The 72,089-nt window shown below is 34.1% G+C and overlaps 3 protein-coding genes, 1 long non-coding RNA gene and 1 pseudogene across 4 annotated transcripts; 4 read left to right on the top strand and 1 right to left on the bottom strand.

Moving 5' to 3' along the window:
* The first annotated feature begins 25,356 nt into the window (after positions 1-25,356).
* LOC145039640 (uncharacterized) lies at positions 25,357-26,556 on the top strand. Its single transcript, XM_078987671.1, has 3 exons — positions 25,357-25,672; positions 25,745-25,987; positions 26,114-26,556. Exons 1-3 carry the CDS (start codon positions 25,357-25,359, stop codon positions 26,554-26,556), a joined length of 1,002 nt encoding a protein of 333 aa, XP_078843797.1.
* Positions 26,557-33,242: 6,686 nt separating this feature from the next.
* On the top strand, positions 33,243-35,553 carry LOC145038534 (uncharacterized). The gene is made up of 2 exons (XR_013679420.1): positions 33,243-34,562; positions 34,744-35,553. It is a non-coding gene; the product is annotated as an uncharacterized LOC145038534 (long non-coding RNA).
* A 9,015-nt stretch (positions 35,554-44,568) lies between these two features.
* On the bottom strand, positions 44,569-47,330 carry CNX2 (cofactor of nitrate reductase and xanthine dehydrogenase 2). Its single transcript, XM_078990187.1, has 7 exons — positions 46,924-47,330; positions 45,891-46,499; positions 45,610-45,777; positions 45,324-45,515; positions 45,143-45,211; positions 44,968-45,070; positions 44,569-44,841 (listed from the first exon to the last, which is right to left on the bottom strand). Exons 1-6 carry the CDS (start codon positions 46,981-46,983, stop codon positions 44,987-44,989), a joined length of 1,182 nt encoding a protein of 393 aa, XP_078846313.1. The 5' UTR covers positions 46,984-47,330; the 3' UTR covers positions 44,569-44,841; positions 44,968-44,986.
* A 2,499-nt stretch (positions 47,331-49,829) lies between these two features.
* On the top strand, positions 49,830-54,055 carry LOC145038533 (citrate synthase, mitochondrial-like; annotated as a pseudogene).
* A 5,965-nt stretch (positions 54,056-60,020) lies between these two features.
* Positions 60,021-62,001, top strand: LOC145041935 (metacaspase-4-like). Its single transcript, XM_078990186.1, has 2 exons — positions 60,021-60,463; positions 60,930-62,001. The coding sequence occupies exons 1-2, from the start codon at positions 60,118-60,120 to the stop codon at positions 61,823-61,825; spliced, it is 1,242 nt and encodes a 413-aa protein (XP_078846312.1). The 5' UTR covers positions 60,021-60,117; the 3' UTR covers positions 61,826-62,001.
* Positions 62,002-72,089: the final 10,088 nt, after the last annotated feature.

The following is a 72,089-nucleotide window of genomic DNA, read 5'->3' as shown; positions in this document are numbered from 1 at the left end:
TTTAATCACCATGTTGGTTACACATTATTCATTATATAATGTTTCGATTTATCAACTTAATACTTGAATTAAAACAATAGTTATTCCATGCTCCAAGAAAGCACACTATGTTTATCTATGGTCCTTTCTTTTTGAAATAGATCGGTTGAATACATCTTCAATGAAACTCATTTCACAACTCCAAATCTTTATCCCCAATGTAAGAATACTAATTACTTACCACTATTAGAATGTGTTAGGTTCTAACCTTTATACATTGATCCTTTTGTAATGCCAATGCACCAAAGCCATAGAGACTTGGACAATGAAATTACCAAGTATTCCATTGGAGATTGATAACAAAACAACTCCATGGAAGCGAAGTCTCAAATTCAAAGTACATTCCTTTGAACATCCTTCTTGCATAAAAGTTTCTAACTTCCACATAGATTCTTAATATCCATCTCCCAATATGGAAACATTTGTGTATTTTCCGTACGAACACTAATTGGTAAGATAATCATGTCTATTCTTAATGATGTCAATATGGTCCATTCATTACTATACTTCCAGCTTCAAGTTATCAATCCTTAGCGAACCTTAGATTGTCATTGACATTTGTTTAACTACTTTAGGCATATTTGGTTCTGGTCCTATTTCCCTCTAATACCCTTGGTATTCTGAAAATTCAAAACACATGAATATTATAGCACATGCAATCGATCCTACACCCGAAGCATATGGGATACGATTCATAATGTCTTACATAAAGACATGATACCTGACCATTCTTTTGCTATAATATTTCCATACATAAATTTTCCTTATGTTGAAGTATTCCAACATAACATTCATATGTATATATATATATATATATATATATATATATATATATATATATATATATATATATATATATATATATATATATCCTTGACTAAATTTTATCAAAATATCACAATCTAAGCTTTTAGATTTGAAATGAAATATGAATTCCTCTCCCTTAATTATAGCAAAAAAAAACTTTTCAAACCCTGCAACTTTGCGAATTGAAACTTTTGTTTTCTACAGTTAACATTGCTAAATTGCAACACTTACCATAATGATTATGCTCCCACTAGCATAACAATTATTTCTTTAATAGCATAACACTTATGCCCCCACTAGCTTTGACATGTACCCAGGAATTAGTTGGACTTCAAGAAATCAATACTTGCTGACTTTCTTACCAAAGTTCAGATTTCTGATACAAAATGCTTCGATAAGACTTTATCTAGGCTTCTCAAACTCATACACCTTTCCTTAGATAGCCCACGTGTGTGTAAACAATTTTATAACTTACAACAATAAGTATCAAATGTTTAGACCTTCTGCCATTTCTCACAATTTGAACTATGAAGAGGGATGCCATAATCATAATCAAATTTGAGAATGCAAATACCACAATTGATATTTCCTTAAAATATAGTTAGTGAAATGGTTTCCTCACAATCATTTTCATGAATTGGAAAGAAACCTTTGTCACTTAGATTAATGGTTTATGTGTTCCTATCCATGTGAATTTGTCATAACCATAATCAGAAGTCAAGGTTAGTGACAAATCCAAACGCATATGGATTGAACTTTTCAATCTTAATTTCTTGCCACCTAGCAGCATAAGGGGCTACCATTGCTTCTAGGTTGTTATGAAAACAATTGAGAACTCATATAACTCACATTCGTAGTCAACTTAACTGGAATGGGAACAAAAACAAGAATATGTCAAAACGATAGGTTACAAACCTTAAGTTGTGTGCTAGTGGTTAATAACATGTTTATTGCTGATTAGTTCTTGAAACTTTTCAAGATCTTTATGCATCCCACTGACCTCTTGACATATAAGATTCTCTTTGTCAAGAAACGTTACTTGACAAACAAATATCTAAGAGTTAGTGCTGGTTCTTATCAAGAAAAACACTTCACACAATTGGTCTTAGTTGGTGTTTGTTTTATCCAAAACATCACACTACCAATTTGAATGTGTAATAAAGCTACTTAAGATATGTCACTCAAGGCACAATCTTGGAACATGACTCTAAGATTCGATTTTGGAACGAAGTATGACTCACCTTAATTGATTTAACCATTTCAACAATTTCTGATTCATCTTCTTAGCCATACAATGGCACTAAGATGTCCTTAGAGAATTAATTGTGATATGGTTTTTCATAATCATTAAGATGATCATAAAACATGATGCTAAAGTACTCTCCCAATTTAATTAGTTTGGATAAACTTTTATCTTTTTGCCTAATTGATTCTTCTTATTCGTTCTGCTATACATTGAAAATTTTCTAATGATTCAAAATTAAACTTAATCTTGTAAGTATAACCATGTTTACTAAACTTTTAGTAAATCATAACGATTAGTCTTGTCATTCTTTGTGGTGGACCTGAGTAGCGCACAACCAAGTGTACTTGATCCACTAGTCCTTCGCTTGACTTACATATACATGTAGACAAGGAATTAGTCCTAATTTCCCAAAGACGAAGGTTCCCATTCATTACACAACACAAGTTGCATGATTCCAAGTTTCTATCCAATTAAAACTTGGGTGATGAGAATCTTTCCTTATTTGGTAAATTATGGCACTACCACAAACGAAAGAATCAAATTCATTTTCCAATATTGCTAACAATAGAAATATACAAACATCAATTTTCGCAAATCCCGTTGCATGGATATATAAAATAAGACAAAAATTAAAACTTTTCTTTATTTATAAAATACGGAAAAGTTGTCCTTACAATGAAATTACAAATGAAAACTATGTTACTACATATTTATAAGCAACCTATCATAACTCCTAGTAGCAGCTCACAAATCTGATCATCGAACCATGCAATCGAAATCCATCTCTTCACGACCAGACTCAACTTACTCTTCCTTTAAGTTTCCTTTGATTCTACAAAACATCAAAATGTAATATCATCACATCATGTATTAAGAATCTACAAATATGAACTTAATAGAGTTAGACAGTGGACTTACTTGAAGCAGAGTAAAACATTTTGACCTTACCATCCTTTTGGTCCTTCAGGTAGATACGACACTTCGCAATCAATGCCCCTTCTCTTGGAAATAGAAACAATCAGACTCTTTCGGAATGGCACATGGGAAAATCTCAGACTTAGCATTTTCCTTTAACATTTGGTCAACCAGGTTGACTATGGGCAATCCCTTTCCATTGGGAAGAGAAGAATTTTCTGAACTTCCAATGTGTGACATCCCCATTTTCACGGCCAAAAAAGACTGATTTTGTTTATGCTTTATAAAAATCAGAGTACCTCTTTTAATAAAAATGTTGCGGAATTTGTTCCCAGTATAACATGATAGATACGTTATCAGAGAAAAGTATTTTTATTCATTTTAAAACATTTGGGATGTCATCGTCAATACAGAAACATAAGCATAAATAGAACTTACATTCATTATCACTAGTGATTTATATCTCCTTAATCTCTCAGTGTAATGTGACTTCATATCAACACCTGTGATATAAATAAACTGAGTGGGTCAGACTGGGAAACCTAGTGAGTACATAGGGATTTCAATCCTACAATGTTATACCATATATATAGTTTAAAACTCACAAAATATACAATTTCACCATATATATAAACAACTCTTATCCCACCCCGTCGATCCTCACAACGAGACTATCCATACTCTCGGACCTACGATTAGCCGTTTTACCTAATCCATACTCCCGGATCAGAAATGAACGACTTTACCTAATCCATACTCTCGGACTAGGAACGAATGACTAATCCATACTCTCAGATTAATGATGAATGATTATGCCTAATCCATACTCTCGGACTAGGGACAATGACTATGTCTAATCCATGCTCCCAGATCAATGGCATATACTAAGGTTTTATTCTCTGAGTATAATTCACTCGTTCTCGTAAGAAAACACTACCCAATATTCCTCATAATTAATTTAGGTTTACTCTTTATCCTAAATCAGCATATATAATCAGGTATGTTCTTTAACAAGTATCTCAGGCAACATCAAATAATTCACACATAAACATATATTTAATACTTCAATCGATACTTGTATTAAAATCATGTTCATGAAAGAGACTATGCAATCACACATAAACTCTTTAACAAATATTTAACTCTTTAACATATATTTAATACTTTAATTAATACTTGTATTAAAATCATGTTCATGAAGGAGACTATGCACTCACACATAAACTCTTCAACAAATATTTAACTCTTTAACATGTATTTAATACTTTAATTAATAAGTGTATTAAAATCATGTTCATGAAAGGGAATATGCACTCACACATAAACTCTTCAACATATATTTAACTCTTTAACATATATTTAATACTTTAATTAATAATTGTATTAAAATCATGTTCATGAAAGGGAGTATGCACTCACACATAAACTCTTCAACATATATTTAACTCTTTAACGTATATTTAATACTTTAATTAATAATTGTATTAAAATCATGTTCGTGAAAGGGACTATACACTTACTTGAAAAGGTGGTGATTCCGAACTCAGACAGCGCTTCGCTTCTTAAAAATAATTTCCTTCGACGAAACCTAGTGTTATTACCACTAGAGTTTAGTCTATTATTTGTCGAGACTAATTAATAGTCTAACTATTATTACTATTATATAAGCATTAAACAATACTTATATAACCCATAATAATAGCTCAAGTACTTATTATAAATTCTTAATAACGTTACTATAATTAAATAAAAACTATATTAAAAATAGCGTAGATGTAGCTCACTTACAACGAGTTTTATAGAAAACCGGCTTTTGCTTGGAGCAGCATTCCTGAGCCGAAAATCTCTTCTTCTCGGAGTCGTCGAGCACTCTGGGGCTTCCGCGTCGTGCTAGGGAGGTTCCCTAGCCTTTTCCGGGGGGGGGGGGGGTGTTCGAGGCTAGAGAGAGGTTCTAGAGAGAGAGAGAGAGAGTAAAGAGAAGAAAGAATGGGAAAGGTGTGAAGAAAATAAGGGTGGAAGAGTTTCTATTTATAGGGTGAAAATGGTTGAACTTGGTGCCACATGTCACCATCTAGTGGAAAGACTTGGGGAGAAAGCAATGGCCAAGATTGTGCCACATCACCTATTTTTGCACGGCACACTTCCGACTTCTAAAATCCGTAACTTTCACATACGACCTCCGTTTTTGACGTTATTTATATCCACGATTAGGTAAAAATAATATCTATAACTTTTATTTTGACTCCATTGGCTAATTCCCGACCGATCTTAAATTTAATAGTACGAGGAGATTATAGTGTTAAATGTCCGCGTAAAATTCATAACTTCTACATACGGACTCTGTTTTCGTTTGTATTTTTACCATTGAGTTCCTATTAATGAGATATTGAATTCTCATTTAGGTCGCATAGGCCAAATACCGCTCGAACTAAAATTCGAGTTTTGGGCCGTGCACTGCTATGCCAAATCTTAGAAAATTCATAACTTCCTCATACGAAGTCAGATTTGGGCGTTCTTTCTTTGTATGTTCTCGGTTTAACAAATAATACAAATTTTATTTGGATCCATATGGCTAAAAAGTCGTTTATCAAAAATTCACTATTTACGTCTCCCGGTGTCGTGACGGTTTTGTCGTAAAACTTCGACGGGCCATAACTTCTTCGTTATAACTCGGATTTTGGCGTTCTTTATATGTACGGAACCCTTGATACATTATAAATCTTGGTTAAGATTATTTACTCTAAATAATATTTTGTCGAAAAGTCGTTTTCGACCCCTATTATCTCTAAATTGACTAGCCCGGATCTACGGGCGTTACACAATGTTTCTACTGTCAATGTCCATGGAAGTTTGGAAAGTAGATCTTCCAATCATATTTGCTTTACCAGTGCGCCAAATCATTGCTGATTCAGCAACAACAAGCAGATATGTTAGAATAATAAGGGTCACGTCACGATCTGTCATATAGTAGTCTTTAACAAACTAACGATACGACTCGGGATGTGACTAAAGAACCAAGTCAACAACCAACTTCCTCGACACAATGACTCCTAACTCTCCCAGCATGTCAATATGTAACTTCATCACCAAGATGTAAGCACATACATAATTTCCATCTTTGTGTTTGTTTGCCAATAGGGCTTGAATGACCTTGAACTTTCAAGTCTTTGAACATGTGGGTTAGGGAGAATAATTGGAGGAGGTGGAGGAAGTGAAGTATGATTTCCAGTCTCACTAATGCACGAAAAAGGGATTAATCTTTCACCTTGATCACCATGTGGGATATCATCTTCATTAGGAAAAAATTTTCCAAATGAATAAGGAATACAATAGCTGTCAGAACTAGACATCTATTTGGGAGAAATTCAAGTTAGTTGATTTAAGTCTTTAATATAACACCCAAACTGTATATATTAAGGCTAGGACCTAACAAAATATTTTACAATTCGTAAGAGAGATGTCGTAATCCAATTGAAAAATATTTGAAGGTAGGTATATGACGATTTACCAATTTGCACCATGAAAAACGAAATTGATTATCAAGTTTTAAATGAATTGAAATTCCTAGATCTTTTGAGATTTATTGAACTTTTCAATGGCATGTTTAAATCTCAATTGTGCCCTTCAAGTTTGTGACTGGGATGCCGATGATCACAAACAAGGTGTGAATAACCATGCAAATTATCTTGGTACACTTAATGTTACAGATCACCTAATCAATGTGCCGGTTAACCACACACACTCCATTGATCTATGATTAACATCAAACTACCCTTTGCCACACACTGTCTATCCCAGATTAGTGTGATGGTTAACCACACGCACTCCACTAACGACTTAACAAGGTGCAAAGGGCAATTTCATGGATTAGCGTCAAATTCACATTTTTCCTAAGTAACTAAGATTGGGAATTTATAAGTGTTTAGTTACTTGGTATTTTCATTATACTTTTAATGAGAATTAATGTGCTATCCTACCCGTTCGGCTAACGAGCATCCACCAGTGAAGGAAGTGGTGGGTGAGAGTGGACACCCATTAAACCGCCATTTTATAGGCAGTAACCTTATACCCCACTTATAGACCGAGTTCATGAATGAGAGATACTAACGGTAAGACCGACTTTTTTCTTATATATATATATATATATATATATATATATATATATATATATATATATATATATATATATATATATATATATATATATATAATATTAAACTTTTAATATTATAATAGTATAAGAGTGTATTTTAAACTTTTAAAATACTAAGTGGTTTAATCTATTAATTAAATTATACTCTTAATTTAATTAAATTTAAAGCATGTTATTATGGAATTATTAATTCTTTTTTAATTAAACACTTTAATTAATTTAGTAAAGTCCATAATGTGCAATTTGAACTATTCAAAAACATCAAGGTTCTAAATATAAAAATTCAAAATTAAAAACTATTTAATTAATTTTTAAGTTATGAACCCAAGAGTTGCCCCTTTTAATTACAAGAGTTTTAGAAATCAATGTTTCATAATTTGAGACTTTTCAAATACAAAAACTTGAGGACAAGTTTTGTAACTATTGAAAACTTTTGGTTTTTCTATCCATAACTTATGAGTTAATGTAGTTTCTAAGATAAACTTTTCATGTTCCATAACTTGAGGACAAGTTATAAAAGACTTTAAAAAAATATTTAAGATCAATTTTTTACCAAGCAAAATTATCATATAAATTTTTTTATGATCTATTTAAACTCATAAGTCAAAACAATTCATATCAACAATTTACAAGAAATTATCCTGTCATATAAATTAAAACAAATCTTGAAATTTTGAAGATTTTCTTTTAATTGGATGAGGATCATCATTACCAAATCAGAAAATACAATTTTATGATTACAAAATAGTTTGTGGTAATATTCCTAGTCCAATTTTTTTCAACTTTGAAAAATTAACAAGCATCAAATATAACAGAAAACAATCCTAGGCTCTGATATCGCTGATGGGTTTAAGCACTATAACACTCCTATGGTGCATATGCAACCCTAATAGCTTTGGATCTATGTTTTCTATAATTATACATGAAATAAAATGTCCAAATATTGTAGCCTACAAATAGCATACAATTTTGGTACATTAATCATAAAATCAAATTAGAAGAATACCACTTTATTGTAACTTGTAGTTTTGGCATTTCAAGAGCTTAGCACCTCAAGTATGATGCCTCGAATGGTTCACAAACACCATGAACAAAGGAGGACTTTGAGAGAGAGGTTTAGACGCTACAAAATCGATTTCTCTCTTCCTAGAACTCTTAGGACTCAGTTTTAGCTAAGGGGAAACCTATATATATTTTAGGATTCCAAGAGTCATGGGTAAACCCTGATCCATACACTTGGGTTATGATCCATATCTCATGTCGGCTAACTCTTATGGATACTTACATAAACTTAGCCCAACATGGATCAATAGCCCAAAAAAGATATATATCACTGATTTACATAACCAGTCCCCATTAATTTAATTAGTCTTTTTTGATCACAAAATTAATTCCAAATTAATTCTTGATCAATACTAATTAAATAATATGATTTCATATTAATATATTATATTTGTAATATATTAATAAATCATAAATAACCTCTTTCTCAAATGTCCATCTTATCATATTTTTTAGTGAAGGCAACCCAAATTGACCATGCTACTCTCAGGTCGAGTACATACCAATTATAGTTATGGGCTTAGACACCAAATCCACCAATAACAGTATATAACAATTCTCAATGATAAAAACTTAGACAATATAGAGAACTAAACCAAAGATAAAGCTTACATATAATGACACAAGATTCCAATGCAAATATAAATACTGATAAAAAAGCACGGAAGAGATATACGAGATAACATACCCACGATAACATCTGATAAAACTCTGGATTTCTCCGACTGACACTGTAATGCTTGGCTCCTCGCTACTGGGGTTCCTGCCATACCCTCACAACCATAAGTGATCCTGAAAGTAACTAGAGCAGGTGCACTCACTGCTCCATCCCTCAACATCAGACAATTAGCCTTCTTGTGGCCCACCTGGTTGCCGTGAAAACACATCGAAACCGAAAAACGGGGGAAATCCCAACAAAAATAACCCACCTGAACACAAATGAAACATCCTTGGCTTGTCTCCTAACATCCTCCCTCACGGGTCCTCCCACTCTTGGAACAACGGCCCCAACCCTGATGGCCTCCAAACGTGAATCTTGAGTCTTGAGCATCTTCACCTGACCCACTGTAATATGAGTTGACTATGACTTCCTCTCCCAAGGTGCTCCAAATCAATCTCACGCTCCCAGTCTCTGGAAATCATATCATTCAGGGTCTCGCACCCTAAAAAACTCACAATATCCCTGATGTCATCCTTCAACATGTTATGATACCTTACATTCTTCATCCCCTCATCCGTTGTATACTGTGGAACCAATAAAGCACTCTCCCCGAACTTGGGAGTAATCTCTGCCATAGTCTCAGTCGTCTAGCGAAGGTCTTGAAACTCCCTCTCCAACTCTTGCACTTAAATATCTAGTGCAAACTTGGCCCTAAACCAGGTCACAAACTAATCCCAGATCATCGTCTCCAGGGCTTCTCCTCCCAAAGTGAAGTATACCTCCTCCCACCAATCTTGGGCTCTGTCTTTCAGAAGACAAGAGGCAAATATGACCTTCGACCCCTTGGGGAAGAAACTCGTCTACAAAGCATTCACCATGCCCGCTAACCATCTCCTACTGGCAATGGAGTCCTTTTCTCTAAAGAACATATGAGCTCCACAAGTACGACACTCATGGAAGAAAAGAGTGAGAGCTCCAATAATATCCATAATCTCAGTATGGAATGTGCCCATACGCTCATCCAAAATCACCATAATCCCCTTCTTGACCGTACCGAAAATGTAACAACTCAAATTTTAAAACAATTTTTTTTTTTCATTTTTAAATCTCACAAAAACATAATTTATAGCATCAACCCATGCCAGATTATAATTTTTAACACAAAATATCATAAAACAAAGTCAAGTATCCATGAATCCGTATAAACCCTAATATCAAGATGGTGTGTACAATCATGTCGGTGCTTTCCCGCGATCCTCTGATGTTCCTGAAACACATTTTATCAAGACTGTAAGCACAAAGCTTAGTGAGTTCCCTAAAATACCATATACACAAATAATTAGCCTCTTGTGGCTAAACTTGATAAGCACCCTCCGGTCATGTGTCTCAGTGAAGACCCTTCGGTCTCACGTCTCGGTATGGACCCTCCGGTCATAACTCAAAAAATACACAGAATAATATAACAACATAAGTCACAAAGACAAAATGCAAAATAACACATAAATAGAAAAGATCCTTCGGTCAGTAATACAATTAAGACCGTCCGGTCCATAACATGAATAAGACCCTACGGTTGCACAAAAGTTACCACATGGGTAAGTATAGTGAGAAGACTCACCTCTCGCTGGAAAGCAATCAATCTCACTTCCAAATTGCTGGTCTAGACTCCGCCTAATTATATCAAATTCAACTCTAATTAATAGTTCATACTAATAACCTCTAAATTCTAGACCGAGTCTCTTTACAAAATCTCAGAATGGTAAAAAGACCATTATGCCCCTCTTTGATCAAAGGTCCATAACTTGGCCAATGCCTCAAAAGTCAATGAAATTCAACACCCAACGAGTACGTTGGGCGTACAACCCTCTACGTTTGGCGTATAACCAGCCATGCATGCATCGGGGGGTTTTAGTGCTACACCATACGTAGCTAGGAGTACGCATGGCGTACTCCTCAGATTTCCATTCCTCACATCATTTGGTCTTAATCCGCTAAGAAAAATGCTACAACTATAGATCTGAGTTAAATAAGGTCTATTAATTCATAAGTCGTGGACTTTAAGCCTTAGCATGGCTGAAAAAGTCCCAAACTCACAAAATCTAACATTCTTAACATAAAAGTCCATATAACTCATGCATGGAGAGATTTAGACGAGAAAGATTCCATTTTTATGAATCTATAAAAACAAATACACCTAAAAGGGTATGAATTATGCTATGGAGCTCATCAAACTCACAAAGCTCCAAACTTGGGACATAAAACCCTAGAAATGGATCCAAAACATGAACTAACACAACAATGAGCAAGTTTCGAACTTGATACCTCTGGAAGATGCACCAACAAGGTTAGAGTTCAAATGCAAGAGCTAGAAGCACAAGCTATCCTTCCTTCAAAGCTCCTTCTTCACCGAAAGCTTCACAAGAACACTTAAATAAGCCATAAACACTCATACAAGAAAGGAACACAAATTTAGGGTTTGAGGGAGGTTTGGAGGCTAGAAATGGTGGCTAGGAACAAGGCCATCATGTTCCTTAAATAGGGGAACAAGAGGGCATTAGGGTTTTACTTTGAGCCTAGTATGCCTAACATACTAGGTGGCCTCCACGATCATGTAAAGTGCATGAGTACGTTGTGTGTACCCATGCGTACGCCCCACGTAATAAATTTCCACCTTTTATAAAAAAGGACTAGTATTGACAAATACACAAGAGGTTAAGGTTAGAGAACTATACCTCTTTTCGGGATGTTATAGAAAATCACCGGAGTCTGCTCCAAAATAACATGGGTAATTTCTGACAAGATGAACTCCTTCATCTGCTCATCGATTGACTCAGTACCTGCACCAGAGCTAAAACCAGAACCTAAACCCCTTCCTGAGTGCTCATCACCATTTTATAAAATAACAACCATGCAAATGATCAGAACATAACCATGAATCTTGATCCAATAGGCTTCCTAGACTCTTCGTCACTCTCCTCGATTCGAGTATGAATCATGTGCTTTCAGTAGTACGGGACCATTACTACCTTTTACACTTATCCATACTTTACTCAAGAATCATCCCAAATTCTCTAAGTCACCTTCTTAAACTAATACTCCAAGGTATCGCTAAATAACACAATTAAACCCACTTAAGCACTTCCTAGGCTTTCCTAGGTTTTTGGGCTCACCCTGCCATCAGCTGTTGAAGAACTCTCACTAACATCAGTTAACTATCTCATGAATATAATCTCATGCCACAGAACTTAGATGATCCTTTGAGTAACAGACTCAACCCTATAATGTTTAGACTTAAACGAGAGTTGCACAATAGAGTCAAATCCATTACTCTAAGATTATTTAACCTTTGCAACATGTGACTTGACATATTCACTAATTAGTTAACCCGTATTACTAAGAGTTACACAAAACACAAAGCAAGAAACATTTAAGTAGTAACACTCCAAGCATAGAATAACCAAAGAACATCCAAGCTCACACACCACAACTCATGCTAGGAACTCCAACTCTTACTAAAGGTTGACTTATGCATGCAAATTATACATAATATAGGATTAAATAGACTGTTGACTAAAAGACTCTACGCTAGAACCAAAACTAGATAAGGAACAGAAAATAAGGAAAAATCATTCATTGTAGACTATATGATCCTAATCGTATATAATTTTTAAATCATACATGTGATATCCCCATTTTTCACGGTTAAAAAAGACTGATTTGTTTATGCTTATTTAAAAATCAGAGTATCCCTTTTGAAGAACAGTATTGCAGAATTTGTTCCCAGAAAACATGATAAAGATTTTATTAAAGCATTTATGAAGAAATGTATTTTATTTATATTAAAACCTTAGGATGTCATCGTCAATACAGAAGCATAAGCATAACGAAATATTACAAGCCTTAAAATAATTTAAACTAGTGGCTTAATACTCATTGAATGGCTCAGCATAATGTATCTTTAACATCGCTACCTGTGATATAATAAACTAAGTGGATCATGTTGGGAAACCTGGTGAGTACATATGGTTTTAAACTGAGTGGGTCATGTTGGGAAACCTGGTGAGTACTTCGTGGTGAAAACTTTTTCGATGAATCTTTTTTCTAAAAAGATTCTTATAGCGTTTCAGTGCTTACCTTACTATACTAAAACTACAGAAAGAGAAGTCGAATCACGAGGGACCGAAATGTTGGAGGATAAGAAGAGAAAGACTCTTAAATCAAGAGAATGGTGCAAGAAATATGAGACCCTAAATCCTCTTATTTATAGTAATTGAGTTTTCAAAAACCATCCTCTATAGTTATGTAAATGACCTTATAGTTATTTAAACAACTTAACACCCCATTTATAATACTATTTTAAATAGATTTAACAATATTTGTACAAAACTAATGTTGAAAGTACTCAACACTAGTCTTATAACGTCCGCATCGAATACCTTTCTAATAAATCATATATATATATATATATATATATATATATATATATATATATATATATATATATATATATATATGATTTATACTTTATTTTAATACATAAATATGATATTATAAATTATAACTCATTCATACGAACTCCGTTTTTGACGTTTTTTGTATCCACACATAGCTATCAACGAGATCTACAACTTTCGTTTAGACTCCAGCGGCTAATTTTGGCTTTATTTCTTGTACATATTTTTATAAAATTAAATGATTTTGCTAAAATCATAACTCTCTTGTACGAACTCCATTCTTGGCATTCTTTTTCTCAAAATTCTTATTTTAACGAGTACTACAATTTTCTTAGCCACACCATTAAGTTGTGGTGTCCTCGAGGTGTCAATTGTGAAATAATTCCAAATTCCTTAAGATAGTTGTGGAACTCGATACAAAGACACTCACCACCTCTATCAGATCTGAGCATCTTGATCTTCCTACCTAATTGATTCCCGACTTCTTGTTTTAACTCTTTGAACTTTTCAAAGGTTTCTGTATTATGCTTGATTAGATAGATATATCCATATCTGCTATAATCATCAGTAAAAGTCACATAGAATCGATTTGCATCCATTGTGGTAGATCTGAAGGGCCTACACACATCTGTGTGTATGAGATCCAACAATCCTTTAACTCTTTCATAAGAACCAGTGAAATGTGATTTAGTCATCTTTCTAAGCAAACAAGATTCACATGTATCATCTGACCTTAATTCAAATGATTCCAACACTCCATCATTTTGGAGTTGGGCAATGCATTTCTTGTTGACATGTCCAAGATGACAATACGACAAGCATGCTTTGCCTAAACCATTAGATGAATCAATTTGCAAAACACTATTACCTAAATTGTCTATAACCATCACAATTTGGTACACACCATCACAAGGTAATGCTTCAAAATAAAATACATCATTTTTATAAGCATAAATAGAAGCGTTCTCATTATCAAAATAATGTCTAAAACCTTGTCTGTATAAACCAGGAAAAGAAATAATATTCCTTATCATTTTTTACGAATAGCAATAATTTTGCAAATCTAAACATAACTCATTACTAAGCACTAAAGAATAAACGGAAATTTTGGTAACAGGTGATGATCTCCTATTGCCCATAATCAGGTTCATCTTCCCGTGCTCCACATCCTCACTTCTTTTGAACCCTGCAAGTCAGAGAAAATGTGAAAACCACATCCTGTATCAAGGATCCAAGAATTAGAATGTGATGAGTTTTTAGATAGGATAATGTAAATGCCTACTGAGGTTGGTTTAACCTTGCCATCCTTTATGTCTTGCAAGTACTTGGGTAGCTTCGTTTCTAATGCCCCTTGCCATGGCAGTAAAAGGAAGTAGCCTCCTTAGGATCAGAGGCAGGAGGAGCGTTAGAACTAGCTTTTCCTTTGGGTCTGTTGCTCGAGGACTCCGCTTGGGACTTTCCCTTCCAATTCTATTTCGGAGGAGCTTCCCTTTTCTTCCCTTCCCTTGCCTAATAGCCAAAACGGGAGCAACATCAGCAGGAGTATAGGCAATACTCTTTCCCTTCATTCCACTCTCGACGGTTCTCAGCAAGCTCTGAAGCTGACTCAATATGGTTTCCTCCATGTTTAAATGATAAGTCATAATGAATTCATCATAACAGTTAGGCAATGAGTGCAAGACTATGTCAATATCCAATTCCTTATCGAAGTTCACATTGAGTTTTATCAAAACGATCCACATAACGTTTCATGTGCTGTAAGTGGGTCGTGATGAACTCTCCTTCCTTCATCTTGCTGGTTATATGGGACTTTACTATTTCGTATTTATCTTGAGGAGCTTTTTGATGGTACTTCTCCATCAAGTCCTTGTTCATCTCATATGTCCAAAAGTCCTCATACAACCTTTGCAGCTCTGGAGTCATAGTAGCCACCATGATGCATGCCACTTTGGTAGCATCATTGCAATGTCTTCTATACTCAACTATTTCTTCAGGAGTAGTAGTTGTTTCATCAATCTCATTCAAATCTTTTTTGAGTATATATTCCTTGTCCTCAAAGTGTAAAGCTATCTTGATGTTACATATCCAATCATTATAATTCGAGCCATCAAAAGTTACTCTTGAACAGATGCTCAAGAGCGAGAAGTTGTTGGAGGAGGAACCAGAAGCATTGTTGGAAGTTGACATCTGAAAAGGAAGAAGGACACGTTTTGATTAGATAAGAAATTTTTTAATATAACACCCAAATGAAATATTAAGGCTATGATCCAACTAAATAATTCACAATTTAGAAGAGGGATGTCATAATCTAATTGTAAATTATTTAAAGGTAGGTAAATGACGATTTCCCAATTTCACCACGAAAAATGAAAATTAAATGAACTAGGTTTTAAATGGAATTTCTAGATCTTTTGAGATTCATTAAACTATTCAATGTCATGTTTAATCTCGATTGTGCTCTTCCATTTGTGACAGGGATACCGAGGATCACAAATAAGATGTGAATAACCATGCAAATTAGCTTTGTACTCTCGATGTCATTTACCACCTAATTAATGTGTTTGTTTGCCACACACACTCTATTAATCAATGATAATTTATGAGACACCCATTTCCACCCTTTATTAGTCCATATCAGTGTGTCGGCTAACCAAACACGCTCCAGTAACGACTTATATAAAGTGCAATGTGCCGTTTCATGGGATAGCATCAATTTTACATTTTTCCTAAAGTAACTAAGATTGAGAATTTAATAAAAAAATATTTAGTTATTTTATTTATTCCACTATACTTTTTAATGAGAATTAAGTGCCCTATCAAACCCGTTCGGATAATGACCCTCCACCAATCAAGTAAGCGGTGGGTGAGAGTGGACACCCATTCAACCACCATTTTATAGGCGGTTTCCGTATACTCCCCTTATTGATCGGCTTCGTGAATGAGGCATACTAGCGGTTCGACTGACTTGTCTTATACATATAGTAAATATTAAACAATTAATTTTACATATAGTATACGGATGTATTTTAAACATTTCAAAATACTAGGGTTTTTAAATCTATTTAAAACTTCGATTTTTTTAATTCAAATATTAAAATTTAAAAACTTTGATTTAATAGTTATCTATTAATTAAACCTTTAATTAATTCATTAAATCATTTAAGGATTATCCATTAAATTAAAGTATTAAACAAATTAGTTTAACCTAATTCTTTATCCCCTAAATCTCGAAAAATATGGAAGGGATATATCAGCATCTTTAATTATCTAATTACATAATTAAGAAGATAATTACCAAAAATAACAAGCCTACCCATAACCTTAATTTTCGAAATCTTTACTTGGGGTGGAAGGCAAGGCTTTCAATCCTTGCCTTATTTTTGAAAACCCCAGATTTAGGAATCCCTAGATCTCGAAATTTTGGAGGCAAAAGGAAAGAGTTAAAAACCCTTTGCAGATTTCCAAAAAACAGGGTTATGAAACCCTAATTTGAGAAAATCATAAGGCCTAGGGTTTAATTGTCATAAACCCTAATTTTTTCAAGTTCAATCAATTGCCTCAAATCTAATTGAAAACAAAACCATAAGATTTGATACCACTGATGGGTTTTGAGCATAGAAAACAATCCTATGTGTGCATGCAAACCCTAATTGTTGGATTTATGTTTTCTCTATTAGACATACAAGCATTGAACACAAAACAAGAAACCCTAGGAGGCAACTACAATTTTCGAAATTGACATTAAATTAGGGTTAGGATACATACCTTTAATGTGATTTAGGAATAACAATGATTTCCTTGAAGATTTTAAACTTTGAGAGCAAGTGTCACAAGTGTAACACCTCTAATGGCTCACAAACACACAAAGCAAGAGGATGAGACGAGACACGAGGAGGAAGGTCTAGAAATCGGCTCTTCTTAGGATTTTGGAAGCATAGGTTGAAATCAATAGGTAGAGGCTCTTTATATATTTGTTGGTTGTTTAGAGCCAAAGCTAGGATTTGCTGGAGGAAACACTACTTTCCAACTTAAGGCCTAAGTAACTCATGGACTCTCCATCCCTTAGGCCATAGAGAAAAATTCTAGGGCCTCCTTAGAAGTTTTTGTCCATACCTTCTAGGATGGTCCTAGAGCCCAAAACCACAACTATTAATAAATTGCTAAATAGCCCCTGCATTTTTAATTAATTCGTTTAATCCCAAATTTCATTCCAAATTAATTTCTGATTAAATATTAATTAAATAACATGATTTATAATTAATATATTATTTCCATAATACATTAATAAATCATTTTTCTATATTAATTTATTATTCCAAATAATAAATTCTTCATCTTTCTCAATAAGTCATCATGTCTAGTTGCTAGTATAAAGGCAACCCAAAAGGACTATGCTACTATGAATTCAAGTACATACCAATTATAGTTAAGGGCTTCGACACGTAATTTAACAGTATCCCACTTGGATAAGTCTAATAACTATAATTGTAAGTATAACTTCAAAAATTGACTAGCAAATTGTATCTCTCAAAGCCGCTGTCGAACTCTGACCTAGTCAGTAACGTGTCCTAAGATAAGTGATCATATAAACCTCCATTCTACAAGATATCATGTGGAAAATTGACATGGAACATAATCATTCTCATGGCCCAACAATTTTTTTTCCCGATTTCTGATTTGTGATGACAAAGAACTACAATTTAACACATCAATCCAGTTCTGACTAGGCCTGGTACATAAGTCAACACCATGTCATCGAGGGGCCCAATATATCGCTTTTCTCATTAGGGAAAAAGGAACAGATAAACTTCGACTTATATTCTTACACTATTTACTCAACAAATCATGCACAATAATATGTTTTATAACACCAAGTTACTGATGCGTTTACGCATTATCAATGCACAACTAACTCGTAAACAACAACTCATATATCTCTGTTTAGAGATTATACGATATTATTGTCTCAGAATTACTCGTGATAAATTCCATGAAGTAATTCACTAAGTGTGGTTTTAATCCAATACTTAAATTCTCCATTTCAAAAGTACTCATGAATGTTGTAGCAAACCATTTGCATGTCTAAACACTTAGACAATCTACAACCCAATTCATGACAACCTTAATTCACTACTTACTTCCAAAGTATTATCGGCTGTGGATATTTGGATAATCTAATTATTCTGTAAGTAACATGCAAAATGAAACACAATTATAAACAACTGAAAAAAGACAGTAAACAATAGTCATAAATAAATCTCCATTACTTAATCGTTGAATGTAAATTACATTTATTTGTTACAAGTTTCTATCTATCCATCTAATCACTAAAACTAATTTCATCCTTCATACCAAAGCTCCTCGCATGCTGAACATGCTTAACCCGTGACTACCTTCCCTAGTATACCCAACGTACTTCTATGTACGCCCTGCATACTAGGCTCAACCCTAAAACCGCTAAACATCTGAAGGACATAACTTTTTCGTTCTAAGTCCGTTGTCAACGATCCTTATATCCTTGGAAAGGTAATGAGAAGCTTTGCGCTTCTATCAACTAATCCTTGCTTAAAACATTCCGAACTAAAATCTAATTATCTGAAAAGCCTAAACTGCCACTTTACGGTTATAACCTTGGGCTTCAAATCACAAACCGAACTCCCATATCATCTAACCTAAATTATCCACACCCCAAAAAGGTCTAAATATCTCTTTCCCAAAGGCCCTAATCCTTATGATGAACGATCCTCGGGTCATAACTCTGAATTTGAAAACGATTCAGAACAACGTGTTACATATTTTTCAAAATGTCAATTTGCATGCATACATACAACAACATACATAATATATATATATATATATATATATATATATATATATATATATATATATATATATATATATATATATATATATATGGAAGTTATTTATTATGTATATATAAGTTATTTATTATGTTTATTGTCTCTTTCTAAATTAATAGGTGCTAATCAGTAACCATATATCTATACATTATTTATTTTATCTATCCTCATAAATAAATATCAATTTTGCCACATGTCAACTTCATATTGAATTTGACACATGTTATTTTCTGAAAAATTTAGAATTATTTTTTCCATTTGTTATTGTTATATTTTTCTTTTTTTATTCAAATTCTACCAATTAAATATCACCTCATATTCATTAATTTTACGAATATATTAATTAATTTGTATTAATGTACATAGTAACCATACATTTGTAAATTCATATTTCTATAAATCTTCTCTTTTAATAAAACAGTACTAAAATCACCACGTGTCATTCCCTTTGCGCCTCCCCTTTAATTGTTCCCACTCAATACTTGTAAGTAAACTTCCCATTTTGCCATTCCATTTGAAAAAAATGTTGTAAATCAGGAAAAGACATACAGTAACTCAGTAAAGCACGAAATTTCAAATTTAAATTTAAATTATACCCTACATATCTGCAAAAAATCCGGAAGATAATATTTGTTAACTCTATTTATATCTATCTATGGAATATGAAACATCAATCCTAATAAATCAGGCAATCAATTTAAATTCCATTTAATAATAATAATAAAATATTGAAATATATCATCTCTTCCTAATTTAAATAGCTGTATACATATAGATGTTTACCTATTTACGTTACTGCTTCAATACGATTTCAGAGGTCAAAAATTCATCATCAGGTTAGCTAGACTACATTGTTCTTTACCTTTTGGATGTTCTTTTTTCATTCACGTTCTTAATCGATTTCAACCCACTTTTCATTCATGAATTCTTTTTTATTAAAATGTTAACCATTTCAAGGAATAGTAACCAAGTTTCATGTAACATCCTGAGATTTTGTAGGTATTTCCAAATCCTCTCTTTTATTATTATTTTGTCATTTGTAGTCATTTGGGTTAGAAGAGACGACCATGAGAAGCCTAAGGGGTAACGTTGCAACTTTGGAAAACAAGGCTAGTACGCTAAGCGTACTAGGCGCGCCTTAGTATGTTGGACGTACACTTGTGTATGCTAAGTGTGGGAAGTGTTCTAAGACTGTAGGGTAGATGTAGCATTCACTGGCGGCTAGATAGCGTGGGAAGTGTTGTGAGACTGCGGGATGACCCATAGCATTCACGGATTCTTTTAGATGATTAGGACAGGGTGGTCCAGTTTGCAAGATTGTGGGTAGACCACAACATGATTGGAATCAGGTAACTGTAGGTCGTTGGAGACCGGGCATGATGTAAGACTATAGTTATTCCGATAGCATTCACTTTTTGCATTGGATTCAGTGACGATAGGTTGTCAGGATACGATGATCGGATGGAAGAGAAGGACTGGTGGAGTAATGAGTGGAGATATAGTTAGGGCAGTTATTTCTAGTCGAAGTTGCTTTCGGAATTCGCGTGGGGCGACTACAAGATTGCTCGTTGGCTCAGCAACCGGGCAGAAATCCAATATTACAGATGTGGGCAGACAAGTTGGAACCAGGGAGGCCTCAGTTGCTAAGGAAAACAGCTAGGAGGCGGTGTGATTTTCCAAGTAGTGGTAGTGATTTGGGATCCCTATGGGAGTAGCTTGTGGTTTGGGAGGTTCCAAGCCTCCAACAACAGGATTAAATAATCTCATAATACTTGATTTGACCCTATTACGAACTCTTGTTTGATTCCTAATCGATATAGGGATAAGTCTCCTACTCGAAGGATTATTTGAGCTTTTTGTTAAGTATAAATGTGTTGTAGGGAAAGTTGGTCTGTGACTCTATTTTCTAGTGGGAACCTCAAGTTATCAGAAGATGAGTAGCCAGTTGGGAGATAGGTGTAATGAATTTGGTAATGATTTAGTTTGGGCGGTCTACCAGGGAGACATACCATCTCAAGACTTCAGATTTCAGATTGAGTAGATGTGATCATGTTTTAAGGAATCCGTTCATCTTCGGGATTTTGAACCCTATGAGGGACGATTTTGGTTTCCTTAGAACTCTGTTATCTAACATTTCAAATTGTAATAATTTTTGTTTTCAAAATTTACTTTTAACCATTTTCTAATAAATTTATATATCCTCAATATTTTTTTCCAGCTAATATTCGTTTCAATAACTACGCTACTTCAACGTTACAAAATAAAATACATTACTATGTACTTTGTAATGGTATGACATCGAGAAATGCATCTACAATTAGTTGCTCTTCATCATCAATCAAGTTAAATCCAAGATGTCATAAATTAAAAAGGAAGTTGGAACATTTATCTCTTATTTCATTGATTAACTTGACAACAGATGTAGAAAATATACATGAAGTCGTTACTGAAAATCTAATAGTTGGTATTTCCAAAGGTAATCCATATATATATATATATATATATATATATATATATATATATATATGTGTGTGTGTGTGTGTGTGTGTGTGTGTGTGTGTATATATACCCATTTTCTTTTTCCTTACAACTCAAATACTGTATTCTATATACTTATAAAATTAAATATTTTACTTATACCGCTTTATTATATTACAGAATATTTGGATCATGTTGATCAAATTGTTGCATGTCAAACATGTCATGCAAAACTATGGAAAAATGAATCCATTAGAGGATAACAAAAAGGGAACACATATTATTTATTATGTTGTGGTTATGATAATGTTCAATTACCAGATTTAAAGAACGCACCACCAACTTATGAAAGAATGTTTCGAGCAACGGATTCTAAAAGCAAAATTTCATATAAAGCATTTGACGTTACAATTCAATGTTTTCGTTTACATCAATGGATGGTAAAATTGCTTCATCAATCAATAGAGGAAATCCTCCATACATTTTCAGACTTGGTGGCCAAAAATATCATAGTATTGGAAGCCTTTTACACCAAATGGATCGCAACCAAAATTCTCTCAGTTATACATTTATGATACCGAGAACGAAAATTCAAAGACATAGAAGTTTTGGGTATATTTTCAAACTTCTTATTCATATTTACTTTTAATCTTTTTTTATTTTTTATACTCATATTATGTAGATATTCAATTTTTTTAGTGGGGAAAAGCATCAATCTACATCAATCAATAACGATATTATTGAAGATTTGAAAGTGATGTTAGATTAAAATAATGTCTTGGTTAGCTCTATAGAATGGTAAGAGATACTTTAAAAAAAAGAGAGTAAATTACACGAATGGCCCCTATGGTTTAAGGTAATTTGCACGTCTGGTGTCTAACTTATTTTTTTAACTCGGAAGGTCCCCGCTGTTTGTTTTTGTTACGCGTTTGGTCCTTGTCTCACCTAAAAAGACTATATTCTCATTCATTTTTTAATTTATTTAAATTAACAGACCTTAACCCCACCTGCCCTCACCTTACCTTACCTATCCCACCATTTTTCCCTATTTAAATAATATTTTTTTAGGTAAAACAGGGACCAAGCGTGCAACAAAAACAAACAGTAGGGACCAAGCGCGTAACAAAAACAAACGCCATGGACCTTTCGAGTTAAAAAAATAAGTTAGAGACCAAACACGCAAATTACTCCAAACCATAAGGATCATTCATGTAATTTACTCTAAAAAAAATCCTCAAGTTGATATGAAGTTAAGAACTATCGGGAGAAGGGATTGATATGGAAGGACATATAGCCTACCAACTGCTTCTGAGGTTGTCGCTATAATTGTAGGTGACATTTGTGATTCAATTGAAAATAGAGATATCGTTGTTCAAACGAAATCGGAATTTCTACAACGTATCAGTGAAGTGCATCATTCTTTCTTACATTCGTCTCCAATATCTGCTACTATTTCCATATGGGGATGATGGTTACAATGTTGATATTCTTCATAGATGTGTTACATCTACAATCAATAACAAGCTCACAAAATGTACAATGAGAGAATTTTTTTCTTTTAGAATTCAAGACCGTGATCATTCGTTCTCTTTGATTCTTAATTCAAAAAGGTTGTTTCAACAATTTATGGTAGATGCGTATACTATGATTGAAAGTGAGAGATTGTATTACATACATAGGTAACAACATGTTCTTAGATGCGAGTCTTGAGAATTTATGTAACCAAAAAGCTCAAGGAACTACAAATTTCTCCAACATCAGCTAACCTGTGATATTACCTTCATCTTTTACTGGTGGTGCGAGCTATATGCTGCAAAACTATATTGATGTCATGTCGCTATGTAAATGGTTTGGATATCCTGATTTCTTCATAACCTTTATGTGTAATCCCAAATGGCCTGAGGTTAAATGGCTTCTTAAGGATACTTTGCTTATACTAGAAGACAAAACTGATATACTATGTAGGTTGTTCAAGATCAAGCTTGATGCATTTATTAAAGACCTAAGGGAGAATCACATTTTCGGCATAGTTCAAGTAGGTATTTGATTTTTTTTCATAATTGATAAAATTTTATGCTTTTTATTTTATATATATATATATATATATATATATATATATATATATATATGTATATATATACATATATTTATATTTTTGCTTACGGATATAATCATATTTTATTTTGTGCAAAATATTATGCAGTTGTTTTATACATTTGAATTTCAAAAAAGAGGTTTGTTGCATAGTCATATATGTCTATTTATGCATTCTGACTACAAGCTATCCACTGTTGAATTTATCAATCCGATAATTTCCGCCAAGATACCAAACATAGATGAAGATCCATAATAGTATTCACTTGTGAATGAGTTCATGATTCATGGTCTATGTGGAGCTGGAAATATCAATTGTCCATGCATGGTGGACAAAAAGTGCTCTAAAAACATTCCAAAGCAATTCAGTAATCATACGTCTCTTGATCAGAATGGTTTTCCATTATATAGGAGAAGAAACAATTGTCATTTTGTTGAAAAATCGAGTGTGAAGTTGGATAATAGAAATGTTGTCCCTTACAACAAATATTTATTGAAGAGATATCGACACATATTAATGTTGAACGGTGAAATCATGGGTCTTCTATAAAGTATTTATTTAAATACATAAACAAGGGGCCTGATATAGCTAAGTTTCCGTTGTACGAAGCAATAATGACTGTGATAATAATGATGTGGTCGATGAAATAAATGAGTATTACAACTGTAGATATTTATCTGCATGTGAAGCATTATGACGAATTTTTAAATATGATGTTCATTACAGATATCCTTATGTGGTTAGACTGCCTTTTCATCTTCCTGGTCAATAACAGATTGTATATAGGGAAGACGATGATATTGACAATGTTCTGGATAATCCTTCTGTTGCTTCTTCATTGTTTACAGCTTGGATGGAGTGTAATGCAATTTATCGTGATGCACAGAAACTTACGTATGTTGAATTTCCTACAAAGTTTATTTGGAAACGTGGTGATAGGATTTGGAAGCCACGGAAAGCAGGAAAGTGCATTGGTAGAATTCATTCGGTTTCACCTAATCTAGGGGAAGCTTATTTCTTAAGGATTATGTTAAATAAGGAGAAAGGTCCGAAATCATTTGAAAATTTTCGCATAGTAAATGGTGAACAACATTCTTCTTTTAGAGATGCTTGTTATGATCTTGGGGTCTTGGATGATGACAAGGAATACATCGATGCAATTAAAGAAGCAAGTCATTTTGGATCTGGTTTTTATCTACGATTCTTATTTGCTACATTATTGATGTGTAACAGCATGTCTAAACCGGAGATTGTTTGGGAAAATACGTGAGAATATTTGGCAGATGAGATTCTTTATAACCAATAACAGAGATTCAAGTCTCCAAGTATTAAATATTATTATTATTATTATTACTATTATTATTATTATTATTATTATTATTATTATAAAAAAATCTTATTTTTAAGCATACATTAAATAATAATTTAATTATATATAAATATTGTTAATAATATTTCTAATTAATTTGATCTTTGTCCTCCAGACTTATCACTCAATGAAGATTAGCTTAAGAACTTAACTTTGTTTGAGATAGAACAAGTTTTACTTCGAAGCAACTCCAGTCTCAAAAAAATATATAAAAAGATGCCTTTCCCGAACGTTGATTTTGTTTCTTCTTCAGACAATCGACTTATCAACAAGGAGCTAGATTATGGCATTCCCGTTATGAAGAATGAGTTCGATCGTATGTTTCTTGCATTGACAAATAAGTATTGTCACATTTTTCTTAATATCATGAGTATGGCTAAAGAAAATAAAGGAGGAGTCTTTTTTGTTTATGGTTATGGTGGAACTAGTAAAACTTTTTTATGGAAGACAATATCTGCAGCAACTAGATGCGATGATCATATTGTTTTAAATGTTGCTTCAAGTGGGATTACTTCATTATTATTGCCCGGAGGTAAAACAACACACTCTCGATTTATAATGTCATTTTAACTTACTTAAGATTATGTTTGTAAAATAAATCCAGATAGTGGCCTCCCTAGCTTATTGAGAAAAACCTCATTGATAATTTGGGATGAAGCACCTATGGTTCATAAGCATGCATTTGAAGCTTTAGATCGAAGTTTGAAAGATGTACTTAGGTCTAAAAATTATAGCAAGTCAGATATTCCGTTTGAAGGGAAAGTTATTGTTTTTGGAGGATATTTCAGACATATTCTACCTCTTATTCCGGGTGGGAGTAGACAAAACATTGTTAATGCTTCTTTAAGTTCTTCATATTTATGAAAACAATGCAAAATCCATAAATTAACAAATAACATAAGGCTAACTGTTGGAAGGGATCAATCTGATATAGACAAAATTAGAGATTTTGTAGAATGGTTGTTGGATATAGGAGAAGGCACACTTGGTGGTATCAACGATTGCGAAACGGTTATTGATATTTCAGATGATATTCTCATTAATGACCCACATGATCCTATAGGTTCATTAATCGAGTTCGTATATCCTTCGATTTTGGAGAAGTACAACACTACAAAGTATTTTCAAAAAAGAACAATACTTGCTCCAAAGAACGAAGTGGTTCAGGAAATAAACGACTGTCTGTTATTGAAGTTTCCAGGAGATAAGGTTGAATACTTAAGTTCAGATAGTATATGCCAATCTGAAATTTTCCATTATCAGTTTGATGCAAATTTATATTCACCTGATGTTTTAAACGGTTTGAAAGCATCGGGTTCACCAAACCATAAGTTAGTTTTAAAAATCGGTGTTCAAGTTATGTTGCTGATAAATATTGAAAAGAAAAATGGCTTATGTAATGGGACAAGACTCTAGGTGATATCATTGGACAAATGTTATATTGAGGCTCATATCATATTGGTAACTAAGATTGGAAACTGTAACGCCCGTATATCAGGGCTAGTCAATTTAGAGACGATAAGCGTCAAAAATGACTTTTTGATGAAAGATTAATTAGAATGAGTAATCTTAACTAAGTTATAGTATATGTTACAAGGATTCCGTACATATAAAGAATGCCAAAATCCAAGTTATAATGAAGAAGATATGACATGTCGAAGTTTCGCGACAGAACCGGCACGACGTTGAATGACGTAAAAAGTGAATTTACGTTAGAGTGATATTTAGCCTTAGCGATCTAAACGAAAGTTGTAGAGTTCGTTAAACCATGAGCGTGCATAAAAAGAACGTCTGAATCTGACTTCGTATGAGGAAGTTGTGATTTTTTTAAGTTTAGACTTAGCGGTATGTAACCCGAATACTCGATTTCAGACCGAGCAGTTTCTAGCCGAAACAATCTAAACGAGAATCGAAGATCTCGTTAATAGTAGTGAAACGATAAAAAGATAGGCGAAAACGGACATCGGATTAAGAAGTTATGAATTTATAACGGAGTTTTCCTGTCCCGGCCTACTAAAACTAAATAATAAAAATAAAGTCAAAATTAGCCGATGAAGTCTAAACGAATGTTGTAGATCGTAGTCTCGCCTATGCGGGGATATAAAGAACGTTGAAAATGGAGCTCATATGAGGAAGAGATAAATTTTTGAAGTTTATTAAATAATTAAAGTATTTAATTTAAATAAAAATTCGGATATTATCCAAAGGGGGGGAGTCACCGAGCTTATCCAGGTTACCCCCAACGTACCTAAGATTATGCCCAGCATAATTGAAGGTTCCAGCCCCTATAAAAGGAAGTCGAGGCTGCCGAGTTTCTTTGCTCATTTCTTCCCTTTCTCTCGTGTTTTTGCATCGTTTTTCGTGCAAGAAATATCCCGAAGCCCCGGTATCATTCCCGAGCCCTGAAGCAAGTCCCGAAGCCCCGAAGATCCCAAGAAGTAAGATTACCGATCCGAAGCTCTGCCCGCGAGGAGTCCGGTTTTTGTGAAGATCTTCCAGATCTACCGAATAATACTACTTCTACAAACCGCAGTGTTGTCCGATCATCTTCTGATCAAGTGAGTCTGTAGTTACTTTCTTCTAACGCATAAATATTATGTATTTGCTATGAAATAAGTGCTATGTATATAATATAAAGTTGTTTATCTGTGTGGGTGTATAGTCCCTTTCATAAACATGGGTGTAATACAAGTATTTTTTGAATGTATTACGTATATGTTTGGGTGAGTGTGTGGTTACTTTCTTCTAACACATAAATACGAAGTATTTGTTATAAAATACGTGTTATGTGTTTATATATTGTTGTTTATTTGAGATGAGTGTGGAATGGATGTTTTATATAGTTTTTAAATGAGTTAAGTTGTATATGTATTTTATATCTACATATATGTTGGGTAGAACATGGGTAGATGAGATAGTTGGTATGTGATAAAATGATGAGGTATGAAAGGTGATTAAGAATGATATTGGCAGATGCACAATTTATAGAATGTCATAATACTAGCAGATGCGCTTAAGAATAATATCGGTAGATGCACCAAGTAGTGAATGTCGTAATCCTGGCAGATGCACTTATAGGATAATGTCGGCAGATGCGCCAAATAGAGAATGTCGTAATACTAGCAGATGCGCTTATAGGATAATCCTGGCAGATGCACTTATAGGATAATGTCGGCAGATGGGCCTAAAAGAGAATGTCATAAACCTGGCAGTCGCACCTCATAGTGTATGACGTAATCCTGGCAGAGGTGCTTAAAAGATGATGTTGGTAGATGCGCCTTATGTAGCAATAGATTTTGTGCTAATTCCTTAGGTCAATCCTTAGGAATGAATGAATGACGGGTAGTTGAATTCTTAGGGTAAAATCCAAAGAAATAAAGAAGACAATGGGGATGGGTAATTGGGTTGATTGTTTGATGGTTAAATAGAATAATTATATTATTGTGGGTTGAAAACCCTATATGCTCACCAGGTTCCCAAGCCTGACCCACTCAGTTTTCTTTGCATCACAAGTATCGGTACGAAGATATATTTCACAGAGAGATTAAAGAAGATGTAAAATCTTTAGTGTAAATAATGTAAGTTCTGTTTATGCTTATGTGTCTGTATCGGAACATGACATCCCGAGATTTTGTTATATAATGAAAATACATTTCTTTAAAGAAATTCTTTGATAAATCTTTATCATATTTTGGGAACAAATTCCGCAACTGTTTTCTTTAAAAGATTACTCTGATTTTAAAAACAAAGCATAAAAAAATCGGTCTTTTCTAGCCGAGAAATTGGGGATGTCACAGTTGGTATCAGAGCATTAGTTTAAGCGAACTAGGAATTTTGTAGGAAATTTCTAGACTTAAACTTAGAATGCTAAGTAATGATCGTGGGGAGTATGTCAAAAATATGTTAGGTAGTACACCTAAATTGACACGAGCACTAGTATATTTTAGGAATGATGCCTAAAATGCTTTTATGTGCTAAATGTAATATGTTTTCCATATATGATATTATTTTTTCGGATCTACGGTCTGTTGCCGACTGGATCTGGAAACCTTATGTGTGTAGGATTCTAAGCGTATGATTACAATATTAGAACTAGCATGTAAACGTTTCAAAGTGATAAGGATGACTTAATTATCTATCGTGATTGAGGATTTGAATTCACCATATTCGGTGTGTAGATCAAAAATGGTAAGAACTAGAAGTGGAGTTGGAAATGCAAATGAAAACAGGAATCAACCACCAGTGATTGAACAAATACCTGTTGTAGCTGTTGCACCCGAGCCAATAACGATGGCTGGTGTACAAATGATGATTCAAATGATGTTGGATCGTCAGATGGAGGAAACCAGGTGGTTGCTTCAACAGAATCGTGAAGAACTATCAATTCAAGTGGAAGAGACTGAATTAAATGAAGGGCACTCGGAAGGAGGAAACTTCAGTGGATCTGTTGGTCAAGCCAACCCACCGATAGTTAGGCAAAACAACCAGAATGGAAGGAATGATGGAATGGGATGCAAGTATAAGGATTTTCTGACTTGCAAACCATCGACCTTCACTGGAAAGCGGGATCTGATCGGAGTTATGGATTGGATATCGTAAATGGAGCTAGCCTTCATGACATGTGGTTGTAAGGGCAAGTTACAAACCATATTTGCAGTGCGTCAGTTCAGAGGTGGCGCTGTTCGCTGGTGGTACACTTTGGGGAAGAACCTAATCCCTAACGAGCCACTACAACTGTCTTGGGTAGAGTTCTTGGTGCAATTCAAGCGCGAGTTCTGCTCGGCCCAAAACCTGCTAGAGTTGGAGAACAAATTTCTGATATTGAAGAAAGACAACATGTCAGTGGATGAATACACTAATTCCTTCACAGACAAGATGGAGTTTGCTTTGCGCATCGTCCCAGACGAGCTGACAAAAGTCGACCGATACGCAAAGGGACTCTCATGGGAGTATGTGGTGCCAGTGCGTCAGGTACCTACTCTAGAGGCAGCTATTTGGGCTACCAAGTCTGTTGAGAATATGTCAACGGGCGGACCGCCAACAAGGTTGAAGTTGGCGAGAAGAGAAAGTTAGAAGGAACTTCAGGTTCTAATGAGAAAAGAAAATTCTCGAAGCCTGGAGGAGGAGGAAGAGATGAAGAAAGGTGGTGCGAGAAGTGCAAGAAGAAGCACTCGGGAAAATGTGGCATGGAGGTGACATGTTTCAAGTGTGGAAAGCGTGGGCACTTCGCTGATGAATGTATATTCAACAAAAAGGTGTGTTACAAATGTAACGAAGAGGGGCACTTCAAGCAAGACTGCCTAAGGAAAAATCAAGCAGCAAGGCTAGAGGCACCGCCAAAGCCAAAGGCAACAGCATTTCAAATGATCCTTGATGAAACAAATGTCAACGCAAGGAATCATGAATGAGGATTTTATATCCAAAGATCAAGTTATGAAGAAGCAGTGTGAATAGTAACTTATGGTATAGCCTATTAGAGGCATAGTATAGGGTGAACTTGAACTTTTGTGTAATAGTTTCAAGAAAGTAATATAAACCCTAGTTTTATTATCTGGTGTGTTGAATGATTGTATGATTTTCTTGTATGGTGACTTGGTCAACTGCGAGACAATACTTGGGACGAGTATGAGTAGGTGTGAAAGGTAGTAGATGCATATACTACCGGAAGCACAGGACTCGCACTTGGATCAGGGAAAGTCGCAAGGTTACCAAGAAGCTAGTAATTGATTCCATTTTATTCAAGTATGTCATTACCATTGTTTCGGTAATGACTAGTAAGATGGTTGTTATTCCGACCCTAGTGGTCATATCAAATTGAGTCCGACTACGATGAGTTTGTTACGTAAGAACCAAGTTTGATGTAACATCTGACGTAAGTCAGAAGATTGGAATCATTTTATAGGTCCTATTTTGTTGATGATTCCGGGACGTAATCATCCTAAGGGGGAGATAATTGTAACGCCCGAAGATCAGGACTAATCAATTTAGAGACGATAAGCATCAAAAATGACTTTTTGATAAAAGATTATTTAGAATGAGTAATCTTAACTAAGTTATATTAAATGTTACAAGGATTTCGTACATATAAAGAACGCCAAAATCCGAGTTATAACGAAGAAGATATGACCTGTCGAAGTTTCGCAACAGAACCGGCACGACGCTGAATGACGTAAAAAGTAAATTTACGTTAGAGTGATACTTAGCGTTAGTGATGTAAACGAAAGTTGTAGAGTTTGTTAAACCATGAGCGTTTATAAAAAGAACGTCCGAATCTGACTTCGTATGAGGAAGTTATGATTTTTCTAAGTTTCGACTTAGCGGTATGTAGCCCGAATACTCGATTTGAGACCGAGCGGTTTTTAGCCAAAACAATCTAAACGAGAATCGAAGATCTCGTTAATAGTAGTGAAACGATAAAAAGGTAGGCGAAAACGGACATCGGATGAAGAAGTTATGAATTTATAACGGAGTTTTCCTGTCCCGGCCTACTAAAAATAAATAATAAAAATAAAGTCAAATTTAGCCGATGAAGTCTAAACAAATGTTGTAGATCGTAGTCTCACCTACGTGGGGATATAAAGAACGTTGAAAACGGAGCTCATATGAGGAAGAGATAAATTTTTGAAGTTTATTAAATAATTAAAGTATTTAATTTAAATAAGAATTCGGATATTATCCAAAGGGGGGGGAGTCACCGAGCTTATCCAGGTTACCCCCAGCGTACCTAAGATTACGCCGAACGTAATCGAAGGTTGTAGCCCCTATAAAAGGAAGTCAAGGCTGTCGAGTTTCTTTGCTCATTTCTTCCCTTTCTCTCATGTTTTTGCATCGTTTTTCGTGCAAGAAATATCCCGAAGCCCCGGTATCATTCTTGAGCCCTAAAGCAAGTCCCGAAGCCCCGAAGATCCCAAGAAGTAAGATTCCCGAGCCGAAGCTCTGCCCGCGAGGAGTTTGGTTTTTGTGAATTCTACAAGCCGTAGTGCTGTCCGATCATCTTCTGATCAAGTGAGTCTGTAGTTACTTTCTTCTAACACATAAATATTAAGTATTTTCTATAAAATAAGTGTTTTGTGTATAATATAAAGTTGTTTATATGTGTGGGTGTATAGTCCCTTTCATAAACACGGGTGTAATACAAGTATTGTTTGAATGTATTACGTATATGTTTGGGTGAGTGTGTGGTTACTTTCTTCTAACACATAAATATGAAGTATTTGTTATAAAATACGTGCTATGTGTTTATATATTGTTGTTTATTTGAGATGAGTATGGAATGGATGTTTTATATAGTTTTTAAATGAGTTAAGCTGTATATGTATTTTATATCTACAAATATGTTGGGTAGAACATCGGTAGATGAGATAGTTGGTATGTGATAAAATGATGAGGTATGAAAGGTGACTAAGAATGATATTGGCAGATGCACCAATTACAGAATGTCATAATACTAGCTGATGCGCTTAAGAATAATATTGGTAGATGCACCAAGTAGTGAATGTCGTAATCCTGGCAGATGCGCTTATAGGATAATGTCGACAGATGGGCCAAATAGAGAATGTCATAATACTAGCAGATGCGCTTATAGGATAATCCTGACAGATGCGCTTATAGGATAATGTCGGCAGATGGGCCTAAAAGAGAATGTCATAAACCTGGCAGTCGCGCCTTATAGTGTATGATGTAATCCTGGCAGAGGTGTTTAAAAGATGATGTTGGTAGATGCGCCTTATGTAACAATAGATTTTGTGCTAATTCCTTAGGTCAATCCTTAGGAATGAATGAATGACGAGTAGTTGAATTCTTACGGTAAAATCCTAAGAAATAAAGAAGATAATGGGGATGGGTAATTGAGTTTATTATTTGATGGTTGAATATAATAATTATATTATTGTGGGTTGAAAACCCTATATGCTCACCAGGCTCCCAAGCCTGACTGTGACAACCCAAGTTTGTTCCGTTACATTTCCCCGTTACCGTTAACGGAATATCCCATTTTATAAAAGTTCCGTTAATTTAAGGTTGTCATATAAATAAATGTTTTATTTATATATATATATATAAGCCTTATTTTTCTCCTGCGTTCAAAAACAATTTCACCAAGTTCTTTTCAAGCCACGTTGCTTATCTTCCAAACGACGCAACGAGACATCAAACTCAATTCATATTGTCTCCTTCTCCAAGGCGTCGTATCAAGTTATCAACGATGTCTGATGGTCTTACAGGAGTCTACACATTTCGGGTCATATATGGGTCCATTTGGAGTTATCCAGGTTCAAAGGATCTATTTAACCATGATACACACTTCCCATCCATAATAGATTGGATCATCACACCAATTGAGAGACATTGCCTCGAAAACAGTCCGAAAATAGTTATTTTCATCCGTTCATCGTCTATTAGATATCTTTCCCCAGTCTATGTTCTTCGTCTATTGTAAAAAAACCGTTAACGGCATCACCATAAAAATTTTAGAATGACTGAAAGTGCTTGAATCAAAGTTTCCCACTTTAAAACAATTAGTGTTTTTCCCATATCAAATTCATCTCTCCCTTGGTTCATCACTGCTCTTATATGTCTCTCATTTTCTTTGGATGCACCACAGCACCCTCATTATCGGTTTTGTTTCCTTTTGTAATTAGGGTTTTCGATTGGAAAACCCATCATCACCCAGGTTTGATTCTTGTATTGAATGTGTTCTTTTGGACAACTTGATTTATGTATTTATATATTAAATTTTATGATTGGAACTTGAAATTTATGAATTGATCAAAATTTGTTTTTCAGATATGTTATCGATCACTATCTTGTTGACTAGATATTTCAATATTTAGGTATTCATATGTTATCTTGATTTTTGCTTCTGGGTTACAGAAATCGACTGCCTGTGGGTTTTAAGAAATTCATCCAGCCCTATCGATTTGTTCAAATCATCTATTTTCTTTATACGTATGTATATCTCTTTATCCCATGTTTTGATTTTTTCATGCATTCCGTCTTGATATATTTATATTAATTCCACTTTTTGATTTCGAGAAGATTGTTGAGTATATCATCAACCCTTTGTTGTATTGTGTTATGTGTGATTAATTAGATTAACTTTCTTGTATTTATGATATCATAAATTTATGAAGATTTCTAGAATAATTAAAATTTCTAATTTTTTCATCTTACAGTGGTGTTCATCTGACTATATATTTTATGATGATGGGTTTTAATTTCTATTTGCTGAAGAAATCTGACATTGATTTTGATTTTAGGATGGTGTTTTTTTGGAAGAACCTAAGAATATATCTAGGTTTCATAGGGTCTCTAAACACCATCTTCATCTTGGGTTTGCAAGGTCATATATTATTTAAGTTATAAAATAGCTTTAATGACCCTGTTGCATGTGGACAACACACAGGAGGTACAATATCATGCAGGTAAACCCTTTTTCATTTAATTTATTATGTGTTTATTCATTTGTTTGTTAATGGTTGTCATGCATTGCATTTGGAAATTCATGTTTCAAGTTAAGTTTGCAGTTGTAAGACACTAAAAATTAACCATGATTGAATTCTTTATTTGTTAAATTGAACTTCAGTTATTATTGAATTTGACCAGGTGTGAAATTACTTTTGACGAGTGCAAGCCTAAATTGATTTGGTCAATAGTAAGACCATGAATTTGGTAAGTATTAAGTTTAACTGCAGGTTTCATTACTTAATGTTGCACCTACAGGAATAATTGGTTAATTTTGAAAATGACTAACATACAATGTACATTTTTTTGTCTAATGATATATAAGAGGTTATGGCTTTCGATATGTGTAGATGGAGAAGGTGGGATGAGATCAAATTTGAAATAATGTTTAAAAATATATAAGATATATGACCTTTCATAAGGACCAAATATGTAATTTAGTTATTTATTTAACAATCATGGTGTTTTATTATCATTTGTATTACCTATGAAGATATAAGAAGATGATCGTTGGTATGAACTATGAAGGTACATGAAGATGATGATCCATGTTAAAATGATGTAAAATATTAGATACATGATAGAAGAAGAAGATTAGGGGTGGTTGTTTGTTGGGCTTGAAAACAGAGGGTATTGGATGGATAGTTGCTGTTAGTATTGGTTGGGAAGCATCGGAAAAGATCTTTAACACCGAACCACACATGTGAAGAGGCCAGTGTCTTACCCGATAGACCACCAAGTTGATGGTTGTTTGGGTAAATTATTATTATTATATAGTTTTAGTCATTAGTTTTATTTGTACTTTTCATATTATTTGGACAAGTAGATTTTGGATCCTAAAGTCTTGAATACAATGGTACTACCCACTCTCATTCTGGACAAGTAACAATATTTTGGATCCTAAAGTCTTGATTACAATAGTAGTACCAACTCTCATCCAAGGTTTTTCCATTTTGTCAAGTGTCAAGATGAATTAATTTTTTGGATTTGACGTGTTAACTCTTTTTTCCGTATTGTGTTTGTGTGAGTTAATCAATAGGTCTTACAACATATATATTCATTTTTTCTTACCCTTTTATATGCTATTATATTTATTTTACATGTGTTTTTTCCACTCTCTAAAATGTAGCCAATTATACGTTGTACGTTTGAGTTTTTCTAATTACAAATTTAACGCGTTCACGGCCGACAAACTAATTTTAAGACATTCATTAACATCCTACTTAAAAATTTTAAAATACCCAAATTACCCAATATTGATCAAACATCCACCAACTAATCAACGGGTCGTGCTGAGCACGGGCCTCAAAAATTTTCTAGTATATATATATATATATATATATATATATATATATATATATATATATATATATATATATATATATATATATATATATATATATATATTATGTCGTTATAGTCATAATAAACTAAATAAAAACACTTAAGTTGCATTTCCATTTAATTGGAAAAAGTCAGTTTTTATTAATACGACCACTAAATCGGGTGCGACCAAAAGTCCTGTATAACGACAGTATCGGGTAGAATTCCACTGAGCCCCGACGCCAACCCCTATATAAGGGTGAGTGGAGTCCATTGGGGACTTTTTACACTCTCCCCACTCTCTCTCTACAACTTAATTTCGAGCCAAAAATCATCCGTTTTGAACCCCAAACGAGTAAGCCACCTATCCTAACTCGTTGTATAACTTATCTAGCGTACAAATTCGAGTTTAAAACATAAAATAGGGACAAAATCATGAGTTTACGGCCCAAGAACACTCTTGGGCCGTGAACACCATTTAATGGGGTTTTTAAGCCCCAAAAACCCTCCAAATTGTCCCTAAGGCTTAGATATGACTTGTAGGCTTATGGAATCGGACTTAGAACACCTTGAACTAGCATTTTGGGGAGTAAACATGAGTTTATTGCCCAAGAACACTCTTGGGCCGTAAACTCCTCTTCATGGGGAGTAAACTCATATTTGTGTGTTAAAAATGCCCTTAAACACACCATTGGCCTTGGATTAAATTCTAGAAACGACCAACAACAAGCTAGGGACCTTAAATGCAATTAAAACAACTCCATAAGGATTTCACGGCCGTAAACCCCTCATGGAAGGGTACCTGGGCCGTAAACTCCTATAAAGGGGTTAATTGGTGCCCTAAACTCCCCATTTGACTTGGAAAAATGCTTAGGAATTTACCCTCTACCACTTAAGCCCTTAAAACACCAAAAGAATGAGTGTATAGGAGCTTACAGCCATAATCTTTGTTGCTTAGGCCGTAAACTCCTCAAAGGGTCCATTTGGTGCTTTAAACCCATTCACACCTTTGATATTTGAGTCTAGCAAAATTCCACAATTGATATGAGGCCTTTAAGCATCCTAGAACACCCTCACCATGAGTTTACAGCCGTAAACTCATGGGAGTAGTCACAGGGCCTTAAACACCATAAGGTGAGTTTACTCTTGGAGAGTAAACTCCATTCCTAAGCCATTCACGCCCTTAAATGTCACCCGGGACACCGCGAACACTTAACCAAAGTGTTTTTCTGCTCCTTAGAGTGTGTATACTTGTTTAATTAGTATTAAATATTCTAATTGTATGTGAACATAAGTTATCATATGTTAAATAGGTCTCTAAGTGTGTCCAAGTCCTTACTTGACACCGAGCACTCAACCGGCACCTTCGTCGGATCCACTTACAACAGGTGAGTTCATACCCCTGAATGAACCTTTTATATGTTTTATAGGGGGGAATACAAGTTAAACATGCCAGTTATCATATCAATCATATGTGATTGATAACCTGCATGCACACGGATTTACCACACTGTTAATTATTTTATCGAGAATGATACTATAAAAGGTTTTTCTAAAATGTTTTTCTCTGGTTCAAATCTCTTACTTATATTGTCTTAGCAAAGTTTTATTAAAACTTGTTTATGAAAGGTTTCCAAGGAATTTCTAAGTGTTTTCAAACTTATACCAAGTTGTGATTTCTTAAAGGTTTTCTAAAGTTTTCATTAAGGTTTCGTTACACTTCTGCATAGTTAAACACTCATACTTATTAGACACCCCTTCACTTGTTAGACGCTCCTACTCACTCGCCATACGCTTATACTTGTTAGACGCTCCTACTCACTCGTTATACACTTATGCTTGTTAGACGCTCTTACTCATTCATTACACGCTTATACTTGTTAGACGCTCCTACTAACTCATTATACACTTATGCTTGTTAGATGCTCTTACTCACTCATTACATGCTCATACTTGTTAGACGCTCCTTCACTCGTTAGACGCTCTTACTCACTCGTTAAACACTCCTACTTCGTTAAGCACTTCGGATAGTTAGATGTATGCCTATGCTTGTATAGATGCATGTAAATAATGGTTGAAGGACTTAGGAAGGCTTGTTCGCCCTATTTCCTTTTCTTCGTTGAGATGTGGTCTGGTGGGATTGGATGTCCGTCTGAAGGTCGTTTGATCATTAGTTATATATTATGTATACAGGCATAGACACATAGGGTTACACTAATCAACCAGTTGAGAGTCTCTATCACTCGTTCAGTATTTTTACATTAAATTACACTAATCAGCCAGTTGAGAGTCTCTATCACTCGTTCAGTATTTTTACATTAAATTACACTAATCAGCCAGTTGAGAGTCTCTATCACTCATTTAGTATTTTTACACTAAATTACACTAATCAGTCCAGTTGAGAGTCTTTATCACTCGTTCAGTATTTTACACTAAATTACACTACACGAGATACGAATTCAGTACACGACCTTCTCCGTTGTTAGGATAGTAACCAGAGTCTCTTGTAGGGAGAGCGGACATTGTGTGTATAGATCTATACGAGATTGACACCCCTGCACACAGACTGCTAGCTACAGTCCATGGCCGAACAAGCCAAAAGGGTGACAAATGTCATAATTATACCGATGCTTGCAGGGCGTCAAGATTCTCTAGTGTCGATCAGTATGGTTACGAGTATCTCGGGGTTACCTTATAATTCATGGCTTTAAGGTAACGGGTTTTATACACAGTATTTCACTGTATACACTATGTTCACTGTATTGGACCTTACTAGTTGTATCTTTCATTTGATACTGTCTGGGGTCTGTATTCTCTATTTTAGACCTTACTAGTTGTATCTTTCATTTGATATTGTCTGGGGTCTGTATTCTCTGTTTGTAGACCTTGCTAGTTGTACCTTTCATTTGGTACCGTCTGGGGTCTGTGTCTCCCTTTGATTAGACTGAACCAGGCGTGTCGTTTGCTCGATGCTCTCCTGGAGTCTATGATTCCTTTTGCCTTAGTCAACAGTCTTCACTGTTGAGGCATATGTCTTTTCCCTGATTTCTCTTGCCTTCTTTAATAATCAAATTCTGTATTTTGATAATGATAGCGATTAAGGGAAAACTACTTTTTACCACATAACTCTGACCAGTCTTGGTAGAAGACAGCTTTTTAATTTGAAAATATAGGATTTTCTGGAAAGGACTCTATTTCACTGTATACTTGAAAACTACTACTTATAAACTACTACTTATATAAGGTTTTGTATAAAATGACACTAAATACTTACGAACTTACCAGCATTTGTAAAAATGCTGATACTCGCTTTTCAAATAACTTGTATTCTCAGGTCAGCATTAGACAGGTACTTCCCCAGAGCTTTAGATGAAGACAATTTAGTACCAAGCGGCTTTTATATCATTATCTGTATTACTTGATGTATTGCAATGTAAACAGTGTAAAACTATTACTATTAATGCAATGTTTTGTTGTACTTTGATTACTATAATGCACGTGTTGTGATACTTGACATGACGTCATCCACCCCAGAACATTTCCGTCGTTCCGGTTTTGGGGTGTGACACTGACCCACTCAGTTTTCTTTGTATCACAGGTATCGATACGAAGATATATTTCACGGAGAGATTAAAGGAGATGTAAAATCTTTAGTGTAAATAATGTAAGTTCTGTTTATGCTTATGTGTCTGTATCGGAACATGCCATCCCGAGATTTTGTTATATAATGAAAATACATTTCTTTAAAGAAATGCTTTGATAAATCTTTATCATATTTTGGGAACAAATTCCGCAACTGTTTTCTTTAAAAGATTACTCTGATTTTAAAAACAAAGCATAAACAAATCGGTCTTTTCTAACCGAGAAATTGGGGATGTTACAGAAACCACATTTTTATTTCAAGAATGTCTTTAACTCCACTGGAAAAGAAAATTCCCTTCAAATTTCGAAGAAGACAGTTTCCATTGGTTGTATGTTTTGCAATGACCATTAATAAGAGTCAAGGATAGTCGTTATCCAAGGTTGGTTTGTTTTTCAAACATCCCGTGTTTTCACATGACTAACTGTATGTTGTCTTATTTAGAGTTCAAAGCAGGGACAAATTAAAATTGTTAGTTTTAGATAAGGATGGTAGTCTCACAAATAAAAATTCCAATATTGTTTATAAGAAAGTTTTTGGGAATTTATAAATAGTGTTTTTCTACCATATTTTATTTAGTTTTCGTAAATCAAACTTCATACATCATATTAATTAATTAATTTATAATACTTTATTGTATTTGATTTATTCATGTTAATTACAATATCACTATTCTTCATTTTGTCTAAACTTTGATATCTTTTTTTTCATTTGACAATCAAAATTATAATTTTATTTCAAATTATCAACTATGGAGTTCCACGGGTTTAAACTTAATATAATAATATTGAATTATTAATTAATGTATATTAATGTTGATAGTAACCTTTCATTTTTGAATTTATACTAATTAATTTATTAATATATACTAATTCAGACAAAATTACATAAATGGTCCTTGTCGTTTATTAAATGTTACAAACTCAGTTATTGCTATTCTTTTGAAAATATGGTCATTGTGATTTCTAAAACTTGCATAAATGATCCTTTTTACTCACACAACTACTTTTGGTCTTTTTAGTTACGTGGGACTGAGTTTGTAACTATAAGTAAATCATAAGGACCTTTTATGTAAATTTGTCTATATTTTATATTTATGCATTTATTGCTTTTCCATCAATATGACTTTTAAAATGTCTCTTTGATTTACGTCACTATTACCTTTATAAAATATTATTTTTACATTTTATTTTCTAAACTTTGATGCTTATTTTTCCAGGTATATATAATTTGATTTTCTTTAATAATTTTCGTCATTTAATCAAAAAAAACTATTTTTTACATGTTTATTTTTATATATGTGGATGTATACATTCAAGGTGATCAAATTTTGATGTAAATTTAAAGCTTTTATTCGTTAATTTAAAAAAAAAATACTTGTTTTTTCTTTATGCACGTATTCGTTTAAATTCGAGTTTATCTATATTTTGACTTAATTTTGTTTACGTTATCGTGTTTAATTTAATATACGTTTCCTACTGGATGAAAACATGTAAAACCGGTTAAAAGGCAAATGGTTAATGTCACTGTGACCCAACCAACTTTCAGGTTTTGTTTTAAAAGGTCCTTCATTTATATTTTTTGTCGTATAGGACCTTAAACTTAGAATTGACCGGTTAAATTGGGTATCGTATGTCGTTTTTTCCGGTTTCACCGGTTAAAGCTGTATTACGTGGCATTTTTACTTTGTAAGTAATAAAAAAAATCAAACTCACATCTCTCTCTCTCATTTTTGCTCCAAACCCCCTATTTTTGATTATTCCATACCTTCATTTTCTATGCAAAAATGGTGGTTTGTGACAACGTTTCAATCACAGAGATGCCCTTTTGCTACACAAACACGAAGGGCCACCTACGATCTTCATCCAAATCTCTTTTTGTACAAAATTTGTGGTTCTTTAATCCAAAAATGTTTTTGGAGATTTCAGAGTTGGAAAGTTTTAGGGATAAAAAGATGGAGGCAGGCATGAATCTTTTCCGTTGACCCAAGATTTTTTTTATTAATATAAATATTATATAAATTTCTATTTATATAATTATTAATTTAAATTTCAAGAAATCTTTGACACTGTTTATGCTTCCACCAGTTTCGTTCATCTACATTCCTCAATGTCATCACCCCCATAATACTATCAATCCTTGCCTTAGTTTCCTCATCTTCCATCGAGCATCGAATCAGTGTTAAAAATTTCCTTATATCCTTCATTTAGTTCTGTTGAATTAGAATTAGACTTAATTGGACTCCGACGTGTTTCTGCTCAATCAAAGAACTGGGTTTCACCTTAATATGCGTTTTAGTTACCGGAAAAGGAAAGATCAACTCTGGTGGTTCATTGAAGAAACAAGAACGTTGCTTGGGTTTCATACTAATAACCATTATTAAATAAATTGACAAAATTTTTAAAAAAATGGAATTTAGAAGCTATACATCAACGTCGGTGTTGAGGTGGCAAGATAGCAGCTGCAGCGGCATGGGGAAAAGACAACGGCGACACAACATCAATCGGCTAAAGCATCGGCGCCAATGCTAAGATCGACTGATGAAGTAGAAGAACGGGATGGAGAAGATGTAAGGCAACCAACAAAATTCGTGAAGAGAGGAAAGAACGCAACAAAGAGAAGAAAGAAAAGAAAAAAATGATATATTTTTAAAGGTTAATAAGGTTGGAGGGATTGATGTCATTTGAAACCGCACTCCCTCCCCCACCACATAAACGTCATGTCATTTTTTACCACACAAGTGTGGTTTCTTGCCACATGATGCTATACTTTTTTTTGTTAACTGTTATAATTTAATAAAACTTATTTTTTTTAATAAAAAAACATAATTTTAAAAAGATAATATTTCATTAATTAAAAATACAAATACCATACATTACTTAACTTAAAAAAACCCTAAAAAATTTGAAAAACAAATTAGAAACATAAAACCTACAACTTAAATAAACACACACACACACACACACACCATACTATTAAAAACTTGAAAAAAAACTAGAAATTAGGCATGATTGATGTAACGTTGTTTCACTTCCTCATTCATCGCCAAAACCACTTCAAGCTTGGCGCTGGTCATATTCGACGTGACTGTCGCTAGTATTCGCATGTCGCTCTTCTTTTGTTTCCGAAACTATCTTTCAGAAGCAATTTGCAAAATCTTATCCATTCTGTCTTTTATACCCTTTATGTCGGCTCCCATTTCTTTTAAATCATCTAAATGACTAAATTTGACGCTTTGCCTTCGTCTTTGCTTGTTGCTTTGTCTCTTCCCATTGGTCGAGAAGGTGGTGAAACTGGAACAGGTTCATCCTCGTTCAAATCAAATTGAACACAAGCATCTGATGTAGTGTGGCCAAACTCAGATTTCTGCTGCGTTTTGAACCACTGTCCATATGATCGTCTGTTGTTTTGCTACTTTGCCATTTCTTGTTATCTTTCACAAAATTCCAAACGTCAAGAAACTTGAAAGCCTTCAGATTTTCTTTTTGATACACTTTCAACGCTTTCTTTAAAATCACTTCATTGCTTTCTTCACTTTTCCATTGACGTTTCATGTTGTTCTACAAGTCATTAAACAACATGACTTCCTTGTTCATCTTTTCCCATTTGGAGTACACTTGATGTTTTGAACGGTATTCTCCACGGTTCATTCCTTTATGGAACCTGTGTAAAACGCGAATCCAAAAGCGGTCATGCTTTTGGTTTTTTCCAACCGTCACATCTTCTGAAATATCGATCCAAGATTGTGCCAACACTAACGCTTCCAAAGGTTCCCAACATCTAGCCTCCGCCTTCTCTTTTCTTTTAGTTGCTGCTCGAATGAGCTGAGTTTCTGTAATGAATTCCGGTTCAGAATCAGAAACGATCGTTTCTGGTTGTGTTTGTGTTTGTTGAACAAACTCGGGTTGAGACAAAAAATCAAATAGATTAAAATCTAGATCGGGTTGTGGTAGTGGTGGTGTTTGTGATAGTGGTTGCGCTGGTCGTTGTGGAAAAAACGGAAGCATACCGCCGTAGTGGTAATACGGATGTGAGAAAATCGGTTGATCAAATGAAGGTATTGAGGTGTTGGTGTTTCTAACTAGTTTTTTTTTTTTTTTTTTTTTTTTTTTTATAGATCTTTTGGAAGAAGATATTTTTTCAAAAAAAATTGGATGAAAAGATTGTGTAAATATATGTTTAAAGTTGGAGTGAAGGTGGTGAAATAGTTAAAATGGTAATATATATATATATATATATATATATATATATATATATATATATATATATATATATATATATATATATATATATATATATATATATATATATATATATATATATATGAAGTAATGGTTAAAAAAAAATTACACGAATCTTCAACGTTCAAACATGGGAAAATGCAACAACCAATCAGGCTTCGTGGTCTTGTATAGCCGCACGAAACTGCACCCTGGGGGCGGTGTTCGCGGTCCACGTGTCAGCATCGTTGTTCCAAACCGCACCCCACACCGTTTAGTCTAAGACCCTTGGTCAACAAATTTCATATAGCCATGTCATATTTATAATCATGTCATACTATTTTTACCTGTGAAACTGGACAAAAAAAAATTCTATATACCATTTTTAACAGGTCAATAAGGATTTTATACCCTTAGAAAGCAAAAAAAAGACATTAAGGACATTCTAAGACAAAAATGATAAGTTGGTTTTAAGACAAAAATGATAAATTGGTTGAGTTACAGTAACATTTACCCAAAAGCAAAAACAAAAGTTAAATTGTTTTAACTTGTAAAAGCAAATTTATGTATTATTAATGCCCATATTGTATATCCCAATTTAATTAGGCTTAACTTCGAATAGTTCAAACATATTCACCAGAAATATGCTCGAATAAGGAAAGCTCAATTTGAGAGCTTCAGTATCTTGAAAACATCTATGAGAGCCATAACGTTACATAACACAAGATTGATTTGAAATCACCTAAAAATATCCACCAAAAGTAGAAGCACATTAACATGTAGTTGGCGCTTAAAAACTTAATAAAGATCCAAGTTAAGGTCTTATATACTTTATAAAATAACAAAATAAAGTCATTCTCAAAGCGCTAAAAACACATATTGGTTACTAATATCAATATAAACACGAAATATCACAAACACAACAGCTGCATGGCTACAGATGGTTTCATTACTATGTAGTACACTTCATGTGCTTATGATCCGTGTGTGTTTGATTTAGTACGTGAAGTGGATGTTTATGAAAGCACTTCAATCTTTGAAACCATAATTTAGAACCTGAAAAAAAAAAAAAAGTATCCAATCTTTTTATTAGACTCTTAATCATAAGTTCCATGTGTAAATCCCCAAACCCACAAAAATTCACATCTGAAAAGATATTTGTTGGTTGAATAAGAAACTTACTGAAAGGTAAAAATGGAAGTTAACCACCAATATGTATCATTGGTCTATTTGGTGTTTTTGCAATGTCAAACATTCCAGCATGAGACCCTTTCTTTCTCTTCACCTGAATATGTATCATTCGTACATGTATTAAAAAAATAAAAAAATCACATACAAAATAATAGTTAAAACATACCGCAGCCCCAATAATTTGTCTCAGCTCATTATCATCAGCACCTTCACGGATAGGATCTCTTAAGCTAACCTGTAAATGAATTTTGAAAAAAAAAAAAGTATTAAAACTAACATACTTTGAAAAATCTACAAAATTAAAGCAGTGAAAATTATGACACAAGATTCGAAACCAATATATATACCTCTGAAGGGCCAAATAGGCATACTTTTAGGTTTCCATCAGCTAAAAGTCTCAACCTATTGCAACCAGAACAGAAGTGATCAGTCATTGAAGTGATGAAGGAAACTGTGCCTTGATGCCCTTCTACTGTAAAATTCTTGGCAGTTTCTGTTGGGTGATCTTGAATTCTTTTAATCCCTGTATAACGTTTACCCTGTTTTTTATTTTATAATTATCAGCGACAACAAAAGAAAAAGAAAAATACATAGGATCATATATGATATATGTATGCCTGAGTTGTACCTTACCACTATGTCCAACATCTCAGCATAGGATACAAGTTTCTTGACATTCCAAACATTACCATCAAATGGCATGAACTCAATAAAACGTACATTAATCGGTTTCTCCTTTGTTAACTCTACAAAATCACAAATCTCATCATCATTGAATCCCCTCATCACAACACAGTTCACCTGATCAAAATAAACAATTCAAAAAATCAATACCCAAAAACTGAAAAAAAAAAAAAAAAAAAAAAAAAAAAACATGGGGTTCGATAATTCGATTCCAATAAGATGATGCATACCTTAACAGGGTTGTAGCCTAGGTCTACTGCTGTGTGAATTGACTCCATTACCCTTTCATGCCCTTTTCGCCTAGTCATGAATTCAAATTTTGCTGGAACGAGTGTGTCTAAGCTGATATTAAGCAAATTAAGGCCACATTCTTTTAGTTTTGGAAGCTTTCTTGCTAAAGTGAGGCCATTTGTAGTCATGGCAAGAGTTTTTAGTCCTCTTAAGTTAGAAAGCTGTGAGCAGATTTCTTCAATGTCTTTCCGAATGCTGGGCTCCCCACCAGTCAACCGGATTTTGTTGACTCCAGAATGTACAAATAAACTTGCTAAACGTACAATCTCATTCTGTGACATAACCTTGGATCCAGGTGTCAGCTCCACGCCTTCAGCTGGCATACAATATTGGCAACGTAGGTTGCAGCGTTCTGTTAAGGATATTCTTAAATAAGTGTGCTGTCTTCCAAATGAATCAACCAACATATTTGAAATTGGATCATCTTCTGGGATCTTTTCAGGCATAGTTGCATACGTTCTTGTCCAAGAATTTTCAATATGATTTGTGGTAAGAAGCTGGCCATGATCAGATCCTAACTGGAAGAAGGATTTTATTCTAGATTTGGCCTGTTTATCAAAGGTAGATGAGTTAATTATCCTTTCGTGTATTCCAGCTTATCAAAGAATTGTTCAATTGTTCTTTATTGTTTGGGAACTAATTAAAAAGGAGCAAGAAGAGTAATGAAGATTAGACTATTGATCTTCACCGATGCATACCCTTTCTTGATGATTTCAAAATTTTCTCAAAAGTTAAAGACGTAGAACAATTGTTCTACTTTTTCCCTTTTCTAATCGGGAAATGGTATGAAAATACTTAACCCTTCAAACCCTAAAGGGGAATGATAAATAGCCCTCGCTGACACTACCAATTCTTTGTAATCAGCTCAAATCACAAACAATTCAAATTCAGGAATAGAAACATAAAATCAAAATTGAACTAACAATCCGTAGAGATAAGAAGAGATGGATAGAGTAAGAGAACGAAACTTACTGAATTCAATCTACTGAAACCGAGGTGCCAGTTAGAGCATCCAGATAAATGGAACCGCATGTTTTTTTAATCCGGGTTGATGATGAAAGCAAAACTTTGATAGTGAACCCTAAATTTTTGGGGACGTGTAGATATTCAGAACATTGGAATCTGCCAAAGAAGAAAAGTAGAATTTGGCGTTTATGGTGGTGACATCCATCTGCATCTATGAATCCAAATTTGGTATAAAAAATAGTAAGTAAGGGGAGCTTGCTAGTGCCCCAAAGGACACCTCGTCATCGTAGAGTAAGATTTGACTGGTGTCATTTGGCCTACGTCTAGGGACGAAAGGTCGGCGATTCGGTTTTTACAGGCGTACTACAGCCCGCAATCTCTACAAAGAAGATAGATTGACTTTACATAGATGATGAACCCGTGAACCCATACTTCCAAAGGCCAATCCACATAGTCACAACATGTGTCCATGGACATCTCTAGCAATCAATTTTTAAGTAAAAATTGTTTTTTCTTTTTTAACTTTATGTATTTTTCATTTTAATATTACGTTGGAATATATTTTTAATTGCAAGTTTTCAGTGCATGTTGTAACATCGCTAACAATGATGTTATTTCAAAAGGATATATACCAACATTTTAAAAAATGTTACTTTTGAACACCAATCAAACACAATACTATTAGTTTGAATATATACCAACATTTTAAAAAATGTAATTTTTTAAATAATTTATAAAAGTAGAAATTTTGATTTTATTCATATTTAATCGTTTTTTATATATGTGAATTTATTTTTTATGTTAAAAAAATACTATTAACCGGTTATTGCCGATCATAAATATATTTTTTGAACACAAAAAATAAGTTTATTGATAAATTACTTACACAAAAAGAAAGCCATTAAAATTGAATAAAAATAAATTTTGTGATCTCATAATTCATTATCATTTCCTAATCTTTCATTCTAATTTTATTAAAAAATTTATTAATTTGTAAAATATTCACTTCTATAAAATTTTATTTGTAACTTTTTTTAAAAACATTTTCTTATCTTGATAAAAGTTAATCTGAAAGCATTACAATGTAACTTATCAACAAACATACTTATAATAATTTGAAATTATTTTGATGATCATTAAAAACATTATTTTACATGCAACTTTATTTTTATCAAGTAATAATGTTAAGTGGATAGGAACATTAAACACCTGTACAAACATTTGAATGATATACAAAAGTTTAAGAACAATATCTTTCTCTCTTAGAACATCAAACTCCGATTCTTTGTTAAAATCTTAAAGTTTAATGATATATTTTTTTCTCTTATAACTTTGTATGTCGCTCAAATGTTGGTACAAGTGTTTGATGTTCCCATCCGCTTGACATTTTATTTGTGAAAACTTGAAGAAGGCTAAAGTTTTTAATAAAACTAGAGTCATATTTAATTGTTTAATTGATTTTGATCGGTATAAGGAGATTAAAAATGAACTTACAAAATAATTTGTTAGAAATATTTATACACAAAGTTTTAAGGGAGAAAAAAATAAATGTTAATAAGTTAAATATTAGAATAATTTTCATTGCTTTTTGTTGTAAAATTTATAAATATTTATTTTTACAAAAAACTTTTATGTATTGCTAAAATGTTTGTAAAAGCTTGAATTTTTTTGAAAACAATTGAATACTATGGATGATAAGTTGCATTTGAATGTTTAATTATATCTTATCAAGATAAGAAATAGGTATAAAATTAGATTTAGAAAATTAATGTCTCTAATAAAACTAAACTCATATTTAATTACTTACTTACTTTTGATCATTATAGGAAGAAGATTAAAAATGGACTTGCAAAATAATTTGCTATAAATATTTATAGCACAAAGTTTTAAGAGAGAAAACATAAGTGTTAATAAATTAACTATTAGAATAATTTTCATTACTTTTTGTAATAAAATTCATAAATATTGATTTTTATAAAAACTTTTATGTATCAGTCAAATGTTCATGTCACGTGTTTAACATTTTTCCTTGTTAAAGTTTGAAAACAATTGAAATTCAAAATAAAATAATTTTAGAATGACTATTAGAATAATTTCCATTTATTATAATTATGATGGATGGTAAGTGATATTTTAATGTTTAATTATTTATTATCAATATAAGAAAGAAGTTAAAATTAGATTTACAAAATAATTTTTTATAAAACAAATATTTTACAAATTAATAGATTTTTCTAATAAAATAAAAAAGGAAAGATCAATAAGAGATAATGACTTATAATATTAACAAACTCTCGACTTTATTAACATTTAATCATTTTTTATATAAATTACTAGTAAACTTATTTTTAGTGTTTAAAAAATATCATTATTATAACATGCCATAATCAGTTATAATAATATTTTTTAAACATAAAAATAAATTTACTGATAAATTATGTTAAAAAATAATTAAATTAAAAATTCATTATAATATGAGTCACTTTTTTTAAAATACTTTTTGTTTTCGAACTATTTTACAAGATGAAGTAGCTTGAAAAAGTCAAACCTCTTCATTTTTTTCAAAAAACATGATCAAAATATTGATATCTTTTATAAGTAATTGGTGAACGAGGTTAATATCTCTAAAATGTGATTACTTACCATAAAACAATGAAATTATTTTCTCATATGTTATGTTTATTGTTTAGTGTTTACTCGTTCAATGCCACCTTCTCCCCCAATATTCCCTCGACTTCATTACATTATTCCATCTCTTCCCATTTCTCGACCTTTCACAAACTGAAGGTACGTTCTTCATCATTTCAATCTTCTCTTCTCTTACCTGTTAAAGATTTTTCTATATAAATGTATATTTTGCTCCCCTTTGATGAAATTATATGTGCAAATGCAGTAGCGTTTGATCCTTGACCATGGTGTTCTATAGGAGTGTTTCGCTGCTCTCTAAGCTAAGAAATCGTGCTGTAAGTGCTCATTATTGATTGATTAACCTTCGATGTATATATATTTGCAAAGTCTCTATGTTCTTTTAGAAGTGGAATATTTGAAGTCGAACATGATAATTGTTGGATACATAAAGGATTTAGGTTTTTGTTGTTACTTTCCAAGTCATGTAATATTAAATGTGGTTATCACAATCTCTTTTCTCAAAACATCATAAGTCATTGCATTTTTGAATCAGAAGATAACCTATTTGGATTTTGAAGTCAAGTTATAGTCCTTATTAAGCAGTGGTAATGTAGCTAATCAGATTTTTCTATAGTGGAATGGTAGGAATTCTCCATTGTTGAGCCTTTATCTGTTTTTGACTGGAGTAAGTAGATAAAACAAATCATTAATCATCTCTCTTTATTTTTGAGGCCTTTTTCAATCCTCAATTTGTTGTTTGATAGGTTCAACAGCCAAGTCTGAGCAACTCAGTCAGGTGGCTTCAAATCCAGACCTCCTCTAACCTTGTGAGTTTTCACAGTTGATGTTTTTTCTTCAAACTAAATTCCAATATGAGATTCTATCTATTGATGCATGAACTTTGAAATTATTGTATTAGAAGCCTTAATATCATTGTCTCTTTTTCATGCAGGACCTTCGTGCACAGCTTAAGGAATTAATTCCAGAACAGCAGGTGCATTTCCTACATTAATGCTTCACACATATGACATAACAAGTCACTAAAAAACTTCAATTGGTGATGAAAAATATCATTAATCACTCATTTTTGTGCAGGAGCGTCTGAAAAAGATAAAGTCAGAATATGGAAAAGTTCAATTGGGCAACATTACTGTTGATATGGTAAATCAATGTTTCTTTACTTAAAGCCTATTTTGTAACTTTTTGGTTTTTCACTATCTATTTAAGTTTCATAATATTTACATCTTGTGTTACAAATTTTCACAAGGTACTTGGTGGGATGAGAGGAATGACAGGTCTGCTATGGGAAACATCCTTACTTGATCCAGATGAGGTATTATATCTTCTATCTTCCTGTTCATGAACTTTTTTTTTATCTATCTATCTTTAGTCATTATAAACTAGTCAATGATATTGATATTAAAATATGTTACATAAATAAATAATAATTCAGGGAATTCGGTTTCGGGGTCTCTCCATACCTGAATGCCAGAAGGTGTTGCCAGCAGCAAAACCTGGTGGAGAGCCATTACCTGAGGGTCTTCTCTGGCTTCTTTTAACTGGAAAGGTAAACTGTTAAATGTTAATAATAATATGCCATTTGTTTATTTTTATTTTCTTTATTGACATTTTTTTGTTTCTATATTCTCCATCAATAAAGGTACCAACAACAGAACAAGTGAATGCTTTGTCCAAAGAATTATGCACTCGTGCCATTATCCTAGGTCATGTAATTTCATTTCCTTTTAATTTAAATATATAAAAAGTTGAACTTATTTATTTATTTGTGTATTCTGTTTATTGTTGTAGATCATGTGTATAAAACCATCAATGCATTACCTATAACAGCTCATCCAATGACTCAGTTTACAACTGGTGTCATGGCTCTTCAGGTTAGCTTTTTCATGTACTTTATTTTTTAACCAATAGTAGCAATGTATTTGTATTTTAACCCATAATAGCAACATATTACATACTTACAAAATAGAAAGTACACTGCCTATGTTTGTGTATATATATATATATATATATATATATATATATATATATATATATATATATATATAGGGATGTTGCTATTTCCTGCAATTTGCCCCAAGACAAATATCGAAACCTGTCTCTTTATATTTAAATAAAGTCATGCTGTTAAGTTGAACTCATTAAAAGCAAGTATATAACTTTTTTCACAGGTACAAAGTGAATTTGCAAAAGCTTATGAGAATGGAATCCATAAATCCAAGTGGGTTTCTTCTAATTTTTATATTTTTTAACACAATGCAAAACATGATTTATATACTTATTATTATGATTCAAGATACTGGGAGCCGACATTTGAGGATTCTCTTTCATTGATTGCTCAACTGCCAGCTGTAGCTGCATATATATACCGTAGGTATGTCTGTGTATATCCAATTAAATGCCATTTCTACATAATTTCATATTGAAAAATGAAAGTTTTGAGTGTTGTTTATAGTTGATTTGACTTGCTATATTTAAATAAAAAGGATATATAAAAATGGAGAAGTTGTATCAACGGATGATTCGTTAGATTATGGTGCAAATTTTGCGCATATGCTTGGATTTGATAGTCCAGCCATGCAAGAGCTTATGAGGCTTTATGTCACTATCCATACGTAAGAATATGATTTATGATTATTTACTTGTTTATTTATATATATTTTTTGAATTGACGTTTTAAGGATTATGAAATCTTGATTTATTGTAGTGACCATGAAGGTGGAAATGTCAGTGCTCATACTGGACATCTTGTAAGTTACAAAAATAAAACGCACTTTCGTTTATTTGTTTATTATAGCATCCTACTTTATACTTGGAAAGTTTACCTAGTTATAGCAATGTCATTCAAATACAAAGAAATTTTCACTGCTATAATTTGGTAGATTTCCAAAGTGTAATTCCCTAATGCTATAAGTAGTTATAGGATATGTTTTTTGATGGTTATTTTAGGTTGCTAGTGCTTTATCGGATCCATACCTCTCATTTGCTGCAGCATTAAATGGTCTAGCTGGACCCCTCCATGGTTTGGCTAATCAGGTACCCTAAAACTATTTTTTTTCTTTTTCTGACTAGAATCTTATACAATGTACTTTTTTTCTTTTTCAGTTTTGAATAACAAGATTGTTTTTTTTTTTCTTTGGTGCAGGAAGTTTTGCTTTGGATAAAGTCAGTGGTGGATGAATGTGCAGAGAACATAACCAATGATCAATTGAAAGACTATGTCTGGAAAACCTTGAATAGTGGGAAGGTAATGTGTAACACTTATTAAAAATCCTTTGTGGAAGTTTTTAAATAAATTTTATTGAAAATTGGTTACGCTAATCAAGAGAAAATTAATTAATGGTATTGAAACGCAGGTTGTTCCAGGATTTGGGCATGGAGTTTTAAGGAAAACGGATCCCAGATACATGTGTCAAAGAGAATTTACATTAAAGCACTTGCCTGATGATCCTCTCTTTTAGTTGGTTAGCACCTTATTGCCTGATGGAGCTTTATAGGGCTATTTTTGATGACATGGATGAGGAGGGCATTTACGTCTTTTTCACATACAAGAGATGAATAGCATGTCTATGCCTCACCTTTTTGGGTTGAACAAAAAGTTGCAATTTTTGTCCCATTGACATCAATCTCAGTCCAGTTTAACCTTGTCATGGACTCTTGATACCAATTTTGCTTACTTTTTTTTTCTTCGTAATTTGATTAGGTTTCAAAGCTTTATGAAGTGGTGCCTCCGATCCTAACAGAACTTGGCAAGGTAACTGCTATGTATCGATCCTAATTTACAATGTTGTTCAGGAAGAATCAATAAGTAAATGAAAGAATGTTGCTATTTCATGCATTTAACCCTAAAACATATTAATGTGTCCAACTTAGTTGTATATTGAAAACTAAACTCCTTTGTCAACCATGACCAATGTTTTGTTTTAATGTAGGTGAAAAACCTTGGCCCAATGTTGATGCTCACAGTGGGGTGTTGCTTAACTATTACGGTTTAACTGAAGCAAGGTATGCATTTTTTTCATTTCTCAATTTTATTTGGATAATGAGACCCACAAAATAAATAGGAGTACAAAACTTCAATTTTTTTTCTTTCTTTCTAATAAGTAATAATGGATGGTTGTTTGTTATTTATTTTTGGCAGATATTACACTGTTCTGTTTGGTGTATCCAGATCCATTGGAATCTGCTCTCAGGTTCGTTGTGCCCCACTCTATCAATAAGTAAAATATATATTTGACTTGGACTTGGATTCATCACAAAACTTTATGTTCATGCCAAATACAAGTATACTAGTGCTGCCAAATGGGGCCTACATGAACCAATTATTCTGTGATGATGACATTATTAATAAATTGAAATTAATGTTATTCTTCATCCCTCAATTGTTTCACAGCTGATATGGGACAGAGCACTTGGGTTGCCATTAGAGAGACCTAAAAGTGTTACAATGGAATGGCTTGAAAAGCACTGCAACAAATCTAAATCTGCATGATCTTATTCGTGCATACCAAACAAAACATACACAAAAAGAGTTCATTACCTTTTTTTTTGTGCAAATAATAGTAAGTAATTACTCAACCTTTCCATCTTAAGTATGAGGTGGTTATGCGTAGTTGTTTAAATATGAGTAGAGGTAAATTACTAAATTCAAAATTTTCTACATGACGGATCTTGCTGGCTGTATACAGACTTTGTAGCTCAACCATTCCCTTGTGCTTCTGTGAAATGTATTATTTTGCATAATTTGTCCTTTTTCTTTTTTTGTTTATGGCATTTCTAGAAGTTTTATTTATGGCATTTCTAGAAGTTTGGTCGCCAATATGGTTTGGTTAGAGATTAAAAAAAAATTAATATATCAACTTCAAACTTCCAGACCTAAAATCATTGATAAGGCATGATCACATGCTACGAAGTTGTTAAATATCATTACTATTTGATGATTCGTTATTCAGGAAATGAGATTTGACTGTTGATTAGTTGTGTGAAAAAACTTAACACTCTCTTTATCGACTATTAATGGAGTATTGGCCGGACCTTTTATTTATTCCTGATGGTTTGGAATTATATTAAAACAAATCTCCTTTCTGAGTAAAAAAAGAAGCTTGCCACTAAGCTTAGAAATATACATTGGGTTGTACCTATTTACTGGAATTAATAAATATTGAAAAATAATTTACAATTCAAATTATCTGTGTTAATGTAAAAGAATCAAGTCATTATTTTATTAGTCTTGGAATACAAAAAAAATAATTTACAATTCAAAGCTTGCCATGTTCTCGGGTTGCGGCAAGTTGCTGGGAGCGTAGAACTCCTCGTCACCTTTCTGTGGGTATAAAATTTGTAGTAAACGGACCTGTAATGAAGGAGCTACAACAGTTTGGAGTTTTGGCAAGTTTAGTCCCTATTTTGAAAAGTATGACAGTTTGAGTACGCGGGCGTAATTATGGGTACGTCGGGCGTACTTGTATGCGTGGGAGGAACGCGAAGGCCACCCAGTACGCTGGGCGTAATAGGTCATGGAAGAAAACCCTAACTTTTGGAGCATCCCTATTTAAAGAACATCATGCCTTCATATTTAGCCACCATTTTCTAGCACCTTCATCCTCTCAAAACTCTAAATCCCGTTTCTCATCTTGTGAGTGCTTTTGGAGGCTTTGAAAGAAGAAGAGTGGATGTTCAAGCTTATGGATCTCAGTTTCCTTGAGGATGGAGCATCATTCAGAGGTATCAAGCTCAAAGCTTTAGTCGTATTTTGCAAAGTTCATTTAAAGGTCCATTTTAGGGTTTATGTCCCCAAAGATTAAAATTTTCTGGGTTGTTCCACCCAGAGCCTTGTAACCGTCCTTCTTGATGTATTCAGACGCTATAGTCCATAAAAATGGAGTCTTGGTTGTCAAGACCTTCCCCTTTAAGAGATACTATAATGTTTATGGTGAATGTGTGAGATTATTCGAGATCTAGACTTATTCAGCCTTGAGGGGGGGCTTAAAGTCATCAACTTTATGATTTAAGAGACTTCATTTGACTGAGATCTGGAATGGTAGCCTTTGTCTTAACAGATTAAGGTTGTTTGGGTGGGATAAGCAAGTTTGGGACGTACGCCTAACGTACTCCCAGTTACGTGCAACGTAGTGCTGAGCCACCCCTGTTGCATGCATGTCTGGACGTACGCCTCGCGTAATAACACGTACGCCCAACGTACGTGCCATGCGTTGACCTCTTTGTTGGCTTTTAGGGTTCGAGCAAATGTGGATTTAGAGGGGAAAAATGGTCTTTTCTCCCTCCTAAGGATTTGTGAAAGGTTATGGACTGTCGGGCTAAGTCCATTTGGCGGTTGGGCCCAATTGGGAAGGTTGGGCCATTAGTGGGCCCTTGTGTTGGGCTTGCCTTTTTACTCAAGTTTAAGGGATTGGGTTTTGAGTGGACCCATTTAGTATTGGGACTTAGTGGGCCTAATGAGTTGAGTTATTTTGGACCAAGTTGGTGGACTACCTTTAGACCTAATGAGTGAGAGTTGTGACTTAGTTCCTAATTGAGATAGTTGTGGATTTGGCACCGAGTTAGAGGTCGGTGCGTAGCAGCAACGTTTATAGGGAGCTGTTCGTCATGCGAGGTGATTCTTCTCACTATACTTTACCAAGAGTGGTAATTAGAGTGATGTGACAGAGTATCTTGTATGTTATTTATATGATGTGATACACTGTATTATTTCTATGTGATTTGTGCTATGTATGATTCAGAGTTTACAGAGTTAGGACCGGAAGGTCCATAGAGTTAGGGCCAGAGAGTCCATAGAGTTAGGACCAGAGGCCAGAGGGTCCACAGTTATGGGACTGGAAGGTTCCACTGAGACACATTGACCAGAGGGTTATACAGAGTTATAGTCTTGAATGGCTAATATGTGTTATATGTGGTATTTTGGGGAACTCACTAAGCTTTGTGCTTACCGTATTATGTGTTATGTGTTTCAGGTTCTTATCAGGATCACGGGAAGGTGGTGGCTCGATTGTACACGCAAAGAGAAAAGAGTTATAAATGAGGATCTTGGATTTTGATAATGCTTTGAAAACTTTGTTGAGCATTAAATGATGTTTATTTAAAATGACATGTGTTTTATGAAATTAAAAATGAAAAATTTGGGTTGAAAATTTACGTTGTTACATTTGTTTTCAGTAATGTACTCTATTTGTTTTCTGTAATGTACCCTGTTTGTTTCCTGTAATGTACTCTGTTTGTTTTTTGTAATCTGAACCCTAAAATCAATGAATAAGTTCCATAAACTATACCGATTATAGTTTATATGTTTGTTTTACTGTAATGAAAACCTTTTTTAAATTTTATAAGAATCTATAATACTGTTATTCCATGAAATCCACTATCTGTACTCAAATAGTACTAAACAGTTTGAAAACCATTTTATATCTATATAAATATAATATTTATATAATTGTGATTAATTAGACATTCGAATAAATAACTTTACCGCAAGTCCACAACCAAACAAGGAACAAGAAATGGGGTCAAATTACATATATATTCTAAGGTGTTTTTTTTTTCTAGAGCAAAATGTCTGCAGTCTGCAGACCACATCTGTAGACCTTTATAGTAGAAAAGGTGGAGTAAACGTCTGCAGTTTGAAAAAAAAGACTGTTTGTTTTTTTAACATCTGTGGGCTACCAAAATAAACTGAAATCTAAATAAACTGATTTTTTTAAACTACAAAGTGATTTTTTAATATTTTTATGACTTTGTTATAAATAATTAACAATTATAGATCAACTCTTATGTATTATTGTATAAAAAATAAAAGTAAAAATTGTATGAATTAACGTATATATTTGATAAAAACCAACAACTTCGGTTATAAAGTTATAACTACATATTATAATTAGTGATCAAAGAATTTGATATATAAATGGATGGAAATAAGTTTCGATTTTTTACAATTAAATCCATTAAAAACGTACCATAAATATTTTCTCGAGAAATTGACGATACTGTATTAAATAATGTTTTACAAAATTTGACAAAAAATATAAGAATATATTATGATTTTTTTTCTTTTCATATTTATATAAACAACTTCAACGACTATTATTTTAATAAATCTTTATTTATAAATTTGTCAAAAATATCATGTTTGTATCGTCCAATGTTTTTTTTTTTTTGAAGTTTTGTAATTTTTTTTTTCAAATTGTTTATCATTAATAAAGTTGGAAAAATATAACTAAAAAAAAACATTATATATATATATATATATATATATATATATATATATATATATATATATATATATATATATATATATTTTAGGCTAGAAGATGTCTGAAGATGTTAGAAGACTCTAGTCCACATCTACGTAAAGAAGAGGGTGCGCATACATTTTTAGGTCTGCAGTCTGCAAAAAAACAAACAGTCTGCAAAAACTAATGTCTGCGCGTGGTCTGTGCGACGCAGACAGAAGAGGCCATACAGATCTGCAGATAAAAAACCAACACTATCTAAATCTACCGAATCCAAATTATATAATTTATATATATATATATATATATATATATATATATATATATATATATATATATATATATATATATATATATAATTTTGATAATGATAACAATTTAAAAACATTAAAAACATTTTAGATATTAACATCACAGCTGACATGGGCTGTCGTGGTGGTGCTCGACGATTCCAACGACGATGGTTTGTGACTCGATAGAAGGGAGAGTTACGATGCTAGAGATTGGAGGAAGAATAAGGGTGGTGGCGGCTGGATGGACAAGGGTGGAGAGAGTGGCGGCTGCATTATGTATCTAGGGTTAGGGTTTGTGGCCGATGCATGGTGACGGGTTTAATACCCGATCACACAAACTTTGTGTCCAAATAACACCTTTGGTCCCTTTTTCCCTATTTCTTTTCAAGATTAGGCCATAATTTATAAAGCATCCCCCATCATCCAAGATTCTTTCATATTATGTCCTTATGTTACCAATTGGCCCTCAACTTTGAGAATCTTTTGCAAAACAAATCCAGATGTCTAACCCCCGAAACTCTACATCATGTTATTTGGCTTTCCGAAACCAACACCTCGCTAATTGTTATTTGATTTTGGGCTATAATAATCTAAAATAATAAAAATTACTTCTCAGGGTTCCGAGTTTATTATTTAATTATTCTATTTTAAACGAGATGTTACACATATCTTCAAGTGACCGAAAACACCCATGTCCGAGAACCTATTTCCGACCGAAAACCTGTGTTCGGTCGAGAACCCGTTTTCGGCCAAGAACCTCTTTAGGACCGAAAACACTCTGCAACACTTGTGCAATTTTTGGTAATTGCTCTCAACATTAACACTTTAATTAATAGTTTTGCTAATTTAAATACAATTATGTGGTTAACTATTACTAGAATACCGTTATTTATCGGCTTTATACATGAAGTTTGGTTGGAAATAAAAAGCTCAAACCGAGTTAGGAATATTACACATGTAATATAGAAACTATTGCTATCTATAGTTTTATTGAAATTTTATAAATTGTTATTGTTATATTAATATTTAAAACGTTTTTCTTAATAAAAAACAAAATAACGACTTTATCAATTGGAACAAATATACATTAAAAAATATATATTTGGGTAACACTCAGTTCTATATATACATCATTCCTTTTCCGATTCCACCGTGATGGGTTTTTTTTTTTTTTTTTTTTTTTTAATTGTTGATTTTAATTTATATTATTATTAAATATTATTATAAATTTCCAACAAAATTTTATATTTCGGACGAGGTTATAAAATTCATACGGCTATATAAAATCGGTTTTTAATATTTTTTTTTATGTATTTATTATTATTATTATTATTATTATTATTATTATTATTATTATTTCGAACAACATTTTATAAATCGGATGATACTATAAATTCGAACGACTATATAAAATCGGTTTTTAATTCCTTTATATTTTATATTTCATGAATCGGTTTTTAAAATTGACCGAAATTATATATATATATATATATATATATATATATATATATATATATGTCAAATAAAATGTTAAAAAAAATACAAAAAGAAAAATAAGCAAAAAGAATAATAACGATAAATTAAATGTTAAAAAGAATTGATTAGATTGAGTTTAGAAGGGATAAATTTGATTAATAAGAGTAATTACAGCCACATGTTAATAAAATATTGATTGTTGGTCAATTAGAGATAGGGTGTTGCTAATAAGACACCCTTTAAACACCGTATTATCATTTTTATAAAAAATCAACCTATAATAAACTATTTACAATCAACTTTTTCAGAAAACAATGCAATTTCAACCGATAAAAATATCTTTAAAATTAATTAGGGTATTTTTTAATTATTATTTTTTTATTATTTTTCTTTTATTTATTTATTTATTTTTTTTTCATATAAAGGTGAATAGGGTCGTGGGGACATCAAAACCCAAAACGTGGAATTCCTACTCCCACCGGCCAAATAGACCCCAATCAGATTCAAGACACAATAATTGAGCTGTGTGTGTTAACCGAGAAATGGGGAAGAAAGCGGTGTTGATTGGATGCAACTACGCCGGAACCAAGGCGGAGCTCAGGGGATGCATCAATGATGTCAAGAGAATGTATCGTTGTCTGGTTGACCGTTACGGATTCTCCGAAGACGATATCAAAATCCTTATCGATGAAGACGACTCCTATACCCAGCCTACTGGCCATAACATCCGCCGAGCGCTCGATGAACTCGTCCAATCAGCGGAGCCTGGTGACTTCCTCGTTGTTCATTACAGCGGACACGGCACTCGCCTTCCCGCAGAGACCGGTGACGATGACGATACCGGATATGACGAGTGTATCGTTCCCAGCGACTTCAACCTAATTAATGGTATGATACTTGATTCGATTAATGTTCTTGCGATTGATAAGAATTTTATCTTTATTCTACTAAATTGTATCTCAAAATCACTGGATTTAGGAATTTTTATGCGTGATTTAGTAGTTTGAGTTCAAGTTCTAACAAATGGTTAAAACAAAGATCTTCCGATTATCTAGCGACCTGTCTAAATTCTAGGCATTCATATTTATCGTGCCTCGATCGTTGATGCGCGAATGCATCAGCTGGATCAAAGTTCTTGCCGATTATCTAGAGACTATCAATAAATCTGAAAACATTCCCACGACCAGGTCGTCTTTGCAATTACGGGAGACTTTCTCCTAACATTTTCAGATCTTTATAGCATCAAAAGGGATTGATTTAGTAACGATATTCAATTTTGATAGATAGAATTTAATTATGATAACCACTGTCAGTATGACATCGGTATCTTATTAATTATTGTGCGTGATTACAGATGACGACTTCAGGGACCTTGTTGATAAAGTCCCCCATGGTTCCAGAATCACTATTATATCAGATTCATGCCACAGTGGTGGACTAATCGATGAGGCTAAAGAGCAGATCGGTGAGAGCTACAAAAATGATTCAGAAGAAGAAGAAGAAAGCGGATCACGTTTTAAACTAAGTAGTTTCCTGCACAAGACCGCAGAAAGTGCACTAGAATCCAGGGGAATTCACATCCCTTCTGCATTCCGCCATAAGAATCGCAAGGAAGAAGAAGAAGAAGAAGCAGAAGTAAGTTATGAAGGCGATGATGAAGTGAAGAACAAATCTTTACCTGTTTCAATCCTAATCGAAATACTCAAGCATAAAACCGGGATAGACGATATAGATGTCGGGAAAGTAAGACCAACATTGTTTGATATGTTTGGTGACGATTCCAGTCCAAAGGTGAAGAAGTTCATGAAAGTTCTGTTGGACAAGTTCCAAGGTGGCAGAGACGACGACAACGACAGCGGTGGTGGGTTTTTTGGAAAGGTCGGAGGCTTCCTAAAGCAAAAACTGGAAAACGACTCGGAATACGCAAAACCTGCCATGGAAACAGAAGTTGAAAGGAAGGAAGACGCCTACGCGGGATCTAAGAACCGGGAGTTGCCGGAAAATGGAATTCTGATCAGCGGTTGCCAGACCCATGAGACGTCGGCGGATGCCACTCCGGCTGGAAATAAGGCTGAGGCTTACGGAGCTCTTAGCAATGCGATTCAGATGATTATTGAAGAATCTGATGGTAGTGTCAGTAATTATGAACTGGTGACAAAAGCGAGGAAGTTGTTGAAGCAACAGGGGTTTACTCAACACCCAGGTCTTTATTGCGATGATAATCATGTCAGGGCTTCTTTTTTGTGCTAAGCTATATCTATTATTATGATATTTGACTATTTGTGATTGTGAGGTAAACTTTTCCTTTTGGTGTGCTTTTAACTTATACTCTTTCGTGATGTATTTTGGATCGAGTTTGTGGATTTGAGTTGTATTGTGTATGTTTACGTTTTCAAAAATTTATAATGTAAAATTCTGTTTCATAACGATCTTTCTTTGTACATTTTCTTCATAAGACTGCATGGATTGGTTCGCCCGGCATTTGTTCGGCAATTTTGGCACACACCACCCCCTCATGGTGGGGCCAGCCGAGGCCTTGGGTGTTGAATGGCATTTGAATGTCGATGAAAGATGAGAGAGATACGAGGTTAAAGTAGAGGTGAGCATGGTGCGGTTCGGTGCGGTTTTTGGCCAAAACCGAACTGAAAATCGCAACTTAGGTTTTTTGAAGTTTAGAAACCGCACCGTTCGGTTTTTATGCGGTTCGGTTTTTGCGATTTTTTTCCTGTTTTTTGCCGTTCGTTTTTTTTTTTTTTTTTTTGGCGGTTTATTGTCAGTTTTTTATTTGGTTTTTATTTTGCCTTTTTACTAAAACTCAGGTAACCAAACGAGTTTCTTTAACTCGGATGAGAAGTGTTAATCATTTTTGACAAAATTGCAAAAATGGTCCCCTGTGTACGTAAAATGCATTTTTTTGAGGTTTCAGTCCAAATCTTGACTTTTTTGAATTTATGGTCCTTTTGTCCTAGTTTGTGCGTAAAATTGGTCCCCCCCACTTAACTTCTGTTAAGTAGTTGTTGTTAACTCCCTCATGTGCCTCTCACATGAGGGTATATTTGTCTTTTCACTTCTAAGGGATATTTTTGCAACTAAAAAAATATATCCTTTTTTTTTTAAAAAAAAAATTCCTATTTATTTATTCTAATAATTAAAAAATAAATAGGTCTCTCTCTCTCTCTCTCTCTCTCTCTCTCTCTCTCTCTCTCTCTCTCTCTCTCTCTCTCTCTCTCTCTCTCTCTCTCTCTCTCGATTTTCTAAAATCAAAATCAATTTTACCATGAATCTGATACTGAATCTCCATTTAGAACAATTAGGGAAAACCCATACAAAGAAAGAACCCATAAAAAACTCTTAGCCCCCACCTCCATCGTGGTCCTCTTGCTCCGCCACCCGGAGCACCCCTTTTCTCGTTGAAACCACCTCCAACGCCATTATCATTTTAGTAGCGATGTCAATCTTCACTGTCATCTCCCTCGTTCTTCAACTTATCTCCTTACTAGTGCTTGTTAGAAAGAAGCGTGCTCCAATCTAATTGTATTGACTGGATTATGTTTGTAATTAACATGAAAGTAGAGTAAGAAAGGAAATCGATTTCAAGTAGCAAGGGCTCAACAACATCGTGTCAAATTATCTCAAATCTAAGGTTCTAGAGCACCCAGCTCTCGACGGAGGTAGAGATGGGTGATGGTGTTGGTTGGAATATGAAGAAAGGAAGAAGATGATGATGTTCGTGATGAAGAAGACAGGTGCACTCCAGGTGCTCAACCTTATGTCTAACTTAGTCTTCGGTTCAATTCCTCCGTTAATTGGCTATCTAAATTAACTCAATCTTCTAGGGGTGGTTTACCTATATGTCATCAAAAAAATCAAGAAGGGGAAACTTATCTTTATGTTGCTACAGGAAATGGACATCTATATGTCATAACAAAGTTTTTAAAACACCTTGATTTTCAAACTGCATGGTGTGTATCCATTAAGTACATAAGTCTTAAGTCTCGATAAACCATGATTTTAGATGGCTTACCATGTCTTAAATTCAAATCCCAAACCTATAATCTTTGAGGACCATCGTGCTCTTTTGCACATCTCTATTTGTTTTGTATTTTAGAGAGACCTATTTATTTTTTAATTATTAGAAAAAATAAATAGGAATTTTTTTTTTAAAAAAAAGGATATATTTTTTTAGTTGCAAAAATGATCCCTTAGAAGTGAAAAGACAAATCTACCCTCATGTGAGAGGCACATGAGGGAGTTAACAGCAACTACTTAACGGAAGTTAAGTCGGGGGACCAATTTTACGTACAAACTAGGCCAAAGGACCATGAATCCAAAAAAGTCAAGGTTTGGACTGAAACCCTAAAAAAATGCATACCACAGGGACCATTTTTGCAATTTTGTCATCATTTTTTTAGAAACTTTATGTAGAGATGAGGAGCACCAAAATTTTCATCCCATCAATGTGCGACTCCTCAAAGATGTGGGTTAAAAGCCATAGACTTGACTCTCTTATATGAAATGTGAGAATGACGAATGTTTTATCCAAATGCGATGAGAGATACTCTTATAAGGCTGGCAAAATTAAAACTCAATTGATATATTGGAGATGAACCGATATCACCACCTTTTGGTTTGAAATCAAATAACATAACCACTTATCCAAGATGCTTCTAATGCTTGAATATAATACGAATTAAATATAATATTTGTTTCACATATGCATACGATAATATCAATTAATGTATTCATAAAAATGATACTATCATCACTAGTACTCTTAATATTAAAATGTTAAAAAATATAATAAACATTATTTGTTCTTGTAAATATCACTATATGTATGCTTTAAAATATTTATAGAAATTTTTATTGTTATGAGTTTTTCGTTCCAACAAATATCAACACTTATATATATATATATATATATATATATATATATATATATATATATATATATATATATATATATATATATATACGATGCGGTTCGGTTTTTTGTGGTTTTTGCAAGACTAGAAACCGCACCGCACCGAACATTTTCTGTTTTTGCAAAACAAAAAACTGTATCGTCGGTTTTCATATCGGTTTCGGTTTATGCGGTTTTTTCGGTTTGCGCTTCGGTTTTTGCTCACTCCTAGGTCAAAGATTATTATTACTATTTTTCTTTTCTTCTAATTACACAATCTGGACCCATCCCTTCTAATTCATTTACAATGTGTGTTAAAAGTGACATGGCTATCAAAAAACTGATGTGATAGTGTGACATGCCTTGAACCACTTCTTTTGGCTAAATCGGAAAAATGGTCTAAAACTTCATGAAAAATAGAAAATTTATGACTTAATGATTTTTTAAATTAATGCATCACATATTTTGCATGGGCCAACAGACTGATTCAAATTGTTCTCTTTTTCTTCGGTTTCTCTTTATATAACTTGTATAAGCAAACCTCTTCATTTATGAAAAAATCAATCAAATTATGAGTTAAATGCATTAAATGGCAACATAATTACTAATGGAAATGTACTTTGGTCTTTGGTAAAAAATCAAAACAAATTGCTAAAAACAGAAACAAAAATGTGTAAAATCAAAGTACATTGCTATTTAGTGCATTTACTACCTAAACATGAAGGGTATATATATATATATATATATATATATATATATATATATATATATATATATATATATATATATATATATTTGAAGTGGTAAACCTAAAAAAACATCAACTTGAAACCATAGGAGAAGTTCCCGACATGATTCCACTTTCGAAGTTGAGAATCGATGAGAACAAAAGGTTGATTGAAGAACCAGAGGCAATCGTTGACCGAAAGACTAAGAAGTTGCGACGCGAGATGGTCGAGTTAGTGCTTGTCCGATGGAAACACACGAATGGGCCGAATCTCACCTGGGAGACGGAGAGTGACATGTTGAGTCTCTATCCGCATTTGTTTGTTGATGTGTGATTCCGGGGAGGGAATCATTCTAAGGTGGAGAGAATTGTAACGCCTGTGTTTCCGGGCTTGCGATTTTTAGCAATGTAATAGTCTAGGTTAACCTTTGTAACTCGTTTTGAAATAATAAGAGTGTATTATTTGAGTATTATGTGTTTTGTGCTTAATTGCTTAATTGCTTAATTATGTGGTTTGATTAATTAAGAATAAAAATAAGCGTCAAAATTTAAGTGTAAAATAAACTTGATATCTTTGGATAATGTTGTAGTAGTTGAAACGAGGTTTCCGAATATATATAGAACACCCAAATCTGACTTTGTATGAGGAAGTTATGATTTATCGAAGTTTCGGTTTAGCGGTACGCAGCCTAAAATACTTGATTTGAGATCGAGCGGTTTTTAGCCGAAACAATCTAAACGAGAATCGAAGATCTCGTTGTTGGTATCGAAGCGATGAAAAGTTAGGCGAGAACGGACGTCAAACGAAGAAGTTATGAATTTATAACGAAGTTTTTCTGTTCCGGCCTATTAAAAATAAATAATAAAAATAAATTCAAAATTTGCCGATGGAGTCTAAACGAAAGTTGTAGAGCGTAGTCTCACCTTCGCGTGGATATAAAGAACGTCGAAAACGGAGTTCGTATGAAGAAGATATGAATTTTCGAAGTTTATTTAAATAATTAATAGTTAAATTTAATTATTAAATCCCGGTATTATCCGAAGACGAGTCATTGGACTCATCCGAAGTACACCCCGCGTACTAGCCTACGACCCGCTTACACCGAGGTATGTCGACATTTCGGATACCTAAGCAATGACGATTTCGGAGGGAGTACGCCCCGCGTACTACGAGGCTCCAGCCTCCTATAAATAGGATGCGAGGGCAGCCGATTCTTTTGCTGTTTTTCTCTCTTCTCTCTCCCGTTTTGCATCGATTTGCATGCCAGAAGTACCCCGAAGCCCCGATATTATTCTCGAGCATCGAAACAAGTCACGAGATCCCGAAGATCCCGAGAAGTGCGATTCCCGAGCCGAAGCTCTGCCCGCGAGAAGTTAGATTTTTGTGAAGATCTTCCAGATCTGCCGAAGAATACTACTTCTACAAGCCGTAGTGCTGTCTGATCATCTTCTGATCAACTGAGTGTGTAGTTACTTTCTTCTAACGCATAATTATGAAGTATTTTATACGAAATACGTGTTATGTGTATATTTTGTTGTTATGTGTGTGAATGTATATTCACTTTCTTCTATCTCATAGATACGATTTATTCTCTATGAAATACGTGTTATGTGTATGTGTCTCATCTGTTGGTGTGTAATAAATAGATGAGAGCCCTTGTTGTTGTTTTGATTCAGTCATCTAGCGGAGTTTAGATGACGACCACAGACTTTTATAGACAGTCCTATGGAACGCTAGCAGGTTCGCCACATGTAGGTGTTAATGAGCTTGGGTGTTCATTCGTTGTACTCCATCCCCCTCATGGTTGCCTTATTTGACATATATTGCCGGGAAACCCCCGAATGCATGTGTTGTCGCCCCGATGAAATATTCTAAGACTAGGTCCCTTGTGTTAGTTGTTTTAGGGACATAAAGTGAGAATAACGGGAATGGGTAATTGGGTTATTGTTGGTTGGTGGAATTAAATATAATTATTTATTGTAGGTTGAAAACCCTATATGCTCACCAGGCTCCCAAGCCTGACCCACTAAGTTTTATTTGTATTACAGGAAGTGGCGCAAGGGCATAAGATGGATGAACCATCAAGTTGTTTTGTTTACAAGTCTGTATATGTATATATTTGTTGAATGACTTGTAATGTTATCGTTTATGCTTTATGGTCTGTATTGGAACATGACATCCCGAGTTTTGATTATATAATGAAAATACATTTCTTTTATGAAATGCTTTGGTAAATATTATTTTATCATACTTTGTTTTTGGGAACAAATTCCGCAACTCTTTCAAATCAAAAGGATTTACTCTGAAATTATTTTAAAAGCATAAATGAAAATCGGTCTTTTCTGGCCGAGATTTTGGGGATGTCACAGTTGGTATCAGAGCGTTAGTTTAAGCGAACTAGGAATTTGTAGGATTTCTAGACTTAAACTTAGAATGCTAAGTGGAATTTTGAGATGTGTGTCTGTTATATTTTAGACACGAGCACTAGTTTATTTTAGGAAAGTTACCTAAAATGCTTTATGTGCTAAATGTTATATGTTGCCATATATGATATTATTTGTTCGGATCTATGGTCTGTTGCCGACCGGATCTAGAAACTTTATGTGTGTAGGATTCTAAGCATACGTCTACGATATTAGAACTAGCATGTAAACATTTCAGAGTGATAAGGATGATTTGAATATCTATCGTGAATGTGGATCTAATTTCACCTTATTTGGTGTGTAGATCAAAAATGGTGAGAACAAGAAGTGGAGTTGGAAATGCTGATGAAAACAGGAATCAACCATCAGTGATTGAACAAATACCTGTCGTAGCAGCAGCACCTGAGCCAATAACCATGGCTGGTGTGCAAATGATGATTCAAACAATGTTGGATCGTCAGATGGATGAAACTAGGCGGTTGCTTCAACAGAATCGTGAAGAACTATCAATTCGTGTGGAAGAGCCCGAATTAAATGAAGGGCACTCGGAAGGTGGAAACTTCAGTGGGTCTGTTGGTCAAGACAACCCACCAATAGTAAGGAAAAACAACCATGATGGAAGAAATGATGGAATGGGATGCAAGTACAAGGACTTTCTAACTTCCAAACCATCGACCTTCAATGGAAAAGAGGATCCGATTGGAGTTATGGATTGGATCTCAGAAATGGAATTGACCTTCATGACTTGTGGCTGCAGAGGCATGTTGCAAACCATCTATGCAGTGCGTCAATTCCGAGGTGGAGCCGTTCGTTGGTGGAATACTCTAGGGAAGACTTTAAGTCCTAATGAGCCACTGCAATTGACATGGGCATAATTCATGGTGCAGTTCAAGCGCAAGTTCTGCTCGGCTCAAAAGCTGTTGGAACTAGAGAACAAGTTTCTAACATTGACGAAAGGCAGCATGTCAGTTGATGCATACACTAATAAATTTACAGATCAGATGGAGTTTTCTTTGCGCATCGTTCCAGATGAGTTGACAAAGGTTGACCGGTATGCAAAGGGACTCTCATGGGAGTACGCAGTGCCAGTTCGTCAGACACCTACTCTAGAGGCAGCTATTTGGGCTGCCAAGTCTATTGAGAACATGATTAAGGGGAGAACCACCGACAAGGTTGAGGTTGGTGAGAAGAGAAAGTTTGAGGGAACATCTGGTTCCGGTAAGAAAAGTAAATTTTCGAAATCTAATTCGAAAAAGTTTGGTGGAGGAAAAGGAGGCGAAGTGAAGTGGTGTGATAAGTGTAAGAAAAAACACTTTGGGAAGTGTAGTGAGAATGTAACCTGCTACAAGTGTGGAAAGGTTGGACATTTTGGCAATGAGTGTCCGAACAACAAAAGGATGTGTTTTGGTTGTAATGAAGAGGGGCATATTTTGAAAGACTGCCCGAAGAAGAAGGAGGCAGCTAGACCCAACATTCCACCAAAGCTGAAGGCGAGAGCCTTCCAGATGACACTGGAGGCCGCGAAAGATGAAGCTGATGTCGCTTCAGGTACCTTTCTCGTAAATGAATTACCTGCTCAAATTTTGTTTGATTCTGGAGCCAACTACTCCTTTATTTCTCATGAGTTTGGTAGGAAACTAGCTTTGCCTGTTGATAGACTAGATAATGCTTTATTAGTCGAAGTTTCTAGTGGCAAGTTTGTACCTGTTAGCCATCGTATGAAAAACATCTTAATCGACCTTAATGGGAATAAGTTTCACAAGGAATTATTACCTATCGAACTTAATGGTTTCGACATCGTGTTGGGAATGGATTGACTTAGCGCCAATGATGTCGAAATTTTATGCAAGAAGAAGATAGTTAAAGTAAACCCGCCTGGGAAAGATTCGTTTATGGTGTATGGGGACAAACGCCGAGTGAATTCTGGAATCATTTCCCTAATGAAAGCCAGAAAGTGTTTGACCAAGGGATGTACATCATATTTAGCATTCGTGATTGATGCTAAGAAGGAAAAGAAGGTGATGCAGAGTATTCCTGTGGTGTGTGATTATCCGGAAGTATTTCCCGAAGATCTTCCTGGATTACCGCCTGATCGACAAGTGAAATTTCGTATTGACTTGTTACCAGCAACCACTAAGCACCTTATCGATTAGCACCGATGGAAATGAAGGAGCTGATGATGCAACTTCAGGAGTTATTGGACAAAGGTTTCATTAGACCTAGTTCATCACCCTGGGGAGCTCCGGTGTTATTCGTGAAAAAGAAAGATGGAAGTATGAGAATGTGCATTGATTACAGAGAGCTGAATAAGGCAACAATAAAGAATAGATATCCATTGCCAAGGATTGATGACCTGTTTGATCAATTGCAAGGTTCGAGCTATTTCTCGAAGATCGATCTTAGGTCAGGATATCATCAGCTAAAACTAAGAGAGCAAGATATCGAGAGGACTGCATTCTGAATTAGATATGGACACTACGAGTTCTTGGTTATGTCGTTTGGACTAACCAATGCTCCAGCAGCATTCATGGATTTAATGAATAGGGTTTGTAATCCGTTCCTTGATAAATCTGTGATAGTGTTCATAGACGACATTCTGATTTACTCGAAAAGCCAAGATGAGCATGGCAGACACTTGCGAGAAGTGTTGGAAGTCTTGAAGAAGGAGAAGCTGTATGCAAAGTTCTCCAAATGTGATTTTTGGATTCGTGAAGTCCAATTCTTGGGTCACGTGGTCAACCAAGAAGGGATAATGGTTGATCCAGCAAAGATTGAAGCTGTAATGAAGTGGGAACAACCGAAAGTCCCACGGAGATCCGAAGCTTTTTGGGATTAGTCGGATATTACCGAAGGTTTATGCAAGGCTTTTCTTCGATCACTAGTCCATTAACAGCTTTGACCCACAAAGGAGCTACTTATGCTTGGAATGATAAGAATAAAGAAGCATTCGAGAAGCTAAAGAAGAAGCTATGCGAGGCACCGATGCTTTCTCTACCCGATGGAGTTGAAGACTTCGCTGTTTATAGCGATGCGTCTGGGGTTGGATTGGGTTGTGTTCTGACCCAAAGAGATAAGGTGATCGCATATGCATCTCGACAGCTAAAGGAGCATGAAAAGAATTACCCGACTCATGATTTGGAGTTGGCAGCGGTAGTTTTCGCTCTGAAAATATGGAGGCATTACCTCTATGGCACGAAGTGCAAACTTTTTACCGATCATAACAGTCTCCAATATCTCTTTAATCAGAAGGAATTAAATATGAGGCAACGATGCTGGCTAGAGTTACTCAAGGACTACGACTGTGAGATACTTTACCACCCCGGTAAAGCTAATGTTGTCGCTGCTGCTCTTAGTCGGAAAGTCAATCTTGAAAGGAAAAGGCCAAGAGCATTGAGAATTGAAGTTTTCTCTACCTTTATGGAAAGTTTAAAGAAAGCTCAAGAGGAAGCTTCTGAGAAAAATGACCGAAAGGAGGAACCTTTGGGTAAAACGTTGGTGTTTGGTACAAACGGTCATGGACTGAAGGTATTCCAAGATCGTATTTGGGTACCTAAGTCAGGAGGAATTAGGGATCTTCTGATGGAAGAAGCTCACAAAACCATGTACTCGATTCATCCTGGTAGCACTAAAATGTATAGAGACCTAAAACCCTACTACTGGTGGCCGACGATGAAGCTTGATGTTGCAAAGTATGTGGCTGAGTGTGTGACTTGTGCGAGAGTAAAGACACAACATCAAAAACCGTACGGGAGTTTAGAATCATTGCATGTGCCTATGGGTAAGTGGGAAGACATTGCTATGGATTTTGTCACTAAACTGCCCAGAACAAAGAATGGTCACGACATGATTTGGGTGGTCATTGATCGATTCACTAAGAGTGCGCATTTCATAGCAGCCAAGGAGAAATGGTCTATGTAAAAGCTTGCAAATTCTTATGTGAAGGAAATTGTGAGGCTTCACGGTGTTCCGTTAACAATTGTATCGGATCGTGATATCCGTTTCACCTCAAGGTTTTGGAAAAGTCTACAAGAGGAAATGGGTACCAAGTTGTGTTTAAGTACAGCTTACCATCCACAAACTGATGGTCAAAGTGAGAGAACAATACAAACACTTGAAGATATGCTGAGGGCATGTACCCTGGAATTCCTAGGTAACTGGGATGAACATTTACCTTTGGTAGAATTTTCCTACAATAATAGTTTTCACTCGAGCATTAAGATGGCACCTTACCAAGCTTTGTATGGACAGAAGTTTCGTACGCTGTCTTGTTGGCTTGAGGATGGGGAAAAGCAGTTTATGGGACCGGAGATGGTTCATCAAACTACTGGAAAGTTGAAAATAATTAGGGAAAGAATGTTAGCAGCTCAAGATCGTCAAAAGAGCTATGCTGACAAAAAGCGAAGACCGATGACTTTTGAAGTTGGAGATTCGGTTTTACTTAAAGTCTCGCTGTGGAAGGG

The sequence above is a fragment of the Lactuca saligna genome, chromosome 4, assembly GCF_052625555.1.
Source record: "Lactuca saligna cultivar CGN05327 chromosome 4, ASM5262555v1, whole genome shotgun sequence".
NCBI classification, from domain to species: domain Eukaryota; kingdom Viridiplantae; phylum Streptophyta; class Magnoliopsida; order Asterales; family Asteraceae; genus Lactuca; species Lactuca saligna.
This window is presented reverse-complemented; position numbering and strand designations above follow the sequence as displayed.

What these genes read in the sequence shown, in the direction of transcription:
- LOC145039640 (XM_078987671.1), top strand. Translation starts at nt 25,357, where the DNA reads ATGCCTTTCCCGAACGTTGATTTTGTTTCTTCTTCAGACAATCGACTT. An exon ending in TTCATTATTATTGCCCGGAG is followed by an intron (nt 25,673 to 25,744) that starts GTAAAACAACAC and finishes AAATAAATCCAG; the next exon opens with ATAGTGGCCTCCCTAGCTTA. An exon ending in CATTGTTAATGCTTCTTTAA is followed by an intron (nt 25,988 to 26,113) that starts GTTCTTCATATT and finishes TGTTGGATATAG; the next exon opens with GAGAAGGCACACTTGGTGGT.
- CNX2 (XM_078990187.1), bottom strand. Translation starts at nt 46,983, where the DNA reads ATGCGGTTCCATTTATCTGGATGCTCTAACTGGCACCTCGGTTTCAGT. An exon ending in CTGAGATGTTGGACATAGTG is followed by an intron (nt 45,516 to 45,609) that starts GTAAGGTACAAC and finishes AATAAAAAACAG; the next exon opens with GGTAAACGTTATACAGGGAT. An exon ending in GACAAATTATTGGGGCTGCG is followed by an intron (nt 45,071 to 45,142) that starts GTATGTTTTAAC and finishes ATACATATTCAG; the next exon opens with GTGAAGAGAAAGAAAGGGTC.
- LOC145041935 (XM_078990186.1), top strand. Translation starts at nt 60,118, where the DNA reads ATGGGGAAGAAAGCGGTGTTGATTGGATGCAACTACGCCGGAACCAAG. An exon ending in CGACTTCAACCTAATTAATG is followed by an intron (nt 60,464 to 60,929) that starts GTATGATACTTG and finishes GCGTGATTACAG; the next exon opens with ATGACGACTTCAGGGACCTT.